Source organism: Hydra vulgaris, chromosome 11 (assembly GCF_038396675.1).
Source record: "Hydra vulgaris chromosome 11, alternate assembly HydraT2T_AEP".
In the NCBI taxonomy this organism is placed as follows: Eukaryota; Metazoa; Cnidaria; class Hydrozoa; order Anthoathecata; family Hydridae; genus Hydra; species Hydra vulgaris.
The window spans coordinates 32690841-32762929 of NC_088930.1; the positions used below are offsets into that span (position 1 = coordinate 32690841).

Here is a 72089-nt window from a genome sequence, read left to right on the forward strand (position 1 = left end):
AGAATTTCTTACTGATCATAACAACAAAGAAATTGTAATTTTATTATATCAACTAACATAATTTGCTATACTTTTTATAGAACTATTTTGGGCAAGCACTGACCACGAGACACTCATTAAAGCTATCAAGATGGATACGTTTATGTTCAAGGAAGACAAAGCAAATGATATTAACTTCATCAGAGATCAGATCGCAAGATTTGTATCAAAGATCTGGACAAAGCCAGAGCTTACTATTCAAAGTAAAAGGAAAAAAGAGATCTGGAAAGAGTGACTAATAGAATACCTTCTATTATAGATGCTCAGGATTCTGTACTTAATACTTCAAAATTATATGACACACTCAGTTTGTGGCAGTGAATATCAGCCTAGTCCTGCCAAAAAAAAAAACACATCAAATTATCTCAACATATTGACATTAGCGAAAATACCATATATAACACAATGAGAACAGCTCTGGGAGCCAACATATCTGCCAATTAAATCACTGTTACTCTAACTGCCTCTTTCATATTTAAGTGTATATAGAATGAAAAATAAGATAATTTATGAAGATTTTGAAAAGTTAAAAAAAGTATTGCAGTATCACTTCAACAACATAGATGGTAAGCTTGAATTACATTTTTATGAAAAAGTAATAAAGGATTTAGTACCTGAGCACTGTGACCAAGCAAAAGATAGGATCTGTGTACATGTAAGTTTTTAGGGCAGTAATTGTCTGCTAGTGCACCAGGCATTGATTCTGGCACTTACCTAAACCAGTTTAATGTTATCAGTGATTTTTTGAAGGAGATGGACATAGCCGACAATGTGCACTCTATATGCTTTGATACTACCAGCAGCACAACAGGCAAACTGCGAGGAGCTATATACCGGTAAATAAAAATAAGAATATATTTTTAAAATCTTTCTACTATAACAATTATGTAAGGCTACAGAAATATTGATCATGATTTAACGCAGTAAGTATAAAATGTAAGAACGCTAAATACTTTTAAGACTAAGATCTGACCTTGGCAAACCCTTACTGATGTTGGCCTGCCGTCACCATCTACAAGAGATCCACATCAATCATTTCGAAAAGGCTATTGGTTGCAAGGCCACTGTTAGTCCTGAAAATCTTCTTTTTAAATTGCTTCATAAACAATGGCATTCCATTGATACTAAAAGTTACCAGTTGAATAAGTTTGAATAGAAATCTGTTTGTGGAACTTGGCTAGAAGCTCAAACCATTGAAGCAAAGAACCAACTTATGGAAATAGTAAAAACCAAAGCTTTTAAAAACTCAGAGGTTAGTTTAAAAATATTGTAAGCAGACATTTATTAAAACTCTAAATAATAGTTTTTAGTAGCATTTTTTTCATTGCTTTATAGTATCTAGATTTAGGGAACATTCAATAGAAACATAATAAAATTTTAGACTGGTAAGAAGAGAGATGACTACCAGGAGCTAGCAGAGTTATGTCTTATGTACCTGGACCTAAGCTTTATCTACAAATTTAAAAAACTGCTATTCACCATGCCTGATTCATGGCCAAAGGTATTTATTACCTGAAAATTCTCCTTCTTAAAGATTCTGAGCTCTTATCACTAGGATGGGCAAGTTTATTGATATCTTCTATGCACCCAAGTTTCTGACTAATGAGAAACCAGACATTGCTCCGTTACAGGTATTCAAACAAAACATAAATGTTAAGTTTAAATATAAATTGACTATTACTAAATTTCATGCATTAAAACTATATATTTATAAAATTACAAAAATATATCATTTTTTCTTTATCAGGACTTGAATTCTATTTGGAAGATTTCCAGGTATGTTGAGGATGAACCTGCTGTAAGTGCAGTGTTCAAATCATAGGGAAACCATAGCTGGTACCTGGATTCAGCTGTTGTTGCCATTGTGCTGGTAAATTCAGATGATTCAATCATTGAACGAGAAAAGGAGAGGATCGCCAAAAAGCTCTATAACATACTAAATAACTATGACATTATAGACATAACAATAAAGGTTTCTTACCTGAAATAAAAGACATGTCTGTACTTCACAAGCGGCCAGAACTGGTTGACTTCGTCACTGCTGAATCATGACTAATTTTTTAGATTTTAGGCCATGACAAAACCAAGTCCAAATGGATGATTTATCCAGCTAGCTCCTGAAATATCGATTCTGATTATATTGAGTTCTAGTCGTACATCAAAAACTTAGCTGTCGCCAATGGTTGTAGCGAGAGGGCTGTAAAGCTGCTCAAATTCAAAAACAACTGATTCGTGCTATCCTCAAAGACCAAAGCTGCCTACTGCAAATCGGCTGAGCAGAAAACACCAGCTCAACTTTAGAAAGGGTTTCCTGTCATAGAATATGTAAATGTATTTACATCTTCTATGACATTCCCCCCTCCCTCCCTCTCTTTTTTTTTAAGGCGTTTAATCAAAATACACTGCTGATTATTATGTTTCTATAAATTATTTGAGCATACATAAAAAAAATCAAAGTTCTATCTTCATCAGAAGACCCACAGCCAGAAAAACCGGGATTTCATTGATTGATTGGTTGCAACCGGTAAAAAGTGTCAACAATTGGTTACAGGTCTGGCACAAAACATGAAAATGAACCTACAAAGATAAATTTTGGATCTCTTTGAATTACGCTGCAAAAAATGAATTCTTGTTTTAAGCAAAAAAAAACTTATTTAAAACACTTTTTTGCTTAAAACAAGCAATTTTTTATTTGTCAGTATGGTAAGCAATTTTTTACTAAGCAAGAATTTATTTACTAAGCAAGATTTTTTTTTTAATTCTTGCTTAGTAAAAATTCTTGGTTAGTAAAATTAATAACAAGATAAAAGATAATAGTGAGATCACAAAAATAAAAAGTAAACTTAGAGAAATAGAAGACCGCTCAAGAAGAAATAACTTGAGAATTGACGGATTAAAAGAAAGTGAAAACGAAAATTGGAATAAGACTGAATTAAAAGTGCAAAAATTCTTCGAAGATTTACTTGGATTGAAAAGTATAAAAATTGAACGGGCCCATAGGACTGGGATTAGAGACTCGAAAAAGATTAGAACAGTTGTTATAAAACTTCTAAATTATAAAGATAAAGTTGCTATTTTAAAAAACGTCCAAAAATTAAAAGGAAAAAAGGTTTACGTTAATGAAGATTACTGCGCAGAAACAATATTAATAAGAAAAGATCTAAAAGAGCGAATGAAAAAGGAACGAGAGCTTGGCAAGTTTGCAATAATATCTTACGATAAACTTATCGTTCGTGGATTCGAAAGGAAAAGTAATTAATTTTTATTTATTTATTTATATTTTTAAATTTATATTTTTAAAATGGAAACTAATCGATTATTTAGGAATAATTTTGATAATAACGCTTTTAATAATATTGACATAAATAATCTTGAACCTTTCTTAATAAACAAATATATACCGTTAAAAAATCAAGCAGATATAGATATTAAATTTTATAATGATAAGGAGGGATTATTAAATATAAGTCCTTATTACTATAGTTCAGATATCTCAAGTATTACTGCTGACATAAATTCAACTGCATTATCTATCCTACACCTTAATATAAGGAGCCTCTAAAAAAATTTTGAGAAATTTAAACAATTTTTATTTAACGTCAAAATTAACTTTCAAATTATGTCTAACTGAAACATGGTGCCGCGATAAGGAAATTGAAAACAATTCTAGTTTTCAACTTAATAATTATAAAGTTTTTCATCAAATTAGAGACTCTGAAAAAACAGGTGGAGGATTATGCATTTTTATCCACAACTCCTTAGATTTCAAGCTAGGCAAAAATTATTTTGCTGTGACGCATGATTTTGAATTGTTATCAATTGAAGTTGTAAACAAAACTTGCAAAAACGCAGTTGTACACGTCATATACAGACCGCCTTCTGGTAATAAAAAAGCATTTAACAAACAAATTAAAAGCCTAATTATAAACGAAGAATTCTGTGGCAAATGCGTTTACTTCGTAGGCGATCTGTATTTAGATTTATTTGAACACAACAAAAACAAAGACGTCAGAACTTTTTTCAATATTATGTTTCAAAATGGATTTATTCCAACTATAAATAAACCTACTCGAATTACAAAAAATACTGCTGCTTTAATTGATCAAATTATAATTAATAATTTCAAAAACATAAAAATTAAAACTGGAATATTTATTACAGACATCTGACAATTTTTCCGGTTTTTATAACAGCACAAAAATCGTTGAATCAACCTTTTAAAAAAGTAAAAACTAAAAAATGAGTAATTAAGGACGCTTCTCTTGCGACATTTTTTAGCCTTTTATCGACAACAAACTGGGATTCTGTTATGAAAATAAAAAATGGTAATGAAGCTTATGATAAATTTTATCATATATTTGAATGTCACTACAATAAAGCATTCCCAATAACAACTAACTTTGTTAAAACAAAAACTCTACAAAATCCCTGGATAACACCCGGAATCATAAAATCTTTAAAAAAAAGCAACGATTGTATAAGGAGTTCATTAAAAAAAGAACTTTTAAAAATGAAACAAACTATGAAAACTATAATCGCTTTTTTGTGACGATTGTAAAGCGCTCAAAAAAGTTTTACTATAGTAAAAATACAAAAATGATATACAAAAAACTTGGAACATAATAAAAGAGGTTATAGGTAAAAAAAATATGAATATTAGTCGTTTACCAAAAAAACTAATTGTAAATGACTGTGAAATTATTAACGACGCAATAATTGCTAATTCGTTTAACCATGCATTTGTTAGCACAGGTCCAAGTTTAGCATCAATAATAAATAAAAGTAAAACTTGCTTCAAATCATACCTAAGCTCTAATAATAATACTATGGACAATAATATGCTAACAGAAAAAGAATTGCTTGATGCCATGTACTTACTTAAACCAAATAAAGGTAATGGAGTTGATGATGTAAGCAGTTATGTAGTAATTAAATCAATGCCTTATTTAAAAATTCCGCTTTTGCATATATTTACGCTCTCTTTAAACCAAGGAATCTTTCCCGATAAACTTAAAATTGCAAGGGTAATACCTATACTAAAATCAGGAGATGAGACTTGTGTCTCTAATTACAGGCCTATCTCCATATTATCATGCTTTTCAAAGTTATTAGAACACATTATGTATAAAAGATTGTATTACTTTTTAGATGTACACAATATTCTCTATAGTAAGCAATTTGGGTTTAAAAAGAGCCACTCTACTGATCAGGCTATCGTTCATCTTGTTCATGATATCTTTAAATCATTTGATGAAAATTTGATCTCAGTAAGGCTTTTGACACTGCTGATCATTACATTTTATTAACAAAATTAGAAAACTATGGTATTAAATATATAAATATTGCGTGGTTTAAAAGCTATTTGTCAAATAGAAAACAATACATTTCTTATAATGAAGGTAAAATAACCAATATGAACATAATATGTGGGGTTCCTCAGGGATCTATATTAGGGTCACTCCTATTTCTCATTTTTATTAATGATTTAAGCAAAGCTTGGACTGAATTAAATACAATTTTATTTGCAGATGACACAAATCTATTTTATGCACATAATGATTTAATGTTCTGTTTAAGTCAGTAAACAAAGAGCTATTGAATCTTACTAAATGGTTTAATGCAAACAAATTATCACTAAATGTAACCAAAACAAAACTATACTTTTTTCCATCGTTTTCATGACCGAGATAAAATTCCTTTGAAACTTCCAAAACTTTGCATTGCCAATCAGGACATAAAAAGAAAAACCACTTTAAAATTTCTCAGCGTGCTTCTTGATGAAAATGAGACGTGGAGAGATCATATACAATATCTCGAAAATACAATCTCAAGGAACATAGGCCTGCTATGCAGAGCTAAGCCTTTTTTAAATCCAACTTACTTAAAGCTTTTATATTTCTGGTTCATTCATTACCATCTTAATTATGCAAAAATTGCTTATTGCAGTACAAATAAAATAAAATAAAAAAACTATTTAATAAACAAAAGCATGCAATCAGAATCATTTCCAATGTGGGCCGTTATTGTTGCATTCTTGTATTCGTTTATATATAAATATATATATATACATATATATATATATATATATATATATATATATATATATATATATATATATATATATATATATATATATATATATATATCAAAAATTAACTATCTGAGCATTTTTCAAGACTCTCTTTTCTTTTACTTAAAATCGCATATAAATACAAAGTTATGATTCCCATGACAATTATAAAACTACAATAGTCATTAAAAATAATAATCATAAATGAATGCGTGACTTTCATGACATTTATCTACGTGACTTTTAGCATGTATACGTAATAATTTTAATTCACCAACTTTAATAGAACATGCCCTCTTGGTGAATTACCTCATAAGTCTAATCGTTGTGGGGCTCTTATTATTTGTCCGGAGCGCGTTATCGTTTGTTCGTTGCAATCATTCGAGAATCATTTCGAACTTGAACGGCATCCTTATTATATCTTCCTTTACCGTTGCCAACTTCATCTTTTGGTATATCAAGACCCTTGTTAAATGAGTCAATTTTAATATGAGAGTCTGGAATACGGCGACGCAAGTGTGAGATATGTCGTGGCAATACCCTATTTGCGGTTTCGACGTCAAACGACCAGGTATTTTGCTTCCATACGATACCAGGTATCCAAGACTGATCACATTTTGTCTCTTGAGCTGGTTTTACCCAAACATCGTCACCATCATTGAATATGTTGTCTACTTCATATTTTTCGGCTTTTTTGCGTGTATCGACACCTGGAATAAACGACGTTGGTTTTTACTTAAATTGCTGCGATGGACTTTTACTACAGTTTGATGATATCGTCTCATTGTACAGTAATACTGCCAGAGCAATTGAGCAACGTGAGAGGGCGACTGTTCTTTTAATTGTTCTGTGTATGCGTTCAACAATACCATTGCCTTGAGCTCGATATTCTAAATCAGCGTCCCATTCGTCAGCAAACTTTGCTAGCGTGTGTGAACGAAATTCATTGTCTAATAGAAGGCAAACTGGCGGTCCAAATAAGGAAAATATTTCTTCCAGCTTTCCAATAATTTCAGCCGCTGTTTTGGTTACCAGTTTACGCCACACCGTATACCGTGATGGGCCGCAATCAATCATTGATAAGTATAGTTCTGCACCTACATGCGATACATCGAGGGCAACCCGATTCCAATTCTGCTTTACACTCGGCTGACCATACTTCCATTTTACGTAATAAGGATCGATGGAGTTGCACTGGTTACAACAAGCAATTACTGCTGAAACCTCCTTACGTGATACATTCTGGTTGTTTCGTAAACAAAGTTGCAATGTTCGATCGACACCAAAATGACCAATTGAGTGAACTTTCCATATGTCTTTCTGTTATATTAATCCGGTTGCACACTGTTCTGCATCATTTTTGAGGGATTCGTGAAAGTCGATCGGCCAGATTTATTTCAGATGGAATCCATTGTACAATAATCTTAATATCTTTTGCTATTTCCTTTATCGTATTCAGCCGTCGTTGTACTAACAATTGAGAAATTCCCCGAATCTTTACGCGATATTCTTCTTTTAAAACTGCGTTTAACCATCCCACGGTGCTCTTGCTATCGCTGTATACTGTGAGTTCTTTTATATCCCATTTACTGGCTAAATTTAACCCTCGAAGTATCGAATCTAGTTCACTTATATTAATATGGTGCGTATCAATCGTCGGTCGTAGCCATGCTGCGTTTTTAATAACTACTCCTCCAATTAGAAGAACTACACCCAGTCCTATGGATGATGCATCACAGTAAAGCTCAGCTTTGTCATTCACTGGTACCAGCCATTTCCCACCAACCGAGTCATAATTTTCCAAACGGTGAAGCAACTCATTCATTTTTTCTTTGCAATCTTCAGAAACATACTCATTCCATGGAATATTTCCAGCTAATCGTTTGACGTATGAAGCTTGTAAACGCAAACTTCCTACCACCGGGTAATGTCCAATAAGTACCTAAATTGCTAAAAAGCTGCGATCATGTGACTGCATTTGAAGATTCGAATTGTACTACATTGTCCCGCTTCCATGTCAGTTCCCCATTTTTATTTCGTTCGACTCTCAAACCTAAAACACGTCCTTTTTCTAGGTCTTCTGGAGGTTTACACTGCAACCTAAATTTCTCAAGATGCTTCGCTGCATTTTAAGCTGTTTCTACACTTTCATCGACAAATATATCATCAATGTAATTATCACATGCTTTCTTCACAGTAGAATTCATATTGAGCACGTGACGAAGAATTGTAGTCATTATTGTTGGAGCCACGTTGATGCCAAAACACATTCTGGTAAAACAATACCGTTCCCCATTTATAATCACGATTTGATATGGCCACAGTTTTTTGTCAATGTGAATTTGAAGGCAGGCTTTCTTAAGATCAAGAATTTTTGCACTTTCAACTTTCCTCCAACGACGCAGTTTCTCTTGACAGACGTCGGCATTTGCTGTGTGACAATTTACAAATTTGTTGAGAGCTCAAAAGTCTCCCACGGGGCGTATCTTCCTACCTTAATTTTCTTGCACAACACACATGAGCGGTATCAATACTTTAGATGGTCCCAATGCTTGCTTGTTATACGGCACAAGAATGCCAGAGTTGATCCATTCATTTATTTCTTTTCGGTAACTACGATCATGCTCTTTGCTCATCTTGTATTCGCGGATCGTATTATTAATTGCGGGCTCTTTATTCCAGTTCCATGATGCCGTCCACTTTTTTCCGTCGAACTTTGCCGTAAAATCCTGATGTTTTATTTTGTTGTTTTTGTTTGTTTCTTTCTCTTCGTTTACTTCGTTCTCTTCGTTTATTTCGTTCTTTTCGTTTATTTCGTTCTCTTTACTTCTTATATAATTTGCACCACATTTTACCGTGTTTATTTCTTTCTCTTCGTTTATTTCGTTATCTTCGTTTACTTCGTTCTCTTCGTTTATTTCGTTTTTGTTACTTCTTATATAATTTGCACCACATTTTGCCGTGCCACATGCTAACACTCGGACGGTACGGTTTTTATCACTATAGATTACGGCTCCTCCGAATTTTTTAATAGCATCCATTCCAAAAATCAAATCAAACCCGAATGGTTTGTCCTTTACAATTAACGAATTAGCCATCCGATATATTCCATCAATTTCCAATTTGATTACCATTTCACCTAGTACTTGTACAGTTTCTCCCAAAGTTGTGATGAATTTTTCACTTTTTGAAACAATTCCACGTGTAGATTCAGCATGAACCACTTTGAGCATCCAGAATCAATTAATGCTATTTGGAAAATACCATTTATTTTAACTTTTAATGATGGCAATGCTGTTTCAGGGAGAATACTGGATGCCATTATTTCCAAATTCTCCCATTTCCTTTTAAACCTTGCAAACGTTTGATGCAGTCTTTGGCTCGATGATTGTGTGAACAGTTCTCGCATTATGCCTCGCAGTCCCGTGCATAATGTCCAAATTTCCCTCAATTAAAACATGTTATTTTATTTGTTCCGGCAAAACCAGTTTTTTGGGGAAGTAGCGATGTTACTGCAACCATCACATTATCGGAACCATCCAACTGTCGGGCTTTTTAAGTCACTCGCTCCGATGTAGCAGCAACCTCAACAGCCTTTGCAAATGTAAGTTCTTCAGGTTCCAGTAATAGCTGTTTGATCGTAGCTCCATCGTTAAAGCAAGTGATAAATTGGTCGCGCATTCTGTCATCTCTATCCGTAAATTTGCATCCTTCAGCAGCTCTTGCAATCCGTCGTGAAAATTCCGTCACACTCTCGTTACTTGCTTTTTTAATTGTTGCAAATTCAAAGCTTCATAATATTTTGTCATTTATCTTAGAAGTCACTGAATCGTCTTCTGAGTATGCCGGCAAGCATAGATCTTCTAATGCAGAATAAATCTGTGGTGGCAAACATGCTAATGTTATCGTTTTTCTCTTTGCTTTGTCAATGTTCATTGCTGCAATATATGTTCGCAGTTGACGGATAAACCGTTGATGGTTGCCATCAAATACTGGTGGCATAATAGCCGAAATAGCTTGTTGCATTCTTGTATTCGCTTATATATATATATATATATATATATATATATATATATATATATATATATATATATATATATATACAGTGCCGGTTTTAGCACTACCAGCACCCTGGGCGAGATTTCTACGGCGCCCCTAGCTCAATTTAACCCCATTCAAAAAAAAGGCAAAGGGTAAAATAACCAAATAGTTTCGCCCTTTTATATTCGGCGCCCTGGGCCATCGCCCAACCAGGCCCTACCCTAACGCCGCCACTGTATATATATACATATATATGTATACACATACATATATATACATACATATATATACACACACACACATATATATATACATGCATACACACATACATACACACATACACACGCACTCACATACATATATACAAATAGACACATACCTACATACATATGTACACACACATATACACGCGTATATACATATATACATACATACACATATACATACACACATATAGAATAATGTTATAATAATATTTATATCACATATAACAATACAAAAGCAATAATAATAATGACCAAAAATAATTTCAACATTTTACAAACAGTATCTCTCCAAAAAAAAGCATGAAGACATGTTTTAAATTGTGTAATAGAGTTTAGTGATTTAAGGTGAAGAGGTAATTTATTCCAAGATTTTACGCATTAGTATGTGATTGATTTATGCACCAATAACTACTTATTAAAATTAAAGCAAGAATGATAAAAGTTAAAACTCAAAAAGTCGTAATTTTAAAATAATTATTTCAGTTTAAATAAACACCTTTTATTCGAAAAACAACTTGACTCCTTCATAAAATGTACCATTTTTAATGTTAGTTTACTGGAAACTAACATTAAAATTTTTTTTTAAACTAACATTAAAATTAAAAAAATTTTTTTTTTTTTAAAAACATTAAAAAATTTTTTTAAAACCTTTATTAACTAAATTGGAAATTCAAAAAAAAGTAAAAACGATTTGAAGATGGCAATAATACCCTATCTAACTTATAAAACCCTATTTAGTTTCAGGTAAATATTTTGCATTTGGAATAATAACTTTTTTGTTATCGCCATTAAAACTTAAATATTTTGCATTTGGAATAATAACTTTATAAAATTTAAATATAAAAGGTAAATATTTTGCATTTGGAATAATAACTTTTTTGTTATCGCCATTAAAACTTGTGTCACGGAAGGAACCTAACGTTTCTTCCGTGACACAAATTTTTAATGCCTATAACTAAAAATTTAGAATCCTAGAAACAATGTCTTTTCTCAAAATTAAAGAGATATTTATAGGTAGTTTGTTTGGTATTTTTGCCCCCTTCTTAACGTTTTTTTTTTGTTTTTTTTTAATTTTCAATTTAGTTTACAAAGGACCAACGTGTTTTTCATTTTGAAAAACACGTTGGTCCTTTTGAAAAACACGACTTTTCAATCCTGTCCATCGAAAACCGTGTATTGCATCTCTTATAAATAGTACATTGAAAGTTTAAAAGCGAAAAGGAATTTATAGGAAATTAAATATTTATAGGAATTTCTAAATTCTAAACTCTTATTATTTTTGCAAATATTATTTAATTACTCACAATGGTTTTTATTTTTGCAAATAAATCATTACAACACATTTTATTTTTATTATTTTACATTTCATTTAGTTTTTTATTAATGACGCAATTTAATATTTTATTATTAATTTGATATTAGTAATATTTGTTTCAAATATATTCAGTGACATAATAAACTTAACGTAAAGGATAGCCGAAATGTAGAAACATTCATTAAGGTTTTTAGTTTTACAACAGAAATGTTTTTCAGCTTTTTTCTGTCTTGTTCTCTAAAATTCTTTTAAATAATTATCTCTACAATTATCTCAGTTAATCTTATTGTTTTTTATATTTTTGAAAGAATAATTTATCTAATACAAACCTGTTAATGTAATAGTTGTTTTAATAGAAACCAGTGCTTTTTATTCAGCAGGTAACAGCAATTAATTTGAGTATACTGAATTATATTAATTTGAGTATATTGAATGATTAAGTAAAGATTTTTAATGTTGTTGATTTAAACGACTCCTTAAATAAATAGTAAAAAAAAACTACTATCAGTAGTTTTAAACAATTTTGTAATACTAGTTTTTTCAGTTTACAATAAAAAAAAAATAATTATAGATTGTTGCCATAGTTATTATTATTTTTTCGAGAGGTGATGAAGAGAACTTATCCTTTTTGGTTGCAGATTAGTTTAGATTCATTCTTTATAGCATCAAAAAAAGAAAAGTTTGTTGAAATACTTTCAACTAGTTTTACTACTACTATAAAGGATACTAAAAGAACGAATGAAATCAAAACCGCATCAACACCACCACCGGAAATTAGTATTAGGATTGCTATTCAACATGTTGAATATTTCAGAAAATCAGATTTTAAGTAAGCCTAAACCTGACTCAGCAACCACTAAAATTAGCCGAACGTGTTAAGTCAGATTTCAAATGCTGGGTTTATTAATGACATTGTCGGTACAACTATTGATAGCAAAAAAGGGACTATACTGCAAAAAATTGTGCATTATTTTCATACCACCGGACTGCAGGATCTCACAAACAAGTTGCATTTCAAAAGCTAGTTAAGCAACCATTACAGGTGTTTGCTAAACTGTTTGGCAAGGATGGAGATCTAGCAAGTCACGAAAAAGCAACATATCACAAGGAAGCTGTTGAAGCAAGTAGATGTTTTTTAAAAAACTATAATAAACCAGCAATGGATATTGTAAACAGAGTAAACACTTAACGACTTTAACAGATTTTAGAAAATTGTCTACGGTTGACACCTATTGTTAAAACAGTTATAGTTTTAGGAGAGCAAAATATTCCTTTTAGAGGCCACAGAGATGATGGCAATTTATTAGACATAGACGATGACGATTCTGATGTGATGACAAGTATAGGTAATTTTCGAGAGTTGTTAAAATTTAGCGTAAACTGTGGCAATTTAAATTTAGAAAATCATTTGAAAACAGCTAGAGCTTCTGCAACATACATTAGCAAAACTACACAAAATGCTTTAATTGAATGCTGTGGAGAAGAAATATGTGAACAAATTGTGAGTCGTGTTAGAGAATCAAATTATTATACTATTATGTTTGACAAAACAATTGCTGCACTGATGCACCACATCAGTGGTGCATCACCACAACTACTGCAACTGATGCACCACATCAGTCACAAATGAAAACAATTTTAGGATAAAAGAATATTAGGATGAAAGGCAGGAATCATATCACTACCTACTGATCTGTTGTTTTTGATTTGTGTGACCACGTGCAATATCCAATCATTCATAAGTTGTTTCAAATTATCAAGTCATGTCCTATATGTGACGCCAGTGCTGAACCAAGCTTCTCAACCCTGCGAAGAACCCTGTTTTACAAAGAAAAGCAGCTCTTATGAATATTTTTCACTATCTGCTTTGACTAGTCTCAGATTCCCGCTTATATATTCGGCTAATGCTGTAATAGCAAATAATCGTAATCGGGTAACCAATTAACTTATTTTTAATATAAGGAGCTTAACGAACAAAATCATTAATGCTTAATCAATCTATTTTAATTAAGTTAAAAAAAAAAACTTAGTCATTGTGCGCCCCTTTTGATCCTGAACCCGGGTACATATTAGTGACCTCTCCTTTCCTCACTCTCATCTTTGCAGCGGCTATATATATATATATATATATATATATATATATATATATATATATATATATATATATATATATAGCGGCTATGTAAATATATATATATATATATATATATATATATATATATATATATATATATATATATATATATATATATATATATATATATAGCGGCTATGTAAATATATATATATATATATATATATATATATATATATTTATCAGTTGCGTAGCAACAAAAAATGGATTCCCCCGCAAAACTTCACTCCGGGCCCCTAAATTAATTCTCTGGCAACCTTCCTCCACTTTATTATCTTATCCCATACTCCTCTACACAATTTTGACATAAAAAACAGTATGTTACAGCATGTAAAATGTTGTATGAAAAAAATCTAATTAAAGTATTTCTTTTTTTTACCTTCATAGCTGGAAATAGATCTGTAATAAATTTTAAATTTAATTAAGCTGCTGATTGTGCTATAATAGCTAAAATGCTTTGCGCAAAAACAGTTTTGCGCCATCTCTGTCCTTAAGGCGCTTTAAATCTTATTTATAAGCTAAAAGATGTTTTTGCAGTTGCCACGCTAAGGAGTTATGTCAAATATAGCATAAGTATTGCGATTATATCAGTGAATGATCAACTTATATCCCAATATATTATTGTGAACAATTAAAATAAAATGCGGAGATTTTCAATTTGTAAAATTCGGGAGTATTGCCCAAGAAATATTTCGTAATTTAAACCTATTGCTACCTCATCCCAAACCTGCAGTCAATGTAAGATTATTCTCTGAATGTTTTTCTTTTTGAAATTAAAAGAATAGTCACTTTGGGCGCCAAATAACTTAGGGCCCTCCCGCGGAGGGCCCTAAGTTATTTGGCGCCCAAATTTTGAATCACTTCATACTATTTTGAATCACGTAATTCTTTTGCTTTTTTCAATATTGAATTTCTTTCAAATTTATCTTTATTTAAAGTATAACTTTAAACGGGACTTGTTTGATCCTAACTTTATAATACTTTGTATGCTTACTTTGACTTGCAATTTGTTAATAACTTTTTCAATAGTCTTTTTGTCGTCTACTTTAGCTTTGCTTTTGTCCTCATTGTCTGAAACTTTTACTCCAAATATTACAATGTTATTTTCTCTTTTTTCTCGCTCCTTCGTTTCGCCTGCAACAGCATTTTATTATGAGCATTTGTTCGGGAGATTTCTTTACTTTATCTGCCCATGTTATGTTTGCGTAAGTAGGAGCTGATTTATTATTTTCTAGTTCTTTAACTCTTTTCATTAATTCTTCATTATCATTGTTGATCATTTTCATTATCATTGTTGATCATTATCATTTTTCGATCAAACTTCTTGACTCTTTTAGTATCTGCTCTTGTTGTGCTTTGTAAGTGTTAAATTCCATGGCTTGAACACTTAAAATTTCTTTAAGCTCGAAAAGTTTTTCTGGGTTATTTATTGTTACTTATTAAACACAACAAAGATTAAATTTCAATATCCAAATGTTTATGATATGTAAAACTTTATTTCTTATCTTTTTTTAATATATTAAAAGTTTTTATTTGTTGATGTTTGTTTTTTTCTAAAGCTTTAAAAGTTATACAGTTTTTTCTTTAAATTTTTACGCTGCATAAACATGTCTGTTCATGAAGAAAGCGTGCGGCAAAAAAAAACAACAAAAAAAAAAAATATATATATATATTGACACAAATTGCGAGGTTAGAATATTAACATCTTTCGATGTTAGAATATTAATGAGGTTAGAATATTAACATCTTGTTCTATCTTCACATTTCTGAGCTTTGAGATAAAACAACAAATAAAAACGTTAAGGGACGACATTTAAATACATTTTTATTACTTTAGTTCTCTCTTCATTTTTTTTTATTATAACTTAAGTTTCAATACAGCAAAAAAACATTTTTTTGAACTACTTCAATAACTCAAAATTTTCAAAAAAGTGGAGATGAAACTAGATAAATTTAGCCTCACAAAATGTCAGAAAACTTTGAAATTAGAAATTACCTATTTGGTTTTGTAAAACATGTTTAGTGATGTAAGCAATGACTTATAACTGAACTTATGTTCCGAAAACATGGAAGTGATAAAAAGCTCGAAATGTTATGGAAAAGTGTTGGATCTATAAAAATTTTATTATTTTTACTGTGAACGGTGAATTGCGACTTTCTGCTACTTTATTTCGTTTTTTTTTCTTCCCAGAAGCGTTTTGATTCAATCTTAATTAAGTAGTTTAAATTGGAGAAATAATTTTTCAAAGTTTTTACGAGATTTTTTTAAACATGGATTTATAGTTATTATATATACATATTTTTAAAACTATTTATTAAAAATATTTTAGATATAACTTTCGTTTACTTTGAAACTTTTTTTTTTTTAACGAACTTTTTTTTATTTTGGAATAATACTTGTATAAATTGTTTTTTAATTCCTTTCTCAACATTCAATGAAACTGTTTTTTTTAACGTTATCAAAGATGAGGGTTTTACGAATAGAGCAACTCGAAATTATTGTGTCTGAATTCCATATACTCTGACCACTAAGTTTTCAATTTATTATGATGGTTCCTAATAAACCTTGGTGCAAACTTCGATATAAAAGCATTCAACTTTTTAAACTCAGTTCACATTTCAATAATTTAAATTTTCAGATGTTTGCCGAATGGTCAGAAGATTTAGAAAAGTATGAAAAATAATGATAGCTTAAAACGCAAAAAACGTTGCTGCAATGCAACATGGCAACATTTTTTAAGTACAAGCTTTAATTTAATACTTTACTTTAAAAAATAATCAAATAAAAGGAGCGTCAATCATCGCCATACTTATGTTATATCACGTTTTATATAAGGGGATGAGGAGGGAGAGGGGTATTCTTAAAATTGCCACAAAATGTCGCATGGAGAGAGGGGCAGGTATCCTAAAAAGAAAAAAAAAGTACCGCATAATTGATGAACAGCCAACTTAGACATCTAGTACAGAAGAGTATTTTATAAATCAAATATGCATTCTAAATATTTAACAAATAAGTCATTTTAATTTTTATTCTGAAAATCTTTACGTATTTGTTCTAAAAATGTTGGGTTCAAAAGAATATCTACAACAGTCATCGCCATACTTTTAGCAGAATTTAAAGCATGAACTTGATTCTCCGGAGCTCCAGAACTAGTTGTAAATTCGTGAGTATGGTTTGCCGCAGGTGTTACAATTTTAAAACAGGGATGAATAGAAGGTTTAATCTGTGAAACATTGCCCATATCAGTAGATGCTATAAGTTTGCTCGCCATGGTATCACCGTAAAACTTTACTCCAATACTTTTAGCGTTATTTATATATAACTCTATCATAGTCGGGTTGGTTTTTATTGAATCATAAAACGGCTGGGTTTCAGAGAAGGTCACAGAGCAACCTAACGTTAAAAAATAATAATACAATAAGATAATAATAAAAATATTATTTTGTGTCCAAAATTTTTTTGGTTTTACAACAAAAATGTTCGACACTTACAGATTTATAATGCCAGGTCATTCATATCGTACTCACTTTAAAGGTGGTAGGAGTGTAAAAAAGCTATTTTCTGAAATTCGTTATTGTAACTCTTCTCAGTTAATTAAAACTGTTAAATACATTAATAGAAATACACGATTTTTTTTATAAGCAACTCGTTTATAAGCAACTAAACTCGATATGAATAAATATTAATCAACTTCAGTTTTGAACAAATGTTAACATAAGCAACTTATAAATTGCACATAAAAATCAAAGCACTCAAAAAGTTCCTTTATTTACTGTCAAATACTATTTTTATGTTGGATATAAAACATAGCTTTTTGTAGTTTAAAAAATTGTCGTACACGTTTTTTTGAGAAATGAACTCATTCGTTTTGCGTTCGAATCAATTTTTTTCTCTGCAATGTAATGACTTCTTTTAAATAAACGATTTCAAAAGAAAGTAATCGCAGTAGTGTTGTTGTTGTGTATGTTGTTGACAACGCTGTTAAGATCATGTCGCTGTTAAGACGAAGAAAGTGGAGATGAAGAAAATAAAGATGCAGCAGAAGAGAGAAACATTTTTGATCTTTCTTTTTAATTAGAATTTAAGTGATTTTAGTTGTAAAGAGTACTCTTCTGTTAAAGACTTGATATTAAACCGTATTTTGTCTCTTATTCGTAAAAACACTGAAATTTAGGCTAAGAAACTTAAGCAACCATTAAGCAACTCGAGATATAGAAAATGCCTGAAAAATAAGCAACTCGAGTTCTGACCAAAATTCTAGATTGCTTATACAAAAAAAATCGTGTAGTTTGCATGAATTTTTATTTTTTTTTAAACAGAAAAATGATAATGACGGAAAATGTGTTAAATTTGACTGTTAAAAATTACCTTTTTAAAACATCATAACTTAATAAAGCGAAAGCAAAATTGAAAATCCGTTTGCACTTTTATATTATTTTATATTATACTCCGGATGACTAATAGGTTTTGCATAATTCATTTTACTCTAAAAAATATTGAACTCAAGGTGAAAATATCACTTTTTTCAAACAAATGTTGATACAAAGTCGCACCTTAACTAAGTTTTCTCAACATAAAAACAAACGTTTTTAAAAACATTCTGAATATTTTATTTTTTTAAAATAAAAATATTCTGAATACTTTTAAATTAATTTTTGTAACTGTGAAACATGCGGGGATGTGTTGCTACATCGACAAGGAGAAAAATTCTGCAAAACACACTGTTGCTTTAGCAACACCAGCAAAAACTATTTCAGCCTTTATTGAGATGAAGGTTTAGCTATTTTTAAGAACACAATTTGGCTAGCAAATTGAGCTAGAAAAAAGCATTTTGTTTAAATTTTAAAAAGTAACTCAATATCTCTATTAATTGCAATATTAAAATATTTTATTATAAACTTTAATCTAAATCTTACTGACAGTTTTTTCAAGCTTTACTGTAAGCCTGATATTAAACTAAGTTATGTATATACTAATTCTAACCACCACCTGATATAATAAATAAACTTCTGTAAAATATCAAGATTGTCACCTACATCATCAAGTGAAGTTATTTTTAATAAATCTATCTATCTTTATGAAGATGTATTAAAATAATTGAGATACATCTATAAGCTGGCATACAAATTAAACATGAAATCAGTTTCGAAAAATAATCATAAACAATTATTAAAATTGGTACCATCCTCCATTGTTACAACCGAAATTTGACAAATTTTTTAAACTTAATTGCCGAGCATTACAATCCACAAACTGCTCAAAGTATTAAAGGATCTATGGTGATAAAAAGTAAAAGCAAAGTAAAAACTTGTATTAAAATTTTTCATTGTTGTTAAATAACCAATGATTATCTAATAACATCATTTACAATTGTTTAAGTACAACCTCAATACAAAGATAAATTAGGTATTAGTTGCAGTATACTTTGTTTAAATGATATGAAAAGTATCATTTTTTGTTAAAAATATTCTATATGTTGTTAAGTAGATAAGACATTTACTTTTATAACAAATATATATAAACACATAAAATTCAATTATAAAAAAAAAAATGGACCTAAATAAAAAAATACCTGTTGCAGCAGCAGCACCAGATGCACATTGTTTAACTTTATTTGCAAGATCAAATGTATCTTCTTTAACCAATCCACGTATAAAAATACTAAGTTCACTTCTTTCTGGAATAATATTAGGTACCTTACCACCATCAACAATGACACAATGGACACGAGATGTTAATTTAATTTGCTGTCGCAACATACTAATACCATTATAACAATTGACAGCAGCATCCAATGCATTGACTCCTTCCCAAGGAGCTCCAGAAGCATGAGCTGGTTTACCTAAATTATATCACTTTTAGTGTAAAATCAAAGTAGAGTAAAATAAATATATATTGTAAGAATAAAGAACCCCATTAAAAAAAACATAAATTATGTTTTAGATTATTTACAATTAAGAAGAAGTTAAACTAGTAGTTAATACTCTAAGATATTATTTTTATATTTTTCTAGTTTTTTTATTCAAAAAAATCAAATAAAGAACCTTTAAAAACAACTGTAAGTTGAATGCATGAAATCCACATTGGAGCTGGGATCTCAAAAGGTGTAGGGTGCGACATCATGCATATATCTGTTTCATTAAAAGCACCTTTTTCAATCATTAATATTTTCCCTCCACCACCTTCCTCAGCTGGTGTTCCAAACACTATTACTTCCATTTTTAAATCTGGATATATTGTTGCTATTTCTTTAAGAGCTAAAAAAAAAAAAAAGTTCTTCATTATTCTTAATTTCATTTACAAATTAAAAAAAGTACAACCTATTTTATATGATTATTTATAATTATTTTAAATGAAAGAAATACTTAAGAGTTAATTGTTAAAAAATAGTGTTGCAGTGCATAATTATGACATTAGAGATTCAACTATGCATCTATAGTAAAATCACAAATAACTGTTTCATTTTGTATTATCCACTGACTTCTCATCAAAACTATATATCCAATTCGATTTATCTCTCTCATGTACACTATTTTTTTAAAATATAATACAAAGACATGAAGTCCCATCTAGTTGATTTGAAACAATGAGTTTGCAATAGGTTAGTTGAAAGAAATCAAAACTCATAAAATAAAAACAACTGCTCTAAACAATACTAGGGATAAATAAGTCTTAAATCAAATGGTTCCTAATAGAAATCTTTATTTAGTTTACAAATGCAGGTACTTGTATATTTATTCAGTTAGTGCTATTAAAATGAATTGCTGAAGCCAAATAAAGACTACTTTTGTAGTAACTTTATTTTTTACAAATATCAAAAGGGAAATAGCTAGTCATTCATTAATCAAAAAGACACAGCAGCATAGTTCCTTGCTTAGAGGTGCAACTAACATCCATTTTTTAAATATCATCCTCTAATTTACATAACATATATAAGTATATACCCAGGCCAATCATAAGATTTACATAATATACATAAGTATATACACTCACATTGCCCCTTAAATCTGGTTGATTTAAAGTAACTCTAAATAGCATATTGCAACAAAAGCTCCTTTAACTCACATTCTTCTTGACCAGAACTGGCGAGTCAAAAAAGGTGCTCATCTGAAAGCTATGGAGCTGTTGATTTAAATAAGTTTTTTTACTTATTTTTTTTACATTTTTTTATTTTAAATCTACAATATAAAAAAAATATATATATATTAGAAAATAATATATCTACTGCCATAAAAGTTTATTGTAAATAATTGTTTAAGCCTTTTGGAAAAAAACTTTAAAATTGTTTAAAAGCGATTTACACACAATTCAAATAAATCAAAGAACCAAATTCATTCATTTAAAATTTATAGCAAACGATTGTTTTTTGCTCTTGTTTTATCTTTACCATTTTGCACAAGAGATGCGATATAAATATGAGGATTGCTTTGAATGAAACAAGTACAAAAATAATCTTTTTTATGATTTTACATTTATAAATTAGAAATATACTATTTATTCCTGCTGAAGATTATAACCTACCAAAAAAAAAGCTCATTTTAAAGAACTTTATGTATCAAAAGAATTTTTTTACTTTTGTAGAGCTTTAAATTGTTCATATCAATTGAGTTAGGGGACCATGGGCATGAACCATAGCTCGCCTTCAAAAAACTTTCTTTTTTTTAACTAGTTGCCACCCAACAATATCTAAAATTACTAACACCGAGTTCTAGGGAAAAAAATTGTAAATGAAAAAAAGGACACAGTGGACTATCCAGACTGCTCATCAAAATGTTTGCTTTTATAACAACAACAGCAACAACAATAATAATATAAGAACAATGACAATAATTATTATTATAATTTTCAATCATTATTAATTATCAAATTTCCAATTATTTAAATCAAATTTGCTATTGTTTACTTAATAAACAATAGTAGTAATATGTAAATAATAGTAAATATTAGTAGCAGTATGATAGTCCTTAGCTAATGTAAAGCATCAAAGTTGGTATTCATTTAAATACCATACTGATTCACTTAACTATCATACTGATTCGCTTAACTATTCTACTGATTGGCTTATATTAGTCATTAAATTTTAGTTCATTTTTATTTTTTCAAAAGATGAAAAGCAAATAATTTAAAACTTTTTTTTAAGTATAAAAATTCTTTTGTTCTATTTTTTAGTTTGAACATAAAATTCTTTTTTAATATTTTAAGTAAAATATATTTACTAAAAATTTATACATTATAAACAAAATGTATAAATGTAACAAAATGTAAGAAGTTTAACTAAACAAAATTTTTTTGAAACAAACATTTTGGATTAAAAATCAATCAAAACAAGAAAAATCAAAACAAATTCCACTAAATAAAAAATTATTAAATACCCAAATGAATTTCAACTAAATTTAAACACAATGTAAGCCATTGAAAAGTCAAACTAATTCTTGATCAGCAATTGTTTAATTATATTTTTAATAAGTTGAAGAATAAGTTTCCATAATTTGTTTCAAATTTATTATTTAATAAGATAATAATAATAAAATAAGAACAAAATTTTTTATCGGTTTTGCAAGGATTTATTTCTAGTTGAAATTTAAATCTTCAAAACATATGTATGTTTTAAAAATATATTATTCTAAAAATTATAAGTAAATATTTTACTATAAAAATATTAATAAAACTAAAAATAAATTTGAAATAATTTTTTTGGAAATAAGATTTTATATTAAACTAGTTTAGTAAAAAAAAACTTTATTAAAAAAAGAAAAAAAAATTTGAGCAACTTCACATCCCTGGATAAAATAAACAATTTACTTTAAAAAATCACATAATGTGAAAAAAATTTTCAAGGGCTATTTGATTTATAAACAAGCACCTTAATGTTAAACTTAAGTCATATTTTGTCCACATAAAAATTTGCTTCTAATATTAGCCAAACACTTGTAAATAGAATTTAGAACTTAGCAATAAAAAAAAAAATTACAAAAAGTACGAAAGAACACATAAAAAGTAACTACTATGCAAACAAAAAGAAATGTAAAATACAAATTTAAAATATTTATAAGAACTTGATAGGCAACAAAATTTATTATTATTACCAAGTCCAGTCGCAACACCAACTTCTGCAATCAGGTTGTGACCACATCCATGACCAAGTTCGGGCAATGCATCATACTCACAAAGAACACCCACTTTCATACCAGTTGCATCACCATATCTATATAGAATATATATTGTAGTGTAGTGAATTTAGTAGTCTATAATTAATTTTAAGCCAATATAGAAGGCTTTATTCTTCATATAGTAATATGCAAACTAAAATATACAAACAAGTTAGTTTTAGTATACACATAATTAAACTCAACAAGGATAATAGTAATTTTAAGAATCAGCACATTCTACCATACTAAATAAAATAAAAAAGTAAATAAGTTCAAATTGTTCAAATATAGTCATTTAAATATTTAGGAGGATTCCGGATCTTCCTGAACAACAAGGGACTGATTCTTCAATAGAAATTCCATTAGGATTTGTTGGAGAAAATGAGAAGAAAAGTTTTAATATCTTTTTGGATGGAGAGGCTCAGGTGAAGGGATTTTATCAGATTCATTGGAGTTATTTTTGTAGTTATTATTTCCGTTATTATCACTGATTATATCAGCCATTGGTGCGAGATGTAGCAACAGTGGTCTCATGTCCATCAGGCATTCTTACATGAGAATATTTACTATTAGCCTCTAGAAGCTCAATCTCTTCAACCAGAGGTTCATATTTGCTGTGTCGAACATGCCTTTTCAGCAATACAGGACCCAAATTAGTTAACCATGTAGGAACAGAGTGTCCATTAGAAGAACGTTGACTGAATCCGAATAATCATTCATGAAGTGTAGCATTAGTAGAAGTGCAAAGTAAGGAACGCATTGTATGAAGAACATCGGGTAAAACATGTTCCCAGTTCATGGAAGGTAAATTCTTTGATTTAAAAGCAAGCGAAATTCTTTTCCAATTTATGCCATTGTATCTTTCATACTGACCATTGCCCTAAGGATTATAAGGAGTAGTTCTACTTAGGTTGACACCTCGAGAATTAAGAAAACTGCGGAGCTCCATAGACATGAAGCAAGTGCCTCGATCTGAATGTATATAAGCTGGCATACCAAATAAAGTAAAAAGTTGAGTTGAAATTTAATTACGGTTGAAGTAGAGATATTATGACAAGGAAATACAAAGGGAAACTTTGAAAACTCGTCAACAACTGTTAAAAAATATTTGTTGCTAGATGAAGGCGAAATAGGTCCTTTAAAATCCATGCTTAGTCACTCAAAAGGTTGAGTAGATTTTATTAAGGTGTGGTTAAAATTGCTTATATTTAGGTTTTAATTCAGCACAAACTTGACACAAAGAAGTTTTTTTTTACATCATCAATTGAAAAAGGCAAATTTTTCGATTTGATAAAATGATACATTCTGGTGATTCCAGGATGGCAAAGAGATTCATGTAGTTCCTTAAGAGAGGGTCCATTTATATTCATAGAGCAACAAGATCTAGAGAGGGCATTAGCAACAAAATTGTTACATCCAGGGTGATAAACTATATCATAGATGTACAAAGAAAGTTCTCAGAATCTCTCAGAATCTTGTCATTCTTAATTTTTCCACCCTTGTTATTGTCAATCATAAAAGAGACAGAGCGTTGGTGACTAGAGTAAAATGCCGACCAACATGGTAGTGTTTCCATTTTCGAAGTGATTCGACAATAGCATAAGCTTCCTTCTCAACAGAAGAATTTTTTCAGTAGGTGAAAGTTTGCGAGAAAAGAATGCAACTGGCCTTCCAGCCTGATTAAGGGAAAGAGCTATGACAAAATTGGAGGCATCTGCTTTTCCTCAAATGGTATACTTTCATCTATAGCTTGTAGAGCTGATTGAGAGATTAATTCTTTTATTTCATTGAAACATTTAATAGCTTCAGCTGACAGTGAAAAAGTAGACATTGGAGATAAAGGATTAATTTTTGTCGGAAAAATGTTTGATATATTGGGAGTAGTATGAGAACATACCAAGGACTCGACGGAGTGAAGCACTATCAGTGGGAGCAGGCATTTCAATTAATGGCTTTAAGCGATCTGGATCAGGGTAAAAAGAGCCACTTTTTATAATAAAACCTAGGAAGGTTATACACGAAGTAGACAATATAGACTTTTCTTCATTGAAATTAAAACATTTCTTTCTTAGAACCTTCAAGAAATTTTTCTAAATTGAAATCATATTTATTTTTAGATGTACCACATACAAGCAAGTTATCTAGATATACAAAGGTGTCTTCTAATTTGTTTTCTTGAATAAACTTATCCATGATTCTTTGAAATTGTGCAGCAGCATTAGTGAGGCCAAAAGAAATTCTTTTAAATTTGAAAAGATGTCCATTGGACTCAAAAGCAATATAATACTTGTCACTTTCTAGGAGAAGTATTGGTGATAAGCACTTTTTAAATCAAATGTGCTAAATAATGAATATTTTGCAACAGAGTTAACTAATTCATTGATGTTAGGTAAAGGATAAGCACCAAATAGTGTAAAGCGATTTATTGTTTGTGAGTAATCAATGACCATGCATTTCTTATGTCTCTCCTTATGTCTATTCCTGGTAATAACTATTTGTGATTGCCACAAATAGTTGTTACCAGAAATGAAAGACATAGGAAAGGAGAGTTACTGGGTTCAATTATATTCCAATTATTGTCCAATTATAGTTTCAAAAGTTTTTTAGTTTTTTGCTGAATGAATACTTTGTCCTTTGAGTTATATCATCTAGAAGGCGAAGCAATCGGTCTACATTCTGGAAATGGAAAAGGGAAAAGAGTGCTTGCTTTCATTGTAATACTATTTAGAGAACAGATTTTTAAAGAATCTTTTTTACCACCATAATTGATATAAAGACTTTTGTGCAACTGTAGGAAATCTCTACCAAGTATGATTTGTTCGCAAGATTTGGGTATAACCAAAAAGTTAATATTAGAGTACTTCATACCAAATAAAGTGAAATTAGTTGAAACTTTGCCTATAACTTGACAAGATAAGGAAGGATCAGCCATAGAGACTCTTTTATTAGAAGGGAGTATATTAAGTTCTAAATAATGATTTGTGTTGTGAGCCCACAACAAAATACAATATTAAATACTAGGCTTTAATCAATTATATAAAATCACTACATTAACAACAACAAAGTAAGTTAATAAATATGGTTCATTGAAGCATTAAACCATAAAGGTTTAATGCTTCAATGAACCATATTTTATTAACTTGGAAATGACATCTTTTGTTGAGAGCTTTTAATATATAACAGTCTTCTCCATTCTCTTTTTTTTTTTATTTAATTAAAGGAATTTTGAATTAATGAGTGATGTAATCATTTAGGTATTTTGGTTATTTTATATTACGTCTGAATCTTAAAAATGTACTGTTCTGTGCTTCTACGGTAGCAGGGCTTTGAGAAACAAACTGGCCGGGTGCTCCTATTATTGGTATGTTGGTATTTGTGATGCCATCCATTAAAGAGTTCTCAAAATCATTATGTGGGGTTAAAACTATTTCACTGGTTTTGTTTGATGCATGCCGCCTTTGATTTTCATGATTGTAGGTATTAGTATCAACAAATATTTGGTCTTTACTTAATTCACCCGATTGTTGTTGGACCGGCTCTGTATAACTACTAGACTCTGCCAATGAGTCATACTCCTGAAGTGGAGCAAGATCTTTGGTTGATACTGTATCAATCTTACCATGTTGAAATCTGATGCGAGCAAAATAGGGAGATATTGTTTCTATCAGTTGGACTTTGTCAGCAAGTGGATCTCCCTTCTGTCTGATTTGCCGCCTGTAAAGGACTACAAAATCTTGTTCAGCCAGAAAATCCGGTAGTATGGTACCTATTATGGATGATCGTTGGAAGTTCATCATTCTTTGATGTGGTGTTTCATTGGTTGCTGTACACAGTAATCCTCTTACTGAAGATAGAGCCATTTGTAAGACTACTTCCCACTTTTCTTTTCCAAGATTTAATCTTTTTAGGGCTAGACTAATAGCTTTTAATATAGCACCGTTTGTCCCTTCACATTACCCATTGCCTTGTGGATGATAGGGAGTAGTTCTGGTTTTGATGACACCATTTCTTTCAAGGAATTTTTGAAGTTTTATGCTTTTGAATTGTGTCCCACAATGTGTGTGTATTGAGGAGGGTGAACCGAATAATGAGAATGAGGAGGTGACGTACAACAGTATCTGCACGGAAATATTGTGATATTTCCTATATCGTGACACGGAAATATCGTGATATTTCCAATATTGTGAGTTTTCGTCACGATACCCATTCGTATTGTGACGAATACTCACGATACGAATGGGTATCGTGAGTATTCGTCAACTACCACGAGCATGTATTTATTTGCTGTTGTGGATTGCAGGGGACCAACAAAGTCCATGGATAGACGTTCCCAAGGTCTAGTTAACTGAATAAGTCAACCTGTTGGAGGCTTATAGAAACGTGGTTTAATTTCTGTGGTCGAGTAAGGTAAGTTTTGGGTTTTGCAGCAGTGTAGCATTCTTTTAATTCCCGGATAACATAGTTGGGAGTGGATATTGTGTAATGATTTTGAGGTACTCTGTATTGAACAACATCGGGAGAGGGCGTCAGCAGCAGTATTTTTGTGGCCCGGTCTATATGAGATTGTATAGTTGACATCTGCCAATTCTAAGCGCCAGCGAGTAAGTTTATCATTTTTGATTTTTGTTGAGCCTTGTTTATTAAAGATAAGCAAAATGAATCTTTGGTCTGTGACAATTTTGATGACTGGTACTAAGTTGATGAGATATTTCCATATTCTGCAACATTCTACTACAGCTGCAGCTTCTTTCTCAACAATTGCATGTTTCTTTACAGCATTCGTTAGTGTCCTTGAAAAGAAAGCCACTGGTCTGCCTAGCTGTAGTAATGTTCCTCTAAGAGCTTTGTCGGAAGCGTCTGTTTCTATAGTTGGCGGGAGTTTAAAGTCAGGGGAGGCCAGACACGCTTTGACTAGTTTATTTTTAAGGGTTTTGATCGCTATTTTGGCATCCATGGTTAGGCCCCGGGTTAAAAAATCTTTCCTTGCTTCAATAAGTGACAGAGTTAGTTCGGTGCAGTTGTGAATCCATTTGGCGTAATATGCAAAAAATCCAATCATTCTATTTAGTTCTCGTAAGGTTCGTGGATCTGGCATATTCATTAAGGCTTCGTATCTCTTTGGGTCGGGTTTTATGGTACCGCTCTCAATAACATGGCCTAAAAATTCAATTTGAGTTTTTTTGAAATTACTCTTTTTCATGTTTTTTTCTATATTGGCATCTCTAGCCATGTTTAGGAACCTTTTTAGGTTTATGTCATGCTCATGGTCATCTTTTCCCCCAATAATTAAATCGTCAAGGTAGGCATAGGTATTTCCCAGCTCTTTGGTTTGGATAAATTCGTCCATTACTCGTTGAAAGATTGGTACAGCATTAGTGCAACCAAAAGGTAGTCTTTTGAACTCGTAAAGTCTACCATAAGCTTCAAAAGCAGTTAGTTTATAGTCTTCTGGTCATATTTTTACCTGATGGTATGCGGATTTGAGGTCAATAGTACTAAAAACTTTATTGGCTGCTATTTTAAGTAACTTGTCATCAATTCGTAGTGTTGGGTATGAATCTAATGGCGTGTATAATTTTATTTTATTTGAATAATCAATTACTAAACGATTTTTGTGCCCTGAAGATACCACAAAACATTGAGCACGCCAAGGGCTGTGGCTTACATGAATAATATCTTGTTTGAGCATGCAGTTGATTTCTTCAGTTAAAAATGGAATATTTTTGCTCCGTCGTGATTTTGTTGAAATAGGTTTAATTTTATTGATATCTACTCCAGGTATTAATGCATATGTTACATTTCATGCTGTTTGTAGCTAGGCAAAACTTGAGTGGTTCTTTATCTCCTTTAAAGTTGATAGTTACTGAAGAATGTTGTGACAGTACGTCCATTCCGATAATTACAGGTGCCACCAAGTTGTCAACGACAATAAACTGTGCTTTTAGTTTTTCGCAAACCATTAGCAATGAACCTCGGAAAATTCCTTTTGCTTTTAGAGTGGAGTGACACCTGTGAAATGCACAGAGTGTCAAGGTTCCATTGCATAAGAAGTTCGGAGGTAATGAATGATTTGTCTGAGCCAGTATCGAATAATGCTTGAGTCTTATTTTTGTTTATGGTGATGTTAATAAATCTACTTGGTGAGTTAATTGTGGCTATGGCCAAAGATAGTAGTGCACTCTCATCCTCGTTGTCTGTATATTTTTCGTTTATTGCAGGTGTTTTAGCGTAATTTTTTTTATTTTTGACAGACAGACGGTTGACCAGTAACCTTTTCTTTGACAGCTAGTACAGGTAGAGTTATGTGCAGGTCATTTTGCTTTTGGGTGTAACTTACCACTGCACCAAAAACAAGGTTTTCGTAGCTGCAAAATTTGGTAATAAGGTGGTAGTCGTCGTAATTGTTAAACTGAGAGCATCTTCGGCCGCCAATTCCATAGTAAGTGCTGTTTTATAAAGTACACCTAGATTATCTTCTGTAGATTTTAGTAGTCGCTGTCGAATAGTTTGTGAATAAATTCCTGCAATGAAAGCATCACATATTAATAGATTTCTATGTTGATTGGCGGTGAGAGATTGTGTCGGACACTTTCTGGCAAACTGCCTTAGGTTGCACATAAAGTTTTCAACTGATTGGCCCTCGTGCTGTTTAAGTAATCAAAGTTTGTGACACATCATGATAGACGTTGACCATTTTTGAAACTTAAATTCAGGTATTGTTATTGCTTCGTCAAATGAGGTTGAATCTTGAATTAATGTAAAGGCTTTAACTCCGCATAAAACAAATAAAACTTCAAGTTTACTATCTGCTGGTGACTAAGTGCATTTTCTAAATAAATAACTAGCATCTTTTTCCAATAAATGTAATCCTCTTCGCTGGGATCGTCACTAAAAACTTTTTTTAATATTTTTGCATCCATTTTATTCTTATATATATTTGATTAAATTGTTGTGAGCCAGAAACAAAATACAATATTAAATACTAGACTTTAATCAAATATATAAAGTCACTACATTAACAACAACAAAGTAAGCTAAAAACGCAAGAAATAACATAATAAAAATGGTTCACTGAAGTGTTAAACCATAAAGGAATGGAAATGACGTCTTTTGTTCAGAGCTTTTAATATATAACAATTCACTTATAAATTGTCAGAGATTCCAGTGTCAAGAAGAGCTCTTACCTTGGCCCTAGCAATAAAGATATAAACAATAGAGTTGAGTGAGTTGATGGAAGAGCAAGTTCTTTGATGATTTTCATACTTTCTTAAAATGTCCTTTCTTACCACAATTGTTACATTCTACTTCTCTGACAGGACATGTCAGAGAAGTAGAATGACATTTACTTCCACAGAAATAACGAAGTACACTAGGCTTAGTAGAAACTGAAGCAAGCTCAGTAAAACATTCGGAATGTTTATTAATTGCAGCAACATTAATATACTCTGTATGTGAATATGTTTCATAATTTCTTTGAGCGTTTTCCAATAAACGAGCTTGATTATAGGCCTCAGTAAGTTTAAGAGTAGAGTTTTCCAGTAGCCGTTGGTGAATATGATGAGAGCTTAGACCACTTATAAATGAATCACAAATGTATTCTTAACAATGTTCTGAAGCAGAAACCTGTTTAAATTTGCAATCTTTACTGAGTGTACATAAGACCTGCAAAAACTCATTTATAGATTTTCCGGATGATTGTTTACGTGCACTAACTGATGTCTGGAAAATAATTCATTTTTAGGTTTTACAAATAAGTTTTCCAGGACTTCTATAGCGCCATCAAATGATTCAATGTCAGCAATATAATCGCACATGGAAGGAGATAATTAGTTAATGAGGACATTTCATTTATCTTCTGTTTGTATAGTTTTCATGAATATTGTAAAAGTTCTAAACCAGTGTGACCATTCTTTAGAAGCTGATGCAGAATTGAAATTTTTGTCAAATCGCTCCATTCTTAGATATTTATCCATTACAATATGAAGAATAAATTGTATTGTAGCAAATTTAATAGTCTATAATTAATTCTAAGCCAACATAGAAGGCCTAATTCTTCATATAATAATATATAAACTAAAATATATAAACAGGTTAGTTTTAGTATACACATAATTGAACTCAACAAGGATAATAATACTTATAAGAATCAGCACACACACACACACACATATATATGTATATATATATATACATGTATACACATATATATATATATATATATATATATATATATATATATATATATATATATATATATAAATATATATATGCATATATGTATACATATATATATACATATATATATATATATATATATGTATATATATATTTATATGTAGATTATATATATATATATATATATATATATATATATATATATATATATATATATATATATAAACATATATATATATAATCTACATATAAATATATATATACATATATATATATATATATATATATATATATATATATATATATATATATATATAAACATATAGGTCTATAGTTTGTTGTCTTTAGGAAGAGTGGAAGGAAAAAAGTGATTCTTACGCTAACTCATATGTCACTTTTAATTACTTTTGACTTTCGTCCAACATTTGCGTGTTGTCAGAAAGTAAAAACCATTAATTTTATTACAAATTAATTGTTTTTCAAAAAAGCTGCAAAAACGCAAATTTAATTGACCAGAATGTTTTTTAAAACATTCTGAATGTTTTTAAAAATATAAACAATGTTTTTATTTTTTTTATTAAAATGTTTTTATTTTTGTTTTTTTTTATAAAATGTTTTTATTTTTATTTTTTTTACTGTAAATCATGCATGGAGTGCTGCTACATCGACTATCTTATAGCCTGACTCGCTAGGAAGTGCTGCTACATCGACTGACAAATAGCCTGACTCGCAAGGGAGTGCTGCTATATCGACTGACAAAAAGCCTGACTCGCAATGGAGTGCTGCTACATCTACTATCTTTTAGCCTGACTCGCAAGGGAGTGCTGCTACATCGACTGAGGGTTTGGTTGGGGCAGCCAGTCTATCAATTAATAAAAAAAAAAAAATCCGGTCTTGCATTTTAACTTTAACTTTTTGTCAACAAAATATGGAAGAAAACTTTCAGAAAACATATAAGTGTATATATACAACCCGTAGATGTTGTTTTATTAAAAAAAATAAAAATAAAAACATTGTTTATATTGTTAAAAACATTCAGAATGTTTTTAAAACATTCTGGTCAATTAAATTTGCGTTTTTGTGGTTTTTTTTAAAAACGATTTATTTGTAACTAAATTAATGGTTTTTACTTTCGTCCAACACGCAAATGTTGGACGAAAGTCAAAAGTAATTAAAAGTGACATATGTGTTGGCATAAGAATCACTTTTTTCCGCTCTTCCCAAAGACAACAAATTATAGATATATATATATATATATATATATATATATATATATATATATATATATATATATATATATATATATATATATATATATATATATGTTATAATTTAAGTAATAATGCAATATAATATTAATGACGTCACTTCCCGTCTTCTGAATATTACAGTTATTAGTAACGCTATTTATATATAATCTATTATACATACGGTTATTAGTTACACTATTTATATACGATAAATGTTTGTAGTTCTTATATAGCCTTTTTCTTATATTTGATAAAAGCCAAAATATACATAAAAGACTTTTTAATTATGGTTTACAACAATACTATTATTATGGTTTTACTATTTTATTATAAAATATCTGTTGTGACGTTCACATAAATTTTCAACAGTTTGAAAATTCATGTGAACATCAACTTTATTTTAGAACATTTTCATAAGCATTGATCTTTTATATCTGCATTATAAGCTTAATTTTTTAATTGTATTTTATTTTTAATCTTTAACTTTAGATAAAAAATCTTTTAAAGATTTTTTATCTTTAACTTTAGTGGTGGTGGCCATGAATTACATGGGACAAAGCAAAAAAGAGAGTTAAATAGTAGAATACTTAAAAACTTTATGAGTTTACTTTAAGTTTTATGAGTGAGAAGCAAGAGAGAATTTTAAAACACCAGTTTTTGAAGAAAAAACCAAAATAAACAAAGGTTTTTTGAGCACAAAAAAACAGTATAATAAAACAGTGATATATAGTATTCATTATTCCTACGACTTTGGAATATGGTTGCCACATTGCCAACAGTATTTAATACTTCAAGTTATAACAGAAGAGAGGATTCAAGATTGGTCGACTACTTCAAGTGATCAAAAAGTGAAAAGCTTTTGTCAAGATTAGAGTATACAATTAGGTCATCAGCAAATAGAACTAATTTATTGCAAGGGAGCTATAAATTAGTTCTATTCAAGACTCTAGACTCTGTAGTCAAAAATGATGGATTTCTTGGACTCTAAACTCTAGAAAAATTTTACACTTACTTTTGTCAGATACATTTAAAGCATATTACTTAAATTCCATTCAAAATATTATTTGTATGGTTAAAATATCTGTAAATAATGTCAGAGACATGGTTTAAGGCCATTACAGGTCAAGAATGGTGGATATGAGTAAACAGCAAATAAAAATATAAACTAAAATTAATAATAGAAAGTTATATTGAACATTTAAAGTTTTAAGCTTATTGTTATATTAACTTCTTGAAAAAACAATTGAACAACAGCCTACAAAAGTTAGTAAAATTGTTATCATGGCTATTTATATAGTAATGAAAGTATATATTTTGATATGCTTTTAAGCTCTGTAAATGCCATCATATCATTTTTGAAATTACATAAAAATTTCAAAAACAATCATCATTTTATGAATGAACTACTAATTTAGATCTTACTGTAAAAAAAAAAGCTATTTCTTACATAAAGATAAGAAAAGGGAAATCTACAAGATTTTTTGAACAAGATATACTTTTCAAAAGTATATCATGTTGGCTCTCAAAAGAAGGAAAACTTTATAAAATGATTTATTAAAAAAAACTAAATTTAAAAAAAAAAAAAACTATATTATTAAGTTATAATGTTTAATAATTTAAGATAAATATTATTTTTTATTTTTTGTTGAAAACAATAGTTTTTAGGCAATAAAATTCAAACCAAAATCAATAAATTAATCTATATGTAAAATGATGATTTTTTGATAATATTAGAGACCTGTCAAATGTTTGAGAATCTTATGCAACCTCTGAAAATGCTTCATGTCACATTAAAATTTTAGCAGATTTTTGTTTTAGTAGATGGATAAGAATGGGAGGTTTTAATCTGTACTTTTTGAAAAAAAAATATTTTAGACCACCCTTATATATTACCTATTCTCTCATCTTTGAAACCCATTTATCTTACTACCTGCCAAATTTCATATAGAAAAAGGCTTGCCCAGATACTTTATTAACTCATCTAAAATATGCACAGATTGTTGGCATTAACAATGCTATACACCCAGGTGGTGGAGAGGGTTAATTTTGGTTACTTTTACCCACCCAACTTTAAGTAATTTAATTATATTTGATGTTGATTTAGTAGAATATATCAAAATAGGCAAATAAAAATCACAAATTTTAATAAAAAAAACATACTCTGTGTATGTGTATGTGTGTTTTTTGTAGGAGCGCTGAAACTTATTAAATTTAATTATATCTACTAAATTGTATATATATATATATATATATATATATATATATATATATATATATATATATATATATATATATATATATATATTGGGTTTTTTCAATTAAATCCATTGTATAATATAAAATATACAAAATTGTGTTTAATATAGATATACCTTGCAATGAAAGCAGTTTCAAGAGGAGTTTTTCTTTGAACAACAAACTTCTCTTTTTCCAAGAAAGTAGTCAACAAATCATGAGCATAATTCTCTTGAAAACAGATCTCGGGATGCTCCCATATGCATTGACTTATATTATTTAAATCTAATGCTCGATCGTCTATGGTTTTAATAATGCAGTTTTTCAACTCTTTTACATATTCACTTTCCATCTTTCTAAAAAAAAAAAAATACACTATAAACTTTTTAACTTATTAATGACAACTTTTGCTTGTAAAACCTAATCCAAATTAAGAAACAGTAACTACTCAAATTTACAAAGCAATGTCCAAATTTAAAAACATATTTTTAATTTTTAAAAACTATAAAAGTTAATCAAGCAACATTAATCTTTTTATTAAACTTTCATTTGAAAAACTATTATTGAAATAAAAAAGGAAAATAGAGCACTTTACTTCAATACAATTCAATAATTCTAAACTGAGAGTTATTTATTCATTTTTTCTAAAACACTTTTCTCCTTCACTAGGGCTCGCTGCAATTTATTTCTTTTGATGTTTTTTGAAGCAAAAACTTCTATATATATATATATATATATATATATATATATATATATATATATATATATATATATATATATATATATATATATATATATATATATATATATATATATATATATATATATATATATATATATATATATATATATAATATATATATATATATATATATATATATATATATATATATATATATATATATATATATATATATATATATATATATATATATATATATATATATATATATATATGTGTGTGTGTAAATATGGACTGGAGTTATATATATATATAAGAAAATGAAGACTAATATAAAACATCTTGTATGAAATTATAATATTTTGGGGATTTTTTTTTTCATATACTATATTTTCAAACAAGAAAAATATAGCAAAAATAAATGATACTTGTTAATTAAGAACATTTCGAGAGAAACTCCAGTCATACCATATTTACACATATAGTATGTAAGCATACACAGAATGTATAAACAAAAAGAAATCCCTATTCTAACCATGCTATTGTATAGAATAAACATTTATTTTGAACAAAATATGGAAATTTTAGGGCAATTTAGGACATAAGTTTAAAATAATGAACAACAATAATAAAACAGAACATAACATACAAAATGTTCAAACTCATATTAGAGGTCACTGTTTCAAGTATTATAAGGAAACAACAAAAAATTTGCAAAGGCATAATTTTTTTTACAATAGCTCGGCAAACTTAAGGAACTCATTGCCTTTGAAACTAGTCAAATCATCGTCTATAAACTCCTTTAAAGCAGGATTCGACTGTTGAACGGACAACAATCAATTGAAGCGGCTGTCACAGTGTGCTTAAAAGCATGCTCAGTGGCCAATCCAGTTACAGCAATAAATACCAACTAACTAACTAACTAACTATGTGTGTGTGTGTGTGTGTGTGTGTGTGTGTGTGTGTGTGTGTGTGTGTGTGTGTGTGTGTGTGTGTGTGTGTGTGTGTGTGTGTGTGTGTGTGTGTGTGTGTGTGTGTGTGTGTGTGTGTGTGTGTGTGTGTGTGTGTTTAATACAATTTAAAATTAAAATAGGTGTAATTTGTAAGTTTGGAACTCATGCAACAAATAAATCAACTGAGTAAGTATTTTTGAAATTGTTGGAGTGAGGTTATGTTTTTACTATTTATTTTAACTTAATACTCTGTTTACTTTATTTTACAGGATGAACGCGGAAATTTAAATTAAATTATGCTGACATATAAATTAGTTAATTCGACAATAAAAACTAAGTTATGCGCAAATATAAAAATATGCAGAAATTAAACTAAAATAATTAATATAAAAATATGCAAAAATTAAACTTAAACTAAAATATGCGGAAACATAAACTAAAATAAGAAAATTAAAAATATATAAATATAAAAATATGAAATTATAAAGTAAAATTCAAGGAATGACTTTATTTTATAAATTACATTTTTTTTTTAATTTTTGTTTTAGTTTTATATTTTCTCATTTATATATATATTTTTTGATTTTCTTGTTTTAATTTTATTTACGCATTTTTTAGTTAGATTCCTGCATAATTTTGTTTGATATTTTCGCATAAATTTATTCAAATTCCGCTTAACCCTGGGTAATTTTTACTTTTAATTACACTGTACAACAACGAAAAAAAAAACGGAAATGCCATTGTCACTACCTTATGTATTTTGATTTGGAGATTACGAAAATGATGTCCGTTTTGTTGTGTGACCCACCAATTTTGGTTAAATTCACATTTTCAAATTTTCGATTTTCACTATGAAAGTTGTCAATGTGATTTTTAATATATTTATTAGCAGTTGTTTATGATTTATTTTTTAGCATTTCTTTATCATATACCTATTTGCATTTGTTTAACCTTGTATTAGACTAAATGTAAGTCTGTTTTATTTTAGATAAACTACAGTCAGCCAAGTAGTATATAGATATAATATAGTGTATATTGAAACAAGAAATGCCCAGAACTTGTAAAAATCAAGCCGACAACTTTTCCTACATTTGTGGCGAACTGACTTTAAAGAGATGCAGACGAAGATTGACACCACATGTGAAAAAACTGTATGAACTATACTTTGGTTGCAAAGTCGGCGACCAGGATAAGAACTGGGCGCCTCATGCATGCTGTGTGAGGTGCGCTAGTTCACTATCGTCGTGGGCGAACAGGACCTGGTGGAGGACCAACATTTGGGGTGCCAATGGTGTGGCGTGAACCCCAAAATTATTGCTCAGATTGCTATTTCTGTTCTGTTAACATATCAGGTCGCAATTCTAAGGGTAAGAAAGCTATAGTGTACCCAAATCTACCTTCAGCTATTCGTCCTGTTCCTCATTCGGCTGAACTCCCTGTTCCTGAACCTCCATCGGAAATCCCAAACACGGACAGTTCTGATTCAGACGAGGATACTGATGACGATGATAGTTACGAGTTGCTAGAAGATACAGAGCGTAAACCCCACTTCATAACAGGGTCTGACCTGAAAGATCTTGTTCGAGATCTTTCAGGTCAGACCCTGCAACAGAGTGAATTGCTGGCTTCACGTCTCCAGGAGTGGCATCTGTTGGCTGGTGATGCAAGAGTGTCGTCATTTAGAAAGCGATCACGGGAACTGCAGCAATACTTCTCTATGGATGAAGAACTTTGCTTCTGAAATGACATCAGTGAATTGTTTGATGATCTAGGAATACAATACGATTCATCTATGTGGAATTTGTTTATTGACGCATCACTTTATAGTATTATTTCAGTATTACTGCATACTGGAAATGTGCTGCCTTCCATTCCCAGAGCACATTCGGTAACCCTGAGGGAAAGCTATGTGAATATATCACTTATTCTAGACAGAATTAAATACAGAGATCACAGATGGTCCATATGTGCAGATTTGAAAGTTGTTGCTATACTAAATGGATTGCAGGCTGGTTTTACTAAGTACATGTGTTTCCTCTGCAAATGGGATAGCAGGATAAAATCAGAACGTTATATGAGGAAATGTTGACCACAACGAGAAACATTTGAGGTTGGTTCCCATAACGTCATTCATGAACCTCTTGTGGATAAAGAGAAGATCATCTTGCCCAATCTTCACATCAAGCTTGGAATCATGAAACAGTTTGTAAAGGCGTTAGATCACGACAAACCAGTATTTCAGTATTTGCAGACCAAATTTCCTAAAATCAGTGACGCCAAAATTAAAGAGGGCATTTTCGTGGGGCCTTAAATACGAGAACTGATGCTGGATGAAACGTTTTCAGGAACGATGGATCAATATGAACTTGCAGCATGGGATGCATTCAAACGGGTGTGCCAGGGATTTCTTGGAAAACATATTACACTGATTTGGTAGACAGATTAATTGCATCCTATCAACAACTGGGTTGTAACATGTCGCTGAAGCCCCACTTTCTTCATTCCCATCTTTCCTTCTTCTCTGTCAATGGAGATGTGTATGATGAAAATGGCGAGCGCTTTCATCAGAGTATTGCCACAATGAAAAGCAGATACAAGGGAAAGTGGAACCCCGCCATGCTTGTAGATTACTGCTGGAATTTGCAGCGCGATGAACCCGATGCAGCATTCAAACGCCAGGCTAAATACAATTAAATACAAGTAAACAATTTATGTTAAAAGTGATAATAAACATGTTCATACACTTATTCATATGTATAGAAAAATGCATCTTACGTTACATCTTTAAATCGTTATAACAAAAAATTGTGACGTGCTACAGCATAACTGATTACATATTTGGAATCAGCACGTCTGAATTAATAAAGATAACCTAATTTGGTTCTTGTTTTTTTCAAAAAGTTAAAAATTGTTGTACAGTGTTATTTAACTACTTTTAAATATCTCCGTAACACATCGCTAGAAAGTATTGCTCAGAATACGATCCAAGTAACATGTAATTATGCGTGTATCATTTTAATTAAGTTATGCAAATTATATTCTAATTATTCCACCTTTATATAGCTTGTTATTGACAACGTAGTCGGAGTAGGTACAATCGGCGGGGCGGGGCGGATCGTTCAAGTAGCACGGCGCTTTTAATACTTAGATTTCTTGCAAACGAATTCAACCTTAACAAACATATTGTTAAATTTTTTTGTCATACAAGTGAATCATGGAAAAGGTCAGGCAGCAGTATTTCAGTATACTTTTATAGTATTTGTATTTTGTAAGTATATTTGTATACTAAAATAGCATAATGTAGTATATAGCATAGTTATCGGATTATACTAGTAGAAATCAATTACTATGCCTTAAGTAAAGTTAGACTTTATTATAAACACATTAAAAGGAATTATACTTGTAATCTACAATGTAGACCTACATGTAGTTTACAAGATTTCATATATTTTTATTTCTTTTAATATGTTTAAAGTTAAATCTAACTTTACTTAGGCATAGTTTATTCTTTACTAAAGCCTTTAGTAAAGAATAATAAAAAACTTGCTTAAAAACAATTATTAGTAGTAGTATATAAAATGTAGCTATGTGTTAACAGCAAACGAATTGGAAACTCACTTTGGCAACTCACTTTTGATAATGTATATATATACTAATAAAAAGAATAAAAAGTTTAAACAAAACTACTTAAAAGACTTAAGACCAAAAGTAATTTTTGTTTAAATTTTTTATACTTTTTGTTAGTATTAAAAAATTTTATTACTATTAAAACTTATTAAGTTAATTTTTTTAATACTGAATATTTGTCTAATTTGTTCTTGAAACTGTTTACATTTGTTGACTTGTGGCAATATTGGGGTGTTAGCCAGGAATATATTTTATAATAAACAGGAATATATCTATAATCCCGGTGCGGAGCCTTCATGTAACCCAAACATTTAGCACTAAAATGGATGAGACATATTTTCAAAGTTATAATTTTTTAACTTTGAAAATATGTCTCACCCATTTTAGAACTTTTTATAAAATTAAACTTATGATTTTGGAATGAAAATAAAATTATAATATTTTTTTCTTTTTTCGAAAGAGAATCATCTCTAACTCAGATAAGACTAAATTTTTTCAGCGAATCTTTATCACAAAAATCTAGATCTTCCTATATTTATGAACAGTAACGTACTCAATGAGTCATCTACCCTTCGTCTTCCAGGATCAAATCTTACTTTTAATCTTTTCCATCTGCTAAGGTTGTATCTCTTTACCATGCTTGCTACTTTATTACTCCTGATTCTATTCTTTATCTTTATAAATCTCTATTAATTATAGTACCAAAAAAACATAGAACTTACATCAATGAGGACCTCAAATGTATTATTAATTAGTATAATTGCCCGACAAAAAGTTTATAACATTATAATAACATTGTTGATTTAACAATAAACACAGAGTAATTACTACCTAGGTAGCAATAAATTTGTGTTTATTGTTGATAATAAAGTTAGATTAAGGTTTTAGTTAACTTTATTATCAATCTTAATTAATTAATATATTGTCAATATCATTATTTAATTTATTTTAAATATTATTGCATATATTTTCAACATAAATATTATTTATTAATATGTTATCTTTCTAACTTTATTATCAATCTAAATTTATTACTATATCAGTCTTAATCGTTCCAGTAATACATCAAACTTTGCCATTTTTAAATTGACCAATTTGCTCGCTTAATTGTTTATCTTAAAATAAATATGTTTTATGACAAATGGCCTCATGTTACTATGTAAGTTAACAGAGTGCAGTTTTTGCCCTCATGCTACGCACATTTTGTGACATAAGGGCAGATTTGTAAGATGAGAACATTCTGTGCAACATAATATTGTTATGTGGGCAATATTGTAACATGAAGGCAAAATTCGTAGCGCCAGAGCTAGGCAATTCATAAAATGAGAGCAACCAGGATTACTACTACTACTACTACTACTACTACTACTACTACTACTACTACTACTACTACTACTAAAAAAAAAGATATTGAATTTTGGGAACTTTAAACCAATTGGGAATTCTACAGTATACTCAGTGCCATTTGGCTGATGATTAGACTAGCTAACACCCTGAATATGTTCTATAAATTTTCTTTTCTGTTTATAATGAATTCGTATCTTGGTATAAACTTGGTTTGTTCTCAGCTGTATTTTTTATTGTTACCTCTGCGTGTTTTAAACTTTGTTTGTTTGCACATATTTTTTCTCTTTTAACTCAACAATTTGGGTTGTCCTGATTACTGTCACTTAATTTATATGATGAATTTCAATAATTCTAGCAATTTTCATCTTTTTGCCTGTCATATCTATTTTTATTTTATACTGTGGAACCTTCTAACTGTACAATTGATGAGCTGTTAAACCATGTTTTGGTGATTCTGGCTATACTTGCTCTTTTTAATTCAAACAAAAGTTTAAATTCTCCTTATTTGTTGCCAAGTGACAAATATTGTGGTTGTTTATTGTATATGCGATGTATATGTGTGTGTATGTATGTATATAAATATATATATATATATATATATATATATATATATATATATATATATATATATATATATATATAGATATGTATACACATTATATATATATATATATATGTGTGTGTATATATATATATATATTATTTTTAGACAATTGGCGGGCAAATGGGTATAGGTGGAAGCAAAATGGGTCCAGTAAAATTCCTCGGGGTTTGCCACTTTACACAAAGATCCATTTACCACAGTTTACACCAACAGGAATTTCAAATGATTTCCAGAATTTCGTGTGCTGTGATCTAAGTCGTACAGATCTTGTTGTTATCCATTACATCGGTAACCACGACCTTGCAGTTTTAGTTTCTCATGGTAAATATATCTTGCATTTTGATAATGGTTTTTATTTTTATTTTTAAAGTTTTACGTAAGTTTACTACTAAATAAAATCTACTTTAAATAATAATTTTAAATAATAATATTTTTAATTAAAATTCATGTAGTGTAGCCCCCTCTCTTTGTCACTCTAAACTTTCCCTGGTTCAGCCCCCCCCCCTTCCCTTGTTTTATGCTTCATACGCCAGTGTATACACACACATATTTATATGTGTGTGTGTTTATGTATATATATTTCAGGTAATTCCAGATAACCAATCAAGTCAATCATCTTCTGTGCGAGATGCTATTGCTGATTCCCACAGTTACCTTCTTCTCGATCGCAAGGATAGCCAGGTCCAATTTCAAACAAGAAATTCAAGACGGTTTAAGTACGTAGTGTAAAAGTGGCTAGCATAAAATCTTTTATAATAGCACTGAATCTTTTTTAACTTTTTATGAGCTGGCATAGTGGGGTCCATATCCATTTATCCTGACTTGTCAGTTTTGTTTGGAATTCAAAATTTAATCAGTCAACTTGTCATGTGCTCTCAAAAAATTTTTTTGTATGATACAACATTTAATTTAGGAGATTTTTATTTATCCATTCTAGTGGCTAAAATAAGTTATTTTGTTGAGAAGCCTTGCATGCCTGTAGCATTTGTTTTACATGACAGGAAGTTTGATACTGTGCATAAAAGTTTCTTCAAATCTTTTAAAAAAAAATTACCAGTTCTAAATCAGGTTGTGATTGTAACAGACGGTGAGAGTGGGATTAGCAAAGCAATAAAAAAAATTACCAAAATGGAATCTGGTATCTTGCTCTAATCACATTTTGTCTGATATTGAGGTTTGGTTAAAAAAACACAGTGCTTATCATGCAGAAATAGTTGTTTACAAATCTCAAATGCAGGAACTTCTCAGATGTGAAAGTGAGATTTGTTTAAAAGTTAAAATTGATACATTGAGACCTTCTTGGAGCGAACCATTCTCAATTTATTTTTCTGACCACTTACACTCACGTATTTTAATATCTTATATTGGTCACCTCAGATTTTTTGGTTTAACAGATAATATAATTACAAATAATGAATCGGAATCACTAAATGCTGTCAATAAAAAGTTTTAGGATGGGAAAGAAGCGCCTGTTGATTCAATGGTTGTGCAATGCATCGCCTTCAAACCTTCTGTTTGACAGAAATTAAGCAAAGTTGTAGTGGTTTTGGACCCTACACTCTCATTGATAGCAGTCTCCTAATCAGTATGTCTCATATAATATATAACAACTTGTTTGTTTAAAACATTTTTTTTTTCCTTTGATTTTATAATTATTTAGTAAATATTTACAAATATGCGATATACTCACAAGTTAATGATGTTTTAAATTGAAAATTCAAATGTTTTAGATAACACAAATGACATACCAAAAGTAGAGAGTCCAGAGCTTGTTATTGCAGAGCTGCAAGCAGAGCTTGTTATTGCAGAGCTTGTTATTGCAGAGCTTGTTATTGCAGAGCTTGTTATTGCAGAGCTTGTTATTGCAGAGCTTGTTATTGCAGAGCTGCAAGCCAATATACCAATGCAGGAACTCATACCTTCATCAATATGTGTGCTTTCTAACACATTTAATGTTGTACATATTCCAAGCCTTAAAGTTTTTGCAGTCTCTGCACCTGACGGAAATGCGCATGTTGTGAAGCTGTATCCAAAGGAAAACTGCGCGTGTTCTTCAACAATGTGTTGTCACATACTAGCTGTTAAACGCAGCATTGGAGTTAAATCATAAAACTAAAAATCATAAATTTAACCAAATTGCAATGTAACTCATGGTACATTAAATTACTCTGAGGTGCCTAATAAATAAATAATCCCAATAAATAAATAATCCTAATTAACGGGGAAACATTTTAGGAAAATGAGTAAAGAACCTACAATATTATTAAAGATGAGGCGGTCTAAATAAAATCTGGATGAATGGGGTAAAAATTTAAATAAATATTTATTATTTGGCATCTCCGAGTACAATGTTAGTTGTTAAAAATATATAATCAAGTATAAATTCTAATCATTGATGACATTTTGGGTTATATGTTTCAAGCAAATGTGATTTATCTTAATATATAACTTGATTAAATAAGTAAGTAATCGAAGTCCTAGCTAATTATGAAGGTTTAGCGACCCTGGCAAAACTATAAGGTCACTAGGAGTTATAACCTGGAGCTCTGATATTAATTTAAATACATATACTTGTCCTATTTATCTTTAAACTTATAATTATATAATAATTTATTTATGTCTGCAAACATATATATATATATATATATATATATATATATATATATATATATATATATATATATATATATATATATCAGTTATTTAGTTTTGCTTTAGTCATCCGAAGCTGGTAGAAATATATTTCACTGGTTATATGTTTTATCATGTCATGTATCTATTTTACATATCTACTTCTTATAATATTATTATTTTTATTTCTTTAGTTCTTCCGCATTTTTCTACCTTGCATCATTACTTTGGTTTAGTTTAGTTTGCTTACTGATGAAGTATGGTTTAAATTTAGTAAATTATCAAGATTTGAAATTTACTTTATTGATCATATTCTAACAGTTTGTGACATGAAATCCAATTCAGAATAATTTTGTTTACGGGTAATATTTATTAAAGGTAAACTATAATGTTATTTCTATATGGTTTTAATACATTGCGTTTTTTTTTGTATTGTCAAGTAACATTTCGTTTTTAAGCAATAGACATTAAATCTGCATTATCAATCAATGAAGAAGTGCTTGAATGTTTGCCGGGTGAGGTCAAAATTTATTAAAGTGCGGATCAAATTGATACTGATGACCTTAATGAAAAAATAACTTTCCTGTTGAGTTTTTGAACAGCTTAACTCCTTCAGGTATGCCACCTCATTGTTTAAAATTGAAAATTGGCCTAAGCGAATCACCTGATATAAATCGGCGAATCACGTTTTTTTTTTTTTTTTTTTTTTTTTTTTTTTTTGTAGAACAATCATTAAACTTCAGACTTAATAATAATTTGATTTAAACAATCAAATTATTAGGCGAATCACTTGATATAAATTGGTGGATCACGTTGTTTTTCGGTACTACAATCATCAAAATTTATAGAGTTTGATTCAAACAATCAAAATATTAGGCGGATCACTTTATAAAATTTGCTGTATCGCTTGATATAAATTGGCGGATCACTTTTTTTTTTTTTTTGTAGAACAACCATTAAAATTTATAGAATTTGATTCAAACAATCAAAATATTAGGCGGATTACTTCATAAAATTTGGCGGATCACTTGATACAAATTGGCGGATCACTTTGTTTTTTTGAAAAACAACCATTAAAGATTATAGAATCTGATTCAAACAATGAAAGTATTAGGCGGATCAATAAGTATAAATTGACGGATCATGTTGTTTCTTGGTAAAACAATCATTAAAATTAAATGAGTTTGATACAAACAATCAAAATATTACGCGGATCACTTGATGTAAATTGGCGGATCATGTTGCTTTTCGGTACTACAATCATTAAAATTTATAGAGTTTGATTCAAACAATCAAAATATTAGGCGGATCACTTTATAAAATTTGCTGGATCGCTTGATATAAATTGGCGGATCACGTTTTTTTTTGGTAGAACTATCGTTAAAATTCATAGTCTGAATCAAACAATCAAAATATTAGGCGGATCACCTTTTAAAATTTGGCGGATCGCTTGATATAAATTGGCGGATCATGTTGTTTAATTGTAGAACAACCATTAAAATTTATAGAGCTTGATTCAAACAATCAAAATATTAGGCGAATCATTTCTTAAGATTTGGTGGATCACTTGATATAAATTGGCGGATCATGTTGTTTTTTTATAGAACAACCATTAAAATTTATAGAGCTTAATTCAAACAATCAAATATTAGGCGGATTACTTTATATAAATTGGCGGATTACGTTGTTTTTCGGTAATACAATCATTAAAACTTATAGAGTTTGATTCAAACCATCAAAATATCAGGCGGATCACTTCATAAAATTTGGCGGATCACTTTATAAAATTTGGCGGATCACGTTGTTTTATTGTAGAATATTTATTAAAATTAAAGGCGTTTGATTCAAATAATCAAAATATTAGGCAGATTGTTTTTTGGTAGGAAAATTAATTAATATAAATTGGCGGATCACGTTGTTATTTGGTAGAACAATCATTAAAATTTATAGAGTTAGATTCAAACAATCAAAATATTAGGCAGATCACTTCATAAAATTTGGCGGATCACTTGATATAAATTAACGGATCACGTTGTTTTTTTGTAGAACAACCATTAAAATTTATAGAGTTTGATCCAAATAATCAAAATATTAGGCAGATCATTTGATATAAATGTGCGGATCGCTTGATATAATTGGCGGATCACGTTGTTTTTTGGTAAGAAAATCATTAAAACTTATAGAGTTTGATTTAAGCCATCAAAATGTTAGGCGGATCACTTCATAAAATTTAGCGGATCACTTGATATAAAGTGGCGAATCGCGTTGTTTTTGGTAAAATAACCATTAAAATATATAGACTTTGATCCAAATAATCAAAATATTAGGCAGATCATTTAATGTAAATGTGCGGATCACTTGATATAAATTGGCGGGTCAAAATTATTTAGTTTTTTTTGTCGTTCAATAAAGTTATAATATGCAAATACCTTCTAAATATCATATTTTTTGATTAAACTAAACTATATCTGAATCTTTTTGTTTTTGTTCATTTAATGAAATATGATTCGCTTTAGTAACGTATAAATGATCCGCCCCGCCGTTTGTAGCGTTTAAATAATCTATGAGATAGATTATACTGTTCGCTTTGCTGCTTTTTCAACTCCAAAAGACACCCCCCAAAACTAGCCATTACGGCCCCAATTTTTTTTTTTTTTTTGTAAAAAAGTGGATAAATTTTACAGATTACTTCAAAACAGCTGTGTACCTGACATATTTTAACGTCACCGTTCATAAGACTAAATGCAATCAAATTAACGCTTAAATTCAATTAGATATCCTTTATAATTGTTAAATTGATATAGAGTTACTAGTGAAGAGTTTCTTTAACTACTGTAAATGCATTACGTAGATAATAGAAGTACGTCGCAAACCATAAAAAAAAAGGGTTTGCGACGTGTTTTCACGCTTGCAAACTCATTTATTATGCCTTCCACAATGAACCACAGTGACCGCCAGGTTTGAAGTCTCCCCACATCAGATTTTTTTTTTATAAATACTTAGTTGTATATATGAAAATAAATATTTGGTTAGTAAAAACCTCAAGGGGAATGGAAAAATGAAAATCCAAAAATAAAAATTTTAAAATTTTAGTTAAAAAATATCCGCCATTTTCAAAAAAAAGGGCTATAATTTGCAAATCAAATACCGGCGTATTTTAATTTTGAACATACTCTGGTGGACAACGACTTGAGTTTTATTAAACGGCGGTCAACAATTTATGTGCTGTTTGTTTTAAAATCTTGGTAAAAAGTCAGCAAAGCTTCATAAAATATCTAAAGCTATTGAAGAAAAAATAAAAACTTTTATTTGGGATAGTTATGATCAAAATTTAGCAAACCATCCTAAAGTTATTTGTAGCAATTGTTATAAAAACCTTTATTGTTTGGAAAAAAACGATACAAAATACCTTGATAAGTGGCTAAAGCGAACTTCTCAGGTTAGCTGATAAAATTAATAAAAACTATATTTAAGACTTAATGTTTAATTAAATAAAGTTGTTTTAATAATTTTTAAAAAAGAAAGAGCTGTGTCTCAATGAACTTTAATAAACTTGAAAAAAACAACAACATTTAAACAGCTTGTTTTAGGAACTAATATGTCATCGATGTGTTTATTTTTATTGTGTTATATTTTTTATATTACTAATTTATATAGTTTTAGATTTTTTTTTGTTCAGATAAACCGTCAAGATTTCAGAAGAACTTCAGATGCTTCAGAAATATCAAAAGGTATTAACATTATAACTTCTGAGTTAAATGAAGATAAAAATGAAAGGATGTGCTTAAAATGTTGTGGAGTTGTTAAGTCAGGCATTATTCATTTTTGTAGTGATGTTCAAGTTGTGAAAAATTTAGTTAATGCAGCATATGCATTGGGATCAGCAAGTGCAGTACGTGTCGCTTCAAGTATTTTAAAAGCAAAAGTGGAAAAGGAAAATATTTTTAGAGGTGAAAAATTCACAATTGCTACTCATGGGAAACCATTGACTATTGTTGTCGGAGCTAAAGACAATAAATGCGACCTTGCTAATTTTAGTCAAGTATCTTTTGGAACAATCATTGAGCTTATAAAATGTTTAGAACTATCTCAAGGTAAAACCAAAAAAATGTGTTCTATATTTAGAAAAAGTCTTGGCTTTCAAAGTAGCATTGAAGGAAATATGGTTAAAAAATTAGAGCCTTTAAAAGCAGAAATGAATGAATATTTTTCATGTAAAGAAGAAGAATTTGTTGAAGCTTGCAATATAGTAAATAAATCAATGGTTTATATTAAAGATATGGATGAATTTATTCATGATATAATCACTGAAAGGAATATTGACCCTCTTTCTACAATTGTAAGAGTTACTGTGGATTCTGGTCAAGGTTTTTTAAAGGCCACTATGAATGTTTTTAATCTGCATGATAAAACTAGCAACCAACCTGACCTTGATGATGCTGGAGTTTAGCGTTGTTTTATTGTTGCTATTGTAGAAGGAGTGTCGGAACACATTGGAAATCTTAGAAAATTAGTTGATTCTCTTAATCTTCAAAATATTAAGTATTCTGTTGCATTTGATTTAAAGTGTGCAAACTCAATGTTTGGCATTACAAGCTATGCTGGAAAATATAGTTGTTTGTGGTGTGAAGGAGAGAGTCTTTTGGATGGTGGAGAAAAACGAACTCTTGGTTCCCTCGATTATCATTACAGTAAATACACAGAAACTGGAAAACCAAAATCAAAGAGGGCTGATTATAAAAAATGTTATTAATCCAAGATTATTATATCTTGAAGAGGATCCAGACACAATTATTGAAAATTTAGTTCCAGTACCTGAATTGCATACATTAATCGGAATAGTTACAACTTTTGGAAAACTATTATCAAAACTATGACCTGGCATTGAAAAGTGGTTAAACTCAAATTTCATATTTTAGAGAGGTTACCATTGCATTGGATTTGATGGCAACAATGCCAACAGACTTTTAGATAAGTTCTTTCTCGTGATATTGCTGATCGAGGAAAACTTGATTTACTACCAGTAATTGAATGATTAAGAAAGTTTCAATCAATGAAGCAAGCCATCTTTGGAGAAAAAATTGGTGATATTGAATCTGTTGTTTTCGAATTCAAGATATCTTATGCTAATTTAAGGGAATATATTAATACTTACTTTGAAAACATTTCTTTGAATATACTGTGGAAAGTTTATTTGCAGTTACCATATTGTACCATTTCTAAAAAGTACCAATACTGATAATGGGCTTTCGACATTTAATAAATAGTTAACAAGTTTACTATTCAATTTAATATATTTTACTACACAACTATGTCAAAACAATTATTTACAAAGTATTTTAATAGCATCAAAAATACTTTTAATTGAGTATTAATAAAAAAGAATGCTATTTTTGTATTTCAAAGCTTAGTCAAGATATTTTTCACATTAAATGCATTTTGTTGTTGTTTTTATACCTACATTCTTTTTCTTTGTAATCTGTTATATAAATGTTCTAACACTTTTTTAATGCCTTTATATTATGGGAGTACACAAGTACAGAGTAAAAATTAAGTTTCTTCATGAAATTATGTGAAATATATGAACTTTAATAAAGCTAACGGTGTACCGCCCCTCCCCTTTTTATCTAAAGTTTAGATGTGTAAAAATTTTATTCTAGCCATTCCTATGGAGGTTCTTAATACCTTTACTTAACTTATATATTATGTTACTTCTTAATAAGAAAAAAAAATTGGATGTGGGGAGACTTCAAACCAGGCGGTTATTGTGGTTTACAGTGCTTCATAACTTAATGTTCGTGCAACCTCGTTCTCAATAGGCAGCATTGCTAAGGAAGGCAAACGTTCATCGACCATTGTTGACCTTTTTAAAAATACAAAGAAAAAAAGCTACACGTATTTATGTATAATGAAGCAAGATTATTTATACTAACCTATGAAATGTTTTAATTAGTTTTAACTTGCTGAAGCTACGTTCTGCCTTTGCAACAGTAACTGGTAAAGTAGGAATGATTCGTAACGCAATAACTAGATTGGGATAAGTTTCTTGCAGCTCTTCTTTGTAGATGTAGTTTAGGAAGTCATATGCAGATTTTAGGAGAGCATATTTTTCCTCCTTTATAACTATCACCAAACGTTTTAATTCCGATTCTAAATCCTCAGAATCTATATCAGCAAGCTTTATTTGCAAATTTTTGCAATAAGCAGACAAAATTTTCATTAAAAGCTTTGATAAGACTCTCAGATTGGTAACGAAAGTCATAAAGCTTTGTGACAATGCTGATCTGTTCAAAACGCTCTTTTACTGATGCAATTGACATATCAATTAGTGGCAAAAAGAAATTTGCTTTATACTGATGTTCAGGTTGCCAAGTGTGATCAGCACACTCGTATGAATAAATCGATTTTTTTTTTCGTGAACGCACCATCGAAAAAACCTTTTCAATACCCAATACTTCTGCGATTTCTGATGCCTTAACACGTGCTTTAGAAAATCCATTTTCGCGATACTCATAAAAAAACGCTTTTGTTGCATTTATTTCACTAGCTAATATGTCGAGAGAGGTTGCAGAAGACTGAAGCAGCTTACTTGATTTGTTAATTTGAAATAAAACGTCATACCAAATAATGATTGATAAAAAAAGGCCATGTTCTAATATATTCTGTCAGCGATCGTACTTCTGTGGCTGTTGCCCCATCTCTTTTTTCTAAGACATGTTCTTCCAATTTTTCAAGTGCCTCTAAGATTTCTTTTAAATAGAAGCGAAGTGGTTTAACACAGTTTATTCTAATTTCCCATCTGGTATCTGATTGTGGCTTGACTGAAATTGCCAAGCATGATTTTAAAATTTCCCATCGAGGAAGAGACGATGAAAAGAGCCTGTATAACCTTGAAAGAACACCAAAAAAAGAAATTGCACTGATGGATGACAGTGCACCATTAAAAATAAAAAGATTGAGTGAATGGTTAGCACATGGAACATATAAGGCCTTAAGATTCATTTCCAGAAACCTTGCTTGAACACCTTTTACTTTTACTTTCATATTAGCACCATTATCTTAAGATTGACCTCGACAGTCTAAAAATTTAGATCCCAATTTTTTGCCTGATTTAAAAATGCATTGAAAAGCCCTTTTCCATTGGTATCATTTACTGTGAGATATTCAAAGAAATTTTCGAAATGTCGATACCTACTCCAGGAGTACATGCTACTGATCGCAGAATAATGCTCATTTGTTCTTTGTGCGAAACGTCTGGCGTACAATCTAAAATAATAGAATGGTATTTTGCCTTTTTAACCTTAGAAAGGTTTTTGGATTCAATCTCCCAGGCTAAAAGTCTAACCAACTCGTTCTGTGTGTCATTGTTTAAGTAGTGCTCCTTGGCTTTGTCCTAAATTCTTTGCATAAGCTCATTGAGAACGGTATCATACTTAGCCAGTAATTCAAACACCCCAAGAAAGTTTCCATTGCTCTTTGAACCAATGGCTGTGTCTGAACCACGGAATGCAAGATTTCTTGCAGAAAGAAATAAGGTAATGTCTAGTATCCTTTCTAACACAGCCCTCCAAAATATCCGCTCTTTATGAAGCAACTTTTGTTGTTTCTCGTCTATGGTAGCTTGATTTGCAATGCCTGCATTACCAAAATTGAGGAAAAAGAAATTAATTAAGAAAAAAAAAGTAACAAAGCAATAAATTAAAGAAAATATCAGTTAACCTTTTCGTAAAGTCATCCATTGTTTAAAGCACTTGAAATGTGCACTGCATGTTTCGTGTTCTTTAAGTTTTTTTGACAAGCCTTCCCAAGTGTTTATTCCTTGCCGGAATGGTAAAGAAGTTATCCCAAAAAGTTTGAAACAAAAACAAAACACTTTATTGCTGTTCAATATATGAGCCATGTGCGTTCAAAGATTTCTCCATTCTTCATCTTGCGGTTATAATAATTCAGTGAAAATCGTCTTCTTTCTAAATTGTATGGAAAATCAATTTCGAAAGAAGTTTTTCAAAAATTTTTTGAAACCACGTTTAACAATGTCACACCTCTGTGCGTCAGAAACATTATCTGGCCATTCAGAAGGATCATCACTGAGAAAAATAGGCGGAATTGTTATGCCATTTGACATAGACTCGCATATCAACCTACCTGACTCTACTCTAGTATTCAAATAATGACAATCAGAATTATTTGTAGTTTCTGTTGGTATCGAAACACTTCTAGTCTGAACTAATGGTTTCAAAAAATGTGTTAGCTTGGGGTGATTTGCGATTTCCTAACTGGCTGCAGCTTTTTCTCTTCTCTTAATGGCACCACTTTTCACTTTTTTCATACCAATAATTATATCGTGATATACTATCGAAATATAATTATAAATTTTTGAAAACCTTCATTTTTTTTTTATATATATAAAAAACTAACAACGCATAATAATAATAATAATAATAATAATAATAATAATAATAATAATAATAATAATAATAATAATAATAATAATAATAATAATAATAATAACAATAACAATAATAATAGTATGATATTATTATTGTTATTATTATTACAGAAGTTTGATCATTGGTATAGAGGTGAATATGTGATTATTCAAGACAGCAAGAAGTTTGAATGTCCTGCAAAAGTTAACATGAAATATGTATATTTTACATGTATATTTTACTATGTATATTTTACATGTATATTTTAACATGTATATTTTACTAGTTTAAAGGTATTTTACAAATATTTGCAAAGCAGCATTTTTATTTTTTATTTATTTATTTTTTAGTCATATTTTTAATGAATCTATCGTTGTTAGAAAAATTATAACATAAATTCTGTCATTTTATTTTCAGGTTGTCAACATGACAAATTATTACAAAACCAAGTATCAAGAGATATTCGAAATTCCTTGATGAAGCATAATACTTTTATATTTTGTAGAAAAATTAAAGTTGCAATATACTGCCTATTATGTCACTGAAATCATCCACTTGGAAAAGTAATAACTTTGCGCTTTGATGCTATATTGCAAACTGTGTTAATCATTAATTCTTCTTTTTTTTATCATTATTACTATATTTTTGAAACATATTTTTCAATATTTCTATGATTTGTTTTATTGCATATTATATAAGTAGTATTGTAATGCTAGTAGTAATGCTAAACATTATTTTTATACATGTACAGGGTTTTAACTAATTTTATATTATTTGTGCGTAATAATGTGTATGTACCTTTCATATCTTGCTACTGTTTTATTAATTGATGTAGTAGTACTAATGCAGATAAGTAGTTACATTTTGTGTTACTCAATACTATTTTTAGAATGAACTCATGTCTTCAAATGTATGTGAGATGAAGCGGCTTTAAAAATTACGATTAATGATATGTTTGGAAAAAAAGATTTGCCTCCTTCTAACAACAGAAGGTTCTATCCAAGAAATAATATCAATCGTACGCACATAGTCATTGAACGTCAAAAGCTTAGATAATTTTTTTTATTTTAATTTTTTAGTACTTTTAGATGTTTCATATTATCAAAAAATTTTTTTGATTTATTAATTTTTCAGATTCTCAAACATTGATCAAGACTGTTTAGAAAACAAGATAAATGAGTGGAAGGTTTCTGATGCCACTGTCAAAATACATTACCATCGAAAAAGAAGTCATAGTAAGAATGAGCTGTTGTTTGTTTATCAAGCTGGTTGGCAAAAAAAACTTCTAAATAAATATGGTAATGAAATGGTGTTTTTAGATGCAACTTACAAGACCACTAGATATTCATTACTATTGTTTTTCTTAGTAGTTAAAACTAATTTCGATTTTCAATAATAATATTAGATGAAGATAACTATGATATATTCCATGAAAAACACCTTTTAATTTTTCAAAGTTGCTTTCACCTTTAAAAAAGTCATCTTTGTCTTTTAAAAAATACAACTGTAAAAGATCAGAATGACATATGTAAAAAACATATTCCCATTTATTCTGGTGTCAATGTTAGGAAGATACTTAATACTATTAATTAACTTATCATTTGAATTTGAGGCAAACTCTGATGAAATATTGATGTTACATAAAACTCTTTCTACTCTAATAGACACACTAAACAAATGAAGAGTAAGAGAATCTGGGATTCCTGTCACTCAAGCAAATAATAAATCAAACTAATAACACATTTCTATTCCTGTACGGAAACTAGTAAGTGACCGCGGCCCCGACTAAAAACAGAGGTTTTTGCAAACCCGGCCGCGGCTAAACAAACACAATTTGTATGGGTTACTAGACGGGGCTGGATTTTTGTTGTTGTTGCTGTTGTTGTTGCTGTGTTATTTTATTTTGTTCAAGTTAAAATTTGTTGTGAAAGTTTAAGAAAATATAAGAAAAAGTCACAAAAATGATATATACAAATATAATATAATTCATAAATATTTACAATGACAAATAAGAAAGAACAAAGTAGATCAGATGGACATATGGTGTCTTTAAAAGATAGGAAAAGAAGCGATGATGTTAGAGAGAGTATGAGAGTAGTAATTATATTTATAGTGCGTATCAGAGAAGATGATAATGATGCCAATGATTAAGATGATGATGATGATTATTGCCATCATCATCATCATCATCTTAATCATCATCATCAACTATATGCTTGATGATGATGATAATGATGATAATGATGATGATGATGATAATGATGATATTATGATGATGATGATATTATGATGATGATGATGATGATGACGATGATGATGTAGAGATGATGATGATGAGATGATATATATACCTTTATATAAAATATATATCATGAATTTTAAATAACAATAATATATTTATAAGGAATATCAATAGTAATGCAGCCCCGGTCACAAACCCGGCCCCGGCTATGTTTTATGAAACCTGGTCCCGGTCAAATATCAACCCCGGTTTAATATTTGACCGGGGCCGGGTTTTACTAACGGAAACCAATAAAAGCTCAAACTAAGCGTGTTGGATCACAAAAAGAAAAAACATCAAATGCTTCTAAAGTGTTCATAGTAGAAGAGAGTTACTTAGTTGACTCGATTGAACATAAAATAGTTGATGAGTCTGTAAACAAAGAAAGGTTTGTTGTTGACCATGAGATTATGATGTTATTTCACATAATAATGATGAACATTTAGTAGAAAAACTGGTTTTACTTCCTAAGACAAAACTCTCATCAGATGATATGAGTGATACTACAACCCATCACATGTTGTTAGACAATATCATCCATTCAGTACAATAAATGATAACTGGTGTTTCTGGTCTGCAGGATCGAGTTTTGGGGCAAAATTTTTCATTTTGTGTGGTGAAGGACTCCTTTGTACAGGTATTACATCATGGTGATGTACACTGGCTGACAATAGGCACTTTTGGCTGCTCTGAAGGTGAGGTATTTCTGTTAGACAGCATGTTTAAGGGCAAAATAAAGAATTATGTTGTCAGACAAATTTGTGCAATAATGCAGTGCACCAAAGACAGTTTGAAACTACGAGTCTTACTGTGCAACAACAAGCAAATGGTGTAGACTGTGGTTTGTTTGCATTGGCGTTTGAACAGCACATTGCTTGTACCGGCTCAAATCCATGCTACGTTTCATTTGAAATTGATGAAATGAGAAACCATTCATTTAAAAGTGTTATAGAAAACCACTTAAATAAGTTTCCAAAGACTGGAAAATTGACTAGGTTTTGCAAAGAAAAAGAATTTAATTTTACTCTTTGTTGCGTATGTCGGCAAATTTGGATAGCTTCTGATATAGTTGTCAAAGATAAGTAAGTGAAATATTTAGTAAGTGAGTTATTTAAATAATGTTTTAGCTTTTCAATCTAATTAGTTACACACACACGCACACATCACACACACACACACACACACACACACACACACACACACACACACACACACATACACACACACACGCACACATCACTTTTATTTAATTTACACACATTATTTTTATTTACTTTTTTTTGACTGTTTTTTTATGTGTTAATACATTTAGACATATGGTGCAATGTGAAAAATGTGAATGTTGGTTTCACCATGTTGGTGAACGCATACCTGATTTTATTTTAGAATGTGAGAGTGTTGAATGGTTTTGTTCGCAATGCACAATAACTTTACCATGTCATACTTTAACTTAAAAGAAATTTTGGCTTTAACATTTATAATTCTTTTTTATGTAGTTTTAGTAGTTTAGAATTTTTTTTTCATGGTAGGCAAAAAATTTATGTTAGATAAAAGATCTTATGTAAATAGTTTTTCATTTTCTAATTTTCTTAATATTTAGTTTTAAAGGATTACATGATAGCAATGTCTAAAAAATTTTGTTACCTAAATGAGGTTTATTTTAGCCAAGAGTTCCTTAAGTAAGATAGACTGGTTAAGTAAAGGCTATGTTCAAGAACAAAATCAATTTTTTCAAAACTAAATGGTTCTTTTTCAGCTCTGCAAGTGGTGTTGTTGTCTTTCAATTTATTTATTTTTACCGTAAACACTTTTAATTTCAGTCAAAGTATAAATCTTAGTATTTATAATAAGTATTTACTATTGTTTAAACTTTAATGAATATATAATTTTTTTAAACATAAAAATTTTCCTTTTTTTTTAGTTGCGTTTGTCATTGCTTTATTAGTTTGCCTACTGTTGAAACATAGTTTTAATTTAGTAAATTTATATGATGTGAAATTTACTCTATTACCCAGTGAAAAAGCGCACATGGGATACGCGTGGATTTTTTCCATATGTAACCCTTGTGGGGATTATTATTTTGTCCCATGTGGGTTTCATATGGTAAATCCCACATGGATTCCATATGGTAAATCCCATATGGGATACGCGTGGGTTTTTACCATGTGTAACCCATATGGGGATTATTATTTTGTCCCATGTGGGTTTCATATGGTAAATCCCACATGGGTTTTATGTGGTATATCCTACATGGGATAGAAGTGGAAAATACTACATGTTATAGATCTTAAATGCCACATATTTTAATCCAAATGGTATAAAAGTAGTCAATAATAGACAAATGAAAGTCCGAATGCTTCTATGATAATTTTAAATATTCTTTTAATTTAAAAAACACTTAAATAGTAATTTGAAATTAATCATCGAAGCTTTCAGAGAGGCTTAACTTAATCTGGTATTTGCTACTTTATCCCATTTGGTATTCAAAATGTGTAGCATTTTTGATCTTTTACATGTGATGTTTTCCACCTATAACCTATGTGGGATTTACCTTAAACTATTATGACGAAATTTTATAAAATTAAAAAACGTGTTGTAAAATGAATTTATTTAAAAATAAATGCTATTAATCAATTCATCCAAAATGAATATTAAAAATATTATTTTTTCTTTTGCTATTTACACGCCGTTTTTTGTCGATTGAATTAATTAAATCGCTTCGGCTTTCATAATACCAAGGTTTTTAGTATCTTCTAACTTTCTTCAAACATTTTCTAAAAAAAAAAATATAAATACAAATATATATAAATATATATATATACATATTTATATAAATATATATATATATATATATATATATATATATATATATATATATATATATATATATATAGAGAGAGAGAGAGAGAGAGAGAGAGAGAGATTTTAATAAGGAGAGAGAGAGAGAGATTTTAATAAGGAACCTTATTAGTCGAGCAATTTAAATTATTATCCAGGTTGAAGTCATTAATGACTACAATATTTCACAAATAATTATTTCCTAATTTATTACTTACAATGACTAACGTATTACGAGTAATTGAACACATATTATGCGTAATGAGCTTGAACCCATGAGGAGAATCCTGAAAAAAAGTGATCAATTAGGATAAGTTGTTAAACAAAAAAAGAAAAACAAAAATGTAAAAACCTACTTTACAATGATGTAAACATTGGGTGCAATAGCCACTGGATGCATAAGTATCTTTATTTTTTCGTCACACACACGGCCTTCTATAATAACAGGCCTTGACATCGCGCAAAATGCCGTAACAACTGAAGGCCGATTAAACTTTCACTTTTATTTATATTGATATATTTTTATATTAGGTAGGGTGTAATGGCAGTCTATGTTTTCTAATAATAATCTCTAGTAAAGACGGAAATATAAAAAGAAAACCAAAAAATTGTTAAAAGATAATTTTTTTTTTCGTATTTCAAATTTCATTAAGAATATTTATGTAATATTAAATAGTATCAATAACAAGCAGAACCATAACAAAGTATATATCTATATATTAAAAAGATAACTGTATTTTTAATTTTTTTTTGCTAAAAATGGTAACAATAAAAATCACCAACAATGAAAAACACCAACAAAAGTTGATTCAAGCAAAAAAAAAGTTTTATCAATATATCTCAACAAGGTAAATATTTACAAATCCAAACATATTGAGAGACATATAGGCTAATGAGAAAATAAAAAACATAACAAGTAAATAGCATAATAAATTACCAAAACTAATTTTCACAAAAATTATGATAGCTTTAGTATTTTCGTTTTAGATTCTTTGCTACTGCTGGGAGTGGTAATTAGTGAGTAATTCTTTAGCAGAATATTAGAATATACTCTGCATTGTTTTTTTGTGATTTTAAATTTATATTTGGCAGCAATAAACTGAAACTGAGTAACACAAAATGTTCTGCATAAAGGGTCAGTAGCATCTTGAAAAAAAAAATAGCAAAATATTGACCATTAGGCAAGAGTATCAGAAGGAATTTCAAGTCCGCCTCTGTTTAGGCAATTCAGATAACTTCCATATTTATAATAATAATTGGTAGAATCATCATATATTTTTATTTCGCTTTTTTGCACATAGCTAGCTATGTACACTATAGCCACTAATGTAGATTTATTAACTGAGCTTTCAAGATCATGTATATTATCCAAAAGTTCTTTTTCATCAGTAGAAATCTCTAAAACATATGTCACAAGTATGACCATCGATACCATCGATACAGGAATGTCAAGTTGTAATATCAATTTAGTATGTTGAATATTAATTTTTTCAATTGCAGATTTAGCAATTAAAAAGTAAGTACCTCCAGATCCCTGTCGAAGCTTAGAAAAAGCTTTTTCAAGTGGATCTGTTGAAAACCAACCTAATAAGACATACTTTGCTCCATTACTCAACAAAGTTTCTACGAGATCAACAAAGCCATAACATGAATGCAATATTGCATTGCTAGTATCTAGTGTAAGCTGTTTTACACGCTTACCTGTAGGTTTCATAAAATTTGACAGTTCAGCAATATCTCGTAGCAGTTGTAACTGTTGATCACCAACTGAGTGGATTTCTCTGCATAAATCATTTCTAAACCGAATGCCAGCACCAGTTGCTTTGACATTAACAACATTCGAAAAAAATTATTTTTTCAATAAAAACAGCAGTACCTTCAAATGTTTTATTTTCAATCTCTGGATGCGTTCTTAATGCAGCTACTGTTTCTTCGCAAAAAACAGACAAACAAAACTTTACAGATTGTCTCTATTGGTTTTGGATAAACTGATTTAGCTGTAAGTTTAGAGAGTTTAAAAAGACTATTGCACTCAGTTTTATATAAAGTTTCTAAATCACTCCACTTAGCCTAAGCCAGTTCTTTATTGTTCAAAAATTGAAGTTTGCCAGTCTTTTTTGTCAACCAATTGTTTTGTATAGATTTTAAGAGATGCACATAATCATACAATAAATATATACCTGATGTTGTTAACCATGGTTTACTATCAACTGTTTTAAACATTCCAAAAAATCTTTGATTTACACGGTTACCATCAGTAATTATTACCAGTGTCTTACTATTTTCAATATTATTTATTGTATCAACAATTTTTTGACATTGAGCAAACTGAAATTCAGAGGAAAGATTTGCAACAGGTTGAGCTCTACATATAAATTCTGGACCTCCAAAAAGAAATTTAATCATAAATGATAAAATTGTTTTAGCTAACTTTTCAGGGTAGTTTACTACTTGACCAAACAAAGCACCTTTTTGGTAAAGTAATGAAGCTTTGACATAAATCTCATCAATTAGTAGTATGGAAGTTCTTTTCAATTGATCTAAATTCAATAAAATACTATTTATGAAAATTAGGTCCTCCATTGAGCTTATTTTTGAAGTCAATCGTGTTAAAGTCCTTATACTTGGCAACTTGTAGTCAATACACAAACAATCATATAAACTTCGTCGCATAGCAAATTACTCATATGCTCTACATATAATATCTGGAGTATATAAAACTTCACCAACATTAACTTTTCTCATAGCATTAAGGTGTTCGAATAGAATATTTGACTGGAGCAAACTTTTTTTATTTTTTAAAAATCTAACTGCTTCAAATAAAGCTGATTTTGTTTTTATTAACTTTAATTTGTTTACAGCTAAAGATGAAATATTACAAGTTGTGCCATTATGGTTAATTACAAATGAATAATCATTGAAAATTACTAAAATAAATAATGGAACACCAAGTTTGTACATTTTTGATTGTATGTGTAAACTTTTTTTATTAAGCTGGAAAACAATAACATCGTTATTATCACTTAACAAAGATTGAATATCGTCAAATATAAGTTCATCCTTTTTTAGAAAATCATTTAACTCATCTGGTAAAATGCTTCAAAAACCGCTTGAAGTTACAGTTTTTCTAACTTTACTTGCTGGTGTGGCTAAACAACTAGGCGGAATATTTTTAAAAACAGATGGTGGGTTTAAAGGTCGTTGCTTCCCATATTTGCTTTCAAAAGGTGCTTCATTTGGCCAATGCAGTCAACATACTGCTGTATAGTCTGTAACAATAAAACCAGTTCTTGGGATAGCTTCACTACATCTTTTTCTCTCCTCTAGATTCTTCGGGAATTTATGAATTGATATTTTTGTTGTAGTTGAGTATTGATATTTTTGTTGTAGTTGTAATTGATATTGTAGTTGTATAAATTGATATTTTTGTTGTCGTTGAGATAGTTTGACTTGCAAAGAGATACACAGCATTTTAAAGGCATTTTAATTATTAAAAAAACTTATCAAGTCAAATAAGTTTATATATCAAACTTATTGTCAAATAAGTTTTTTTTAATTATTAAAAAAACTTATTTGACAATATTACAATGTAACGCCTTGAACCTTACAATGTTATCATCTTGAGGTTGCGCTATCTAATTTATAAACCAATCAAATTTTAAAGATTTATTAAAAAAGCGCAAACACAAACTTTCGCCTAATGTTAAAAGATGAAAATGTAAACACAGTATTAGGAATTGGCCTTCAGTTTAACAACTTTGTTGCGTGATGTCAAGGCCTGTTATTACAGAAGGCCGTGGTCACACATAATAAAAAATTCTGAAACTAATAAACAAACATCTAAATTTCTATAAGTAAATTTATTCTTTGATCATTGGCTTCATATCATAATCTATTATGGTATAATTTATATAACATATCACAACAATATTATTAAATTTGTGATGTTCAAATATCATATGAACATTCTCTAACACGTTCATATGATATTTGAATATAGTTCTTGAGTATATTATCTGCAAACAATTAACTGATGCAAGTTCAAATGTTGTCAAAAACGAAGCATGCATGCATGGGACACTGCAGTGTCCCACAAAGAAATGCTGGTTTGAAAGTCAAAGCATTCCCAATTTTCTTTATTAGAAAAAAAAAATTAAAATAGGGGGAAGATAGGGAGGTTTCTGTAACTTTTTTTAGGCTCCAAAACTTTTAACTTTAGATATAATAAGGTTCATAAAACTCAAGGGACTTACGAAGTACATTGAGGAACAAAAACAGGATATTTACAGAAACTTTTCAATTTTTAATCTGGAGTACCACAGTGTTATTGGAAATAAAGTGTCTGGGTCCAGAATTTAAAGTATTATGATCTAAAGTAATATATAAATTAAATAAAATGCTTTAAAATGCATGCAGTTATACATATAACTCCTGATAGTTAACTATATGTAAAACTAGTTATACTTAAAATTTATTATATAAACTTATTTTTTAAGGTTATGCTTGAACAAATTAGTGCCAATTAATTCAAATTCAAGATTTAGTTCAAGTTCAAGTTCTTATTTGTTCATTGTTTTTTCACTATTTTATATTTATTTGTTCAAATTCGTTAACTAGTACTAATTCTTACTACAGTAAGAATATTTATCATTGTTGAACATGATTTTATTAGTAACTTAATTTTACTTTGAACATATTTTGACAACACCCTTTACATTTTAAATGATGACAGCTTTACTTTTCTATTGATGTTAAATTTATTACGTTTCAATAACTCAGATTGAATTTTAACTGAATTATTGTAAGCTTTGTAGGGGTTTGTTGTATATCAAATGGTGTTGTAAGTAAAGTAAAAATAATATATATATATATATATATATATATATATATATATATATATATATATATATATATATATAATATATATATATATACATACAGTATTGGACAAAACATTTGCAACCAACATCGAACAATGCTAAAAAGTGTTCCTTATTTTACATGTCTTAAAAACGAAACAAACTATACTACCACAGCAAATAGTTCAGGAGTCTGGAGTCATAGCATGCCATGACATGAGCAATCAGCTGACAGGTGACAGCACCCAGGCAGAATTTCGTTGACAAGTGCCATTTTGCAGCGGACAAAACAAGTGCAACTTTTTTGGTTTGTTTCATTTTCTTAAGTCTGGTCCGTGTCAATGTCACGGAAGTTTTTTAATAATTAATGGAAGTATCCAGAAGTTTCCAGAAGCATGCAGAAGCTTCCAGAAGTTTCCAGAAGAAGCATCTGGAAGCATCCAGTAGCATCCAGAAATATCCAGAAACATTCAGACGCATCCAGAAGCTTCCAGAAGCATCAAAAAGAAGCATCTAGAATCTTCGACATGTAATTCAGTCAGTATATGGAAGTCAATCAGTCAGTATTATCAAGACAGTTTATCGAAGCGAGTTTTATCAAATTGTTTTATCGAAGAACATCAATACAAGAAGTGAAATACAACAAGTGTTTTATTACATCAATACAGTCCACATCCAACCAAAACGTTGTGTTCCACAAAGCATTATTGTATCATTACAAGTTAAATTTAAGACGGTAAGCCTTGAGAAGCGTGATTATTTATTTTTATTATTTTTATGACTTCAAGTGCAAAAATGGCTCCCGACAGTCTTGGATTGGAACTAAGAAAAAAAATTATTGGCGATTACGTAAGTGGAATGTCACATAAAAATATTTGTGATAAATATCGCGTGAAAAAATGGACCGTGTCAAGACTATGTTCCAAATATCGTTCTATGGGGAAGTTGGCAGCAGATAATAAAGGTGGAAGAGTGCGTTCCACCACTTCTAGAGAGGATTCTATGATCGTCAGATCCGTCAAGAAGGATCCCTGGATATAATCAGTTGAGATACAAAAGCAATTAAAGCTGCCTGTATCGGACCGAACAATCAGACGATGTGCTGTTGAAGCCGAATTTGTTTTCTCTACGCCCTGCAAAGAAACCGCTGATTTCACTAAAAAAAAACCAGAAGAAAAGACTCCTGTTTGCAACATCTCATATTGACTGAAATGTGCAGAAATTGCGAACTGTCCTGTTCAGTAATGAATCGAAGTTCAACATCATTGGGAGCGATGGCATTTGCCGTGTACGCTGACCGGCCAGAAAACGCATCGATTTATGTTACTGCTATAAGACCGTGAAGCATGGTGGAGGCAATGTAATGGTCTGGGGGTATTTTTCTGCTAACGGTCTAGGTCCAATACATCGAAACGATGGAATAATGGACCGTTTCATGTATAAAAATATCCTGAAAGATGTTATGTTACCTCATGCTGAATGGAATATGCCAATAAAATGAGTTATTCAGCAAGACAACGATCCGAAACACACTGCAAAAGTAGTCAAGCAGTGGTTTCAAGACAACCACCTATCGGTGATGGATTGGCTGCCTCAATCTCAGGATCTCAACCCTATCGAGAACCTGTGGGAGATCGTCAACCGCAGAATTAATCGTGAAGGTGTTCGTAATAAGGATCAACTGTTTGAACAAATCCACAAAGCCTAGGCAGTGATTCCACAAAGTTTCATTGATCACCTGATCGAATCTATGCCTTGAAGATGCAAGGCTGTGATCGACAACAAAGGATTCACCACGAAGTATTGATAGCGAAATACAGCTTGGTCAACATTTTGTCAAGTTGCACTTGTTTTGTCCAGAAGAAAATCAACTTTTTTTAATACTTTTGATTAATTTATTAATTTTCGTGTACAAATAATGAACTTTGTGATGAATAAAACTTGAAGAACTTTGTCTTTAAACAGTTACATAGTTATTTCTCTAAATTGAAAAAATGCAGCACTTTTATATAAAGAAACTAAATTAGCATTATTTAGTTGCACTCGTTTTGTCTGATACTGTATATATATATATATATATATATATATATATATATATATATATATATATATATATATATATATATATATATATATATATATATATAGCATTTAGGCTATGGGGTCATCTATAAATGATGCCAGTAGATAGAGGGGCAGTGTGAGTTTAACAATAATTGACAATGGGGAGGGGATGTTGAGACCAAAATAATGTCAATTAAAAAATTGAATTAAAAAAAAATTAAAATATTTTATTTAAAAAAAAAGTAAAAAAATTTATGCTAGCTATGAGCAGTTTTTAGAGGTATTTACACCAACAATGTGGTCTAAAAACTTCTTGCTTTTGTTGCTTAAAACTGTAGAGGATCATAGGAAAAACAATTTAAATTCAGAAATAAGCTTGCTTATCTGAAAGAACAGTTTATGTTTGTTTTTTTACTTTTAGTACTGTTGAGAATAAATGTATAATTGAACCAGAAAAAAAATGATGGTATATGCATTTATTGTATTATATAAGCAATTCAGATATACCATTATAATATGATAACAAAAACTGACATCATTTTCAATGGGAGATGGCAAAAAAATTGACTGAGTTTGATAAAGGGTGAAGGTGTTCAATAAACCGGGTCATCATCTGACATCATTATGCATAGATGACCCTATGATTTAGGTAAAATAAGTAATCAATTTGCCATATTTCTCTTTAGAAAGTGTAAGGAAAAAGCATTGTTATGCTGAGAACCTACCTATTGAGCAAGCTTTGACCACCTATTTTATAAATTTGAGAGACAGAAGATGACATGCGAATTTTAAAAGAACTAATAATAATACTCTAAATTGATTTTAACTTTGTAGACTAACATTAATATAGTATTTAAAAATAATAAATGAAGTTTACATGATTTTTATAATTTGTATTTATTTCCATTAATTATCAGTTGTCAGTCTCTATTTTATAAAATGAATTAAAAAACTATTTATTTATAGTATAATAATAATACATAAATACTAGTTTTCCTAATGCTATTATCATCACAATGTTAATGGTATTCAATTTAAAGTGAAATTTTGTATCAATTTTATTGTTTTAATGTTATATATGTATATATATATATATATATATATATATATATATATATATATATATATATATATATATATATATATATATATATATATATTATTTTTACTTTATTTACAACACCATTTGATATACAACAAACCCCTACAAAGCTTACAATAATTCAGTTAAGATTCAATCTGAGTTATTGAAACGTAATAAATTTAACATCAATAGAAAAGTAAAGCTGTCATCATTTAAAATGTAAAGGGTGTTGTCAAAATATGTTGAAAATAAAATTAAGTTACTAATAAAATCACGTTCAACAATGATAAACATTCTTACTGTAGTAAGAAATAGTACTAATTGATAAATTTGAACAAATAAATACAAAATTAACAAAAACAATGAATAAATAAGAACTTTAACTTTAACTTTAACTAAATCTTGAATTTGAATTAATTGGTACTAATGTGTTCAAGCATAACCTTAAAAAATAAGTTTTTATAACAAATTATATGTATAACTAGTTATACATATAGTTAACTATCAGGAATATAACTCGGAGTTATACATATAACTTATATATATAACTATATGCATTTTAAAGCATATTTTTTTATTTAAACAATACTTTTGATCATATTACTTTGAAAACTGGACCCAGAGCCTTTATTCCGAATAACACTGCGGTACTCCAGATTAAAAATTGAAAAGTTTCTGTAAATATCCTGTTTTTGTTCCTCAATGTAGTTCGTAAGTCCCTTAAGTCTTAAGGACCTTATTATATGATATAATAATTTTTTTATGCTCCGAAACTTTTAACTTTTTTTATGCTCCAAAACTTTTAACTTTAGATATAATATATCTAAAGTTAAAAGTTTTGGAGCATAAAAAAAGTTACAGAAACCCACTCCATCCTATTTTTTTCTTTATTGAATAAAAAAAATTGTGAATTCTTTGACTTTCAAACCTGCATGTCTTTGTGGGACACTGCAGCGTCCCATGCATGCAAGATTGGTTTTTGACAACATTTTAACTTGCATCAGTTAATTGTTTGCAAATAATATACTCAAGATCTATATTCAAACAACTATTATATTATCCTAATAACACGTCTATTTGCACAAATCTTAATCTTATTTCTATAAAGAAAGATAAACATTATTCGTGGTACTTACATACTTGCCTGCCATATTAATATAAAATATTTTCACACAATATAAATGTAACGCAATGCAATTTAAAAATGTCGATTTAAAAATTTTTTTTTTAGTTTATGAAAAAATTTTTTTTTTAGTTTCCAGCCTTCAAATTAATTCCCATGCAAATCCCACAAGAAACCCACGTGGGATTTCCCATGTGTGTAAATACCATATGGTTCCCACATGTAACCCATGTGGGATTACCCACATGGGTTTAAGGTGACAAATTTCCATACGGATACCACTTGGGAAAATCCGTCCCACGTAAATTCCATCAATCCCACACGGAACCCACGTGGAACCCATGTGGAACGCGGTTTTATTTTCCACTGGGAGGGAGCTGAACATGTTTATTGAAGCATTCACTGCGAACACAGATGCGTGTGCTGATAAACTTCAAGACTGGAGACGGTTTGGAAAAAATGTTTTAATTATTGATTTATCTTCAGCTTATATGCAACTAAAAATCGATGAGAAACTCTGGACTTACCAAACTGTTGTGTTCCGTGGACAAGGATTTTGTTTAACACGTTTGGGATTCGAACTAAACGTTAAGCGATAGCACTTTGTCCAATAACGAAAGCGGTATTGGACAAAGTGCTATCGCAAGACGAAACAATCTGGAAAGGAAGTATCATACATTGATGATATTTTTGTTAATGAAGACATAATACCTGTTCGTCGCGTACTTGATCATTTGGAAATCTATGGGCTTAATTGTAAGCCGGCGGTCCGCTTATCCGATGAAGCAAGAGTTCTTGGTTTACAGGTCGGAATGGAAAACAAAAAGTTGTGTTGGAGAAGAGATAACGATTTTTGTGAAATTCCGAATTCGTTAACAAGACGTAATATCTTTTTTTGTGGGGAAGAATGCCAGGAAATTTTCCTGTTTGTGGTTGGCTGCGTGTAGCCTCGTCGTATGTTAAAAGAACAGCAAACGCTCTGACAATAACGTCAGGCAACAATTTGGGTAGATGCTAGTTCAATAGCACTAGGCGTGGTTGTCGATCGGTTAATGGCAATATAATTGAAGACGCTTGTTGGTTAAGAAAAGATGACACAGCACATATAAACATGTCCGAACTTGATGCAGTAATTAAAGGATTACATATGGGCCTTAAATGGAAGTTTTGCATATCTGCACCGATTCGAAAGCGGTATTCCATTGGGTTACCGACACACTCATGGGAAAATCTAGATTGAGGACAAAAGCTTCAAACGAAATGCTGTTAAGAAGAAGACTCAAGAATATTGCAAATATAGTAGAAGAATACCAACTCAAAGTAGATATTAGGCTTGTCGCTTCGGAGTTTAACCTGGCCGATACCCTTACTAGAGTGTCTAATAGTTGGTTAAAATTGGTTGATAAACCTTCTGAAATGGTAGCAAGTGGCATTATTAGTACTTCGCTATCTTCCAAAAAAATCGAGCACGTTCATAGATCTACAGGGCATTACGGCGTGAAGAAAACATTGTACTTCGTTCGTAAAGTCGACCCGTCAGTGAGCAAGGAAGAAGTACTACTGAAAAGAATACCTACTGAAAATTATAAAATTTTTATACATTTATTTTTATACCAATTTTTATACTTACTTAATTTTATTTTTATACTTACTTAATTTTTACTTATTTTTATACTCCTTAAAATAAAAATTTTGGCGCTCCTATTGCGTAAATGTATACCATAAACGTTGCCTTTTTGGCACGTACCTAGTGGTAGGAACAACCTTTACTGCTTAACTTACTTGAAACTTACAACTGACCTCAATTCATTTTTTAATCTTTTATATTTGTCCCATTCAATAATTTTTTTGTCCCATTCAAGTAGTAGTTCTTAATAAATGGGATAAATGACCAGGTCTAATAAATCACTCTTTTTACCAAAAGTACATAATAGTGCAAGAGTTAAAGGTCATCAAACTGTTTTCAATATATAAGTTAAACAACTTCATCAAATTAAAAAGAGCATTTCACGAAAACCGTCCCATTCATTAAGGTACTCCCCCATATAGGTCACACAAAAGCTTCATTTATTCAGTTTAAAAAAAAGTACAAACAACTTCGCCAATTATGGGAAATTTATTTATTATAATGCAATTATTTAGAAATAAAACAAAACTAAAAAATCAATAAAAATAATTTATTCAGTTTAACTCACTATTTGCTAAGTACAGGTAATGAACCCCGAAAAAAAGTTTAAAAAACTTATTGCTAAATACCATCATTTTCTTTCTTCAATATCTTGATAATTTTCAATATCTTCAATATTTTATTTCTTCAATAGAGGTTGATTTTTGCAAATTTTATATCTCAGCTAACTTCTATTTATAGTTCACAGTTTTTCTCTTTTTTCTTTTAAAACCATTCGTTATTCAACTTTTCTCTTTTTACAAGCTACTTTTGCAGTTGTCTTTAAGCTTCGTGTTATAAGACTATAATATGAAAAAAAACAACTGTAAAATAGAGTTTTTGAGTTAATCTTCTTTTGTTTAATTTGTAGTGAAGGATAAGTGAAAACATCAGAGTCTTTGTCTAATAGACTAGATGAACCATTAAATGAAAATGAAAACTTGAGTTCTATTGATGTGTTGTGAGAGGTTTTTTTTCATTATTTAGATTTGGGTGTTGCAAACATTCACTAACTGAATTCAAAAAAATACTTGCAATTTGAAACCATGAAGCACCAATGAACTATCAAAAGAAACTTTTTTAACTAATGATTTATTAACTTCTACTTCTTCAAAACTTACATCTGCACACAGTATTGTGTTACACAGTATCTTCACTAATATCCACAGTATTGTCTCGAATAGAAAAATTAATTGAACCATTTTTTACTATAGGTTGAGATCTTGCATTGTTGTGATGTCTCATTGTTATGCTTTAGAAAATAAACCAAATAACCTAGAATGTGAAACTGTGTCCCCTGGGTAGTTTTATTCATCATTGTTTGACAGATATCAGAATTCATATTTATTAGTGGCTTAAAAACTGTGTTGACCAAAGGCTGCAACCAGTTGCTGATGTGAACTGAAAGTTTTACATCTCATGTCTTTCTAGAATTAAAATCTGTGGCCTTGCAGAACTAATATTTGAAAAAAAAAATTTTTCAAACAGTAACTTAGCAAAACCTTGTTTAGTCCAGCAAGAAACACTCAATGTTGCTCTTTCACTATTATGAAGTGTTATGACCGGCTGCATTTATACAAGTCATAATAGTAATGGTTTTTTTGTTGCCATTTATTTGACACTTGTTTGAATGTATTTTGATCCTTTTCCTTGCAACAACACGTTTTGGTATATGATCTAGTAGTAACCCTGTTTCATCCATGTTCCAAATACATTTTGGTTTGTTAAATAAGTTCTTATTTTGTATCAGTCTCTCCAAAGATGTGAAATATTTTGAAAATTTCCCCCTGTCTATACATATTTGTGGCAAATTCCTTTTTGAGCACAATTACTAGCATAATATTTTTTTCAAGAACACCTTCAATTGGCTTTTTCCCTGGTTATGCTCTTATTTTAGATTTTCCATAGATAGTGACGTGCATAGTTGAACGTTGAACTTTATTATACTTCCTTTTGGCTGAGACATTTCATTTATTAACAGTTTCATATTAGAATCTGAATTGTCTTCAGCATGCATTTATTAAATTATACTTGAAGTTGGTTTAATAATAACATTTGACTTTGGATTTTTGAGTATGTTTTAAATTTTTTGCTTTTTCGTATTTAATACTATTCAACTTAAAAAAATAGTAATTATAGAAACAAGTCTACAAACATATGTAAATAAAATAAATAAATAAAAATATACTGATTACTTATTTTTTACCTTTAACACAACATTCAAATTTTCATTCAGTATGTATAATCAAAATAATTTAAGTAAAATTTGGATGTTGCTTACCTTGTTGTAACAACCTTAATTTAACTTTTCTCGCACGTCATGTGTCAAGACTTGATCAAACTTAGTTATTTATTATGTCACATGAATTATAACTAAGTTGAGAAAATCTTGTTTTAAATTTTTAGAAAAAATATTTTAGTTAAATACTTTTATTACAACTGTTGACCAATCGATACTATTTATTAGCTATAGCCAGTAAGTGGATTATATAACCGTCCAGTAAATGGTATATCAGGAAAGGTTTAGTTTAGATCAGTTAAAACACTCTGTGAGGCATAACTTTGGTTTCAAGACACGGCAAAGTTACAATACACTTATTAAGTTTACGACAGAAGAACTTTTGTAAACAGCTATTTTTAAAGCTTTTCAACATTCACATTTAAAATCAAAACTTTTGCATGATTAGTATAAATTAAGTGCGGACTTTGATCGTCTTCTGAATGATACTTTCTTGCGTTGACCTAAAACATCGCACTAAATAAGTTATCACAATAAAAACTTCAGTGTAGTAATGCGACGTTTATTGAACGTTCTTACTAATACGACGTTAATCGAACTTTTCAAATCAGTGTTTTTTCAAGAAAAAGGCATTACCCTTCAATTTTCTGGGCCGGCTGAATAAAAAAAAGTAATTGTTTTTGTTAAGTAATTGGTCGTCTTTATGTGAATAAAAACTTTAGTAGTTTTGCTCAAATAATTCACGGAAAGTTGAGCAATTACTTCAAATACGGCGAGTAAAAGCAATTGCTTTTGTTTTTATTCACCCGGCCTTATATAATAAATTCTCCTATATATCAGGTAACCAAAAAAGTTTGTGCGGTTTTTCCGTATATAATAAAAACACACAAAACGACAAAAGTAAGTACATTTATTCATCAAAATAGTCACCATTAGCATCTAAAACCTTTTCCCAACGTAAAACAAGCTTATTTATTCCACTTCTAA

At 29.8% G+C, this 72089-nt stretch overlaps 6 protein-coding genes across 7 annotated transcripts in view; 2 read left to right on the forward strand and 4 right to left on the reverse strand.

The window, feature by feature from the left end:
* Positions 1–1595: 1595 nt before the first annotated feature.
* LOC136086975 (uncharacterized) lies at positions 1596–3298 on the forward strand. The gene is made up of 3 exons (XM_065809477.1): positions 1596–1670; positions 1787–1837; positions 2843–3298. The coding sequence occupies exons 1-3, from the start codon at positions 1596–1598 to the stop codon at positions 3296–3298; spliced, it is 582 nt and encodes a 193-aa protein (XP_065665549.1).
* A 3168-nt stretch (positions 3299–6466) lies between these two features.
* LOC136086976 (uncharacterized) lies at positions 6467–8346 on the reverse strand. Its single transcript, XM_065809478.1, has 4 exons — positions 8254–8346; positions 7527–8051; positions 6979–7429; positions 6467–6819 (listed from the first exon to the last, which is right to left on the reverse strand). The coding sequence occupies exons 1-4, from the start codon at positions 8344–8346 to the stop codon at positions 6467–6469; spliced, it is 1422 nt and encodes a 473-aa protein (XP_065665550.1).
* An 8468-nt stretch (positions 8347–16814) lies between these two features.
* Positions 16815–36222, reverse strand: LOC136087591 (peptidase M20 domain-containing protein 2-like). 2 transcript variants are annotated; one of them, XM_065810799.1, is made up of 6 exons: positions 36007–36222; positions 34813–35031; positions 22953–23071; positions 19911–20123; positions 19439–19708; positions 16815–17259 (listed from the first exon to the last, which is right to left on the reverse strand). In XM_065810799.1, exons 1-6 carry the CDS (start codon positions 36078–36080, stop codon positions 16886–16888), a joined length of 1269 nt encoding a protein of 422 aa, XP_065666871.1. In that variant the 5' UTR covers positions 36081–36222; the 3' UTR covers positions 16815–16885. The 2 variants fall into 2 exon arrangements, with proteins under 2 accessions (XP_065666871.1, XP_065666872.1); XM_065810800.1 differs by lacking the exon at positions 36007–36222 and adding an exon at positions 35271–35393.
* Positions 36223–47678: 11456 nt separating this feature from the next.
* LOC136087592 (uncharacterized) lies at positions 47679–49956 on the forward strand. The gene is made up of 2 exons (XM_065810801.1): positions 47679–47958; positions 48199–49956. The coding sequence occupies exon 2, from the start codon at positions 48298–48300 to the stop codon at positions 48967–48969; it is 672 nt and encodes a 223-aa protein (XP_065666873.1). The 5' UTR covers positions 47679–47958; positions 48199–48297; the 3' UTR covers positions 48970–49956.
* A 335-nt stretch (positions 49957–50291) lies between these two features.
* On the reverse strand, positions 50292–51563 carry LOC136086977 (uncharacterized). The gene is made up of 4 exons (XM_065809479.1): positions 51141–51563; positions 50825–51094; positions 50453–50697; positions 50292–50382 (listed from the first exon to the last, which is right to left on the reverse strand). Exons 1-4 carry the CDS (start codon positions 51561–51563, stop codon positions 50292–50294), a joined length of 1029 nt encoding a protein of 342 aa, XP_065665551.1.
* A 20449-nt stretch (positions 51564–72012) lies between these two features.
* LOC136086978 (histone-lysine N-methyltransferase SETMAR-like) overlaps positions 72013–72089 on the reverse strand; it is a 1029-nt gene continuing 952 nt past the window's right edge. The window contains exon 1 of the mRNA XM_065809480.1: positions 72013–72089. This exon is cut by the window's right edge and continues 952 nt beyond it. Coding sequence (XP_065665552.1) covers positions 72013–72089 — 77 coding nt within the window.

What these genes read in the sequence shown, in the direction of transcription:
- LOC136087591 (XM_065810799.1), bottom strand. Translation starts at nt 36,080, where the DNA reads ATGCCTTTGCAAATTTTTTGTTGTTTCCTTATAATACTTGAAACAGTG. An exon ending in AATATGAGTTTGAACATTTT is followed by an intron (nt 35,032 to 36,006) that starts GTATGTTATGTT and finishes TTTTTTTTTTAG; the next exon opens with AAAGATGGAAAGTGAATATG. An exon ending in ACTTACAGTTGTTTTTAAAG is followed by an intron (nt 19,709 to 19,910) that starts GTTCTTTATTTG and finishes GATATAATTTAG; the next exon opens with GTAAACCAGCTCATGCTTCT.
- LOC136086975 (XM_065809477.1), top strand. Translation starts at nt 1,596, where the DNA reads ATGGGCAAGTTTATTGATATCTTCTATGCACCCAAGTTTCTGACTAAT. An exon ending in CAGACATTGCTCCGTTACAG is followed by an intron (nt 1,671 to 1,786) that starts GTATTCAAACAA and finishes TTTCTTTATCAG; the next exon opens with GACTTGAATTCTATTTGGAA. An exon ending in ATGTTGAGGATGAACCTGCT is followed by an intron (nt 1,838 to 2,842) that starts GTAAGTGCAGTG and finishes ATTAATAACAAG; the next exon opens with ATAAAAGATAATAGTGAGAT.
- LOC136086977 (XM_065809479.1), bottom strand. Translation starts at nt 51,563, where the DNA reads ATGAAAGTAAAAGTAAAAGGTGTTCAAGCAAGGTTTCTGGAAATGAAT. An exon ending in TTTTTATCAATCATTATTTG is followed by an intron (nt 51,095 to 51,140) that starts GTATGACGTTTT and finishes AAGCTGCTTCAG; the next exon opens with TCTTCTGCAACCTCTCTCGA. An exon ending in TTGATATGTCAATTGCATCA is followed by an intron (nt 50,698 to 50,824) that starts GTAAAAGAGCGT and finishes TTGCAAATAAAG; the next exon opens with CTTGCTGATATAGATTCTGA.
- LOC136087592 (XM_065810801.1), top strand. Translation starts at nt 48,298, where the DNA reads ATGTGCTTAAAATGTTGTGGAGTTGTTAAGTCAGGCATTATTCATTTT.
- LOC136086976 (XM_065809478.1), bottom strand. Translation starts at nt 8,346, where the DNA reads ATGACTACAATTCTTCGTCACGTGCTCAATATGAATTCTACTGTGAAG. An exon ending in CAAAAGATATTAAGATTATT is followed by an intron (nt 7,430 to 7,526) that starts GTACAATGGATT and finishes TTAATATAACAG; the next exon opens with AAAGACATATGGAAAGTTCA. An exon ending in ATATCGAGCTCAAGGCAATG is followed by an intron (nt 6,820 to 6,978) that starts GTATTGTTGAAC and finishes CGTTTATTCCAG; the next exon opens with GTGTCGATACACGCAAAAAA.